Raw genomic sequence first — 72,089 nt, forward strand, 5'->3', positions numbered from 1 at the left:
TCTTAAAGAAAGGAAAATATGGTCGAATTAAAAAGTGTCGTAATTTTGATGTCTGCAATTAAATCTTATAACAATAACAATTGTATGTTTGTTAAGCTTCACCCTTAGCCAAACAATAAAGTCTTAATTTTCTCATTATTAACAAGAAGACTTGAAACCTATTAACTCCCGAGCTGACAATTTCTGGCGAAACTTGTCACAGACGACACTTTTCTATTTCTCCGCACGTGCTCTTTCTCAGCGATGTTTTGGTCTGGAATGGACCTGCTGAGTTCATAATCACTGCTTTTAGCAAACAAGAAACTAAATCGGCCATTACTTTTATATTTATGAATTTTTATTCTGAAAAACACTATAAAAATACCAGAGAATTATGGCTTGATAATAAGCTTTTATTTAAAAGTCACACGTCCCTATTTAACTTAAGGAAGCAAAAGAGCTCTCTAAAGAAACGATGTTGATAACATGTTATTTGCATGTAAATATGGACAAATATATGGGTCTTTAATGAAGTAAATGTAAAAATCTTACAATTGATTATATTTTTGGTAGTGAAGGCTGCAACCAACAATAAAACAATTACCATTTCGGAACAAGCTCTGGTATATAGTATTACACACGATGACTGATTGCCCGGATAGAGTTGCGACAATTTGTGAAATCTCATTTTTTTCAAAGAAGCAATTTATTTAAACATAGAAAAGTTACAAATTACGACTGCGAAGCCTGTAATTTTTTACAGCGACGTCTACAAACAATTTTTCATTAATTAAGAAAAAAAGATAATTTCAAGAGCGTCTGTTATTCAAAATACGTAAATGCCATCATAGAACATTTTCACGTATCAATAGTGAAACAAAGATTTAAGTTGTAAACTTGTTTTTTTATATTTATGTAACACGGCGTGAAAATTGTTTAAAAAATCGTTCTTAGAAAGAAAATAAAATGTTATAGAAATATGAAATGTGTTCAGTTTTATTCTTTCATTCACTCTCTTTCTTATGCAAATGTTTAATATTTCTACCATTTGGATTCTTTCGATGACGTTTATATGTTTATATGACAAATTCCGGAAAAGTAGGTTAAAAACAGAAGAACTGTAGAAATATTCAACAATGGCGAAGGATTTTGTTGTCAGTTCAGACTTTGTGATACCACGATACACTCGGAAAAATTTTGGGCTAAAATAGTCGGATTGAGAGTAAGATCCGGTGCATTGACATTTCCTGCTAGAGTGTAAACTAACAAGTTTGTACTTTTTCACTGTAAACACCTTTTAAAACAATTTCATGAAATATCAGTCAGTGTGGGAATTTCGTTCGGTAATTCGTCTTCAATCCGAACTTGTGAATTTTTAACACATCTTACCTTTGAAATTATCAACCAATCTAACCTTTGAAATTCTCCTTCAAATCTAACTGTGGAAAATCTTTGTCGATCTGACCTTTGAAATTCTCCACCAACTTGACTGTTGAAAACTTCTGTCAATCTCACTGTCGAAATACCACAATAACCTGACAATGGAAAATCTCCAAAATCTCTTCGTGGATCTTCACCACCAATCTGATCGAAGAAATTCTCTACAAACTCGACAGTGAAATATATTTACTAAATTTGAGTAAAGATAAGAAACGATAAGTATTTGCTGGTTAACAATATATAGATTAACAAATATGAAAATTGTATATGTATATGTAGAATGCACTGCACACAAAAACAGGGTCGATAACTCGACTTGCATACGATTCACTATTGTTCGATATAGACAAATAACCACAATATGCAGCTTGTAATATAGCAGTACGTATATTAAATACAATTGGTCGAGGTTTGTGTGTTTCATCCATCTTTTACAACATTCCTTGTAATATCAGGCCAGAAGGTATGGAATTCTTTATTTCATTTACAAATATACTGTACTATACGGTTCTAATAATCAATTTTTATTTATGCTGACTGCTTTTCTGGAAATCTCCTCAGACATTATAACAATTGGTGATCAACCTCATGACACATACCTATCTGCAAAGTGTAAGTGTAAAGATATTTGTATTAAGCTAAGTGTTGCATTTTTCTTCAAATGACTTAACAGATGCATTTTTAGTTGATCACTTGTACTTTATGCATTTTCTTTATGAAGAATAATCGTTTCAATATGTCTTTACATCGTACATTTAAATCTTAATTTTATTTTATTGCAAATGTTATCGTTTAGTAGGCTTTAAATGAATCTTCCAATTTAAAATTGACCGATAACGATTTCTTATTTTTATTCAAACCTGAATATCATACAGTAAGATCGCATATTTCTGACCAAAAATTATTCGAAAAAGAAAAAAAATTAACAGAGCCGATGTGACAGCTGCAAAGAGCGTATCTTGACTTGATTATCTCAAAAAAGATCAAGGCAATATTTCCACAGTTCTTTGAATGAATTGAAAAACACACTTTAATGTCCGTATCATATAATGAAATATTAGAGGGTTTGTGTGCCAGAATAACCATCATAGCGAATTTCCAAAAGCTGAAAAGACATATCTGATGATAAGAAAGATTCGATAAAGATACTTCTTTATGAGTGATAAGGAATTCATATTTCTACTTCGCTATTCGTTTACATTATCGAACAAATGATCGATTCTACGTAAGATATATTTAGAAAATAAACTTACTGGAGTAGTCTTCAAAATCATTAAAAAACGAGACAAACCAATTTTCCAGGAATTGGTTTTCTTTAAAAACAGAACGGTTCCTATATAGTTCCAACGCATAGGTGCAACTTTCCCGATCTGTAGAATATTTTGGTAATTTTGGTATCAAATGAAAGCTGAATGACTTGTGTTTACTGTAGAACATTTTTGACTGATTATTTTGAATACGAAAATAAAAATTCATGAAAATTTAAAAATGAGGACATATTTTGCCTGCTTCTCAAATTTGAAGTTTTTGTTTTTGTATTTCTGATGTAACGGGAACCAGTAAGGTAGGTTGATTTTTTCAGAACAATATAAAATGAGAAGATTCTGTATGATTGCCAACAAAACAGTTATCCAACATAGCCCAAATGAAGAAGATTTAAGAAACTATAGGCATCGTACGGCCTTCAAACAATGAGCAAAACCCAAACCGTATAGTTTGCAATAAAAGGCCCCGACATGACAAAATGTGAAACGAAATATCCAACGCCCTGATAGATGACAAAACAATAAACGAAAAACAAAATATGACAGACAGCAACTACTAAATTACAGTATCCTGATGTGGTACAGACACAGGGTTAAATATGCTTATGAGCACTCAATCCTCCCTAAACCTGGGACAGTGCTTTACAGCACAAAATAAGAAAAAGCTGTAAAAATTAACTGGAATTGGCACGACTCATCAGATCGGCACAAAGCACAAAAAATACAACTAACATATACAGACAAAAGACAGAAAGTGCCGATCTAAAAGTACTCGCAGTTACTGAAAGCTAGTTCAAATCCAATAACAACTACTATATAAAGTAACAGATAAATCATGTTCTCCCAGACTATACAGACACGTTAAGCTTTTGCTTTGACATAAACTGACTGTCACTTTAATATTTGGATTTAAAACATAAGAGCCGAAAATGCTTGAAATTGAAGAATTTTACATAGAAAGCAACGGGGCCAAGAATTAGCGGTATTCCTCCTATACAAGTACAATGTATATAAATTGGGGTTATCCTATTATTTATTGCATATGAATTTGTGACCATTAATTCTTCGCCACTAAGAACCCGAAAACCAAAATTGGAATTGTTGTGTTATAGTTCAATGCACGCAATATATGTCGAATGTATTTAAACCAGTGCTTGCAAGCTGTATACAGTGTAATGACAGTTCTTTGGTCATTCAGAAATAATTACTTCCGGTTGCCTCTATATATGAAGATTCCATTGGTCAGATCTACCCAGAAGCATGGCAGCTTGTCTCCAATTACAATGGAAACGTCTTATTCAATGATCAAGTTGTTACACACTCGTTTCTACAAATGAAGACGCTAAAACCCTCTTCAAACGAATATCTTTTTAAATTGAAAACAAAATTGAACGTTTGTAAAACGGGCTCTTTCAGGTGTAAGTATTGACACCTTTTATATTGTTAACTACCTAATTAGCATAGACGGCCCGTGACAAGGCGGTTTTAACCAATGCATCTCTATTTCAGTAATGGTATTTTTGTTAAAAGAGATACTATTAACAAATAAATGTGTGTATTATTGTGAAGTCTATAAAAGAAAATATTTCTTATGTGAAAATGAATCATTCATTTCGCTCGATTTGCCTTCATTGGAATCTCCCGACAGACTTTTAAATCTTATGTCTTTTTAATATGACATAGGCGACAAACTGGTTACTTTATGTCCACGGCGATTCTAAGCTTATGTACGGATGAATGAATTCCGGAAAAAAGCGTTTTCAACAAGTTAAATGAATCTTCAATTTTCATTGAAGAGAAATGTAATCCTTGCATTTATCCTATGTTTTTAATGACATTCCCCCGGTGAATTGTTTGTTTCTTTGCACGACAGAGGCTGGATTTTGACACTTTTAACAACACATATAAACTGATAAGAAATTAAACTTCAGGATCCGCCATATAAATAGGGAATTTTTTAGCCATATATTACATCGAATTTTTATTTCATTTAACACAATGTTGACATATATAGAAATGCAATATTATAAATTACAAAGCAGTCAAAAGGTGTTAAAATTCCAGTGTCCTTTAAAAAGCATACCCATGTCACAACAGATAAATTTAATTTATGATTCCGCAAAAATGTTACGGTTTAAATATAATGCATTATTTCGTTTAAGAATATTATAAGTTTGAATGCTAAGAACATTTGCTAACAATGCATCCGAATACAGACTATACAATCATTATCTCTGATGTAAAACCATTTGCATTGTAAATGTAGGGAACCTTTAACATAACGTCTTTAAAATTCTTGCACATCGCGTTGTTGTTATGCAAGTTTTTTTTGAAATTTGATTGTACAGTCTTGAATGTTGGTACTGGTAAAGTTATATGTCATACAACGTTGTCTGTAGTTACAGATTTCTGTCAATGTTGGTTATTCATAATCGGTTTAATGTTCATAATAACATTATTCATTACATATATTCATTATACAAATAAGTACATTTAAGGCAAATTCGAACGCCTGAAAATAATGCATCCATTTATCAGCTAACAGTAAAAACCAAGTTTTATAATCGGCTTAAGGTCCATCTTGTGATATGAATTCATATGAATTAGTTGTTGAACATGTAAATATGAAAATAAGAAGATGTGATATGATTGCCAATGAGACAACTCTCCACCAGAGACCAAATGACACAGAAAGTTAGCAACATTTCAAGCATGCACATGAACCATGTTGGTTTCTTTTGCAGTAAAATAGGTTCTACTATCATATATTTTGTGTGTAATTCTTTATTAACTAGAATGTCGTCAAAGTGAAAACAATTTACTCAGTTATTGAATTCCACCAAACTTTCAAAGTGTTTATTAACAAACTATTAGAAAAAGTACCAAAAAAAATGAAATTATTCTCTTTAGTCCTCTGAACCACACGTAGATATATAGATAGCAAAATAAAAATATCATCCATTCACAATTAGAATGTTAATTAATGATAAAATATCTGATCATTGAGAAATGTTCGCCCCATTACCAGAGACTCTGTCCCATTACGATCCTTGTGGTTTGTGGTACATTTGTATGATACATTGACTGTGAAATATCTGCTAAAAGTAGTTATTGTGACAGTTACTGCTGTAGAATAGATAGTATTCAAGCATCGTGCATTTACTTGTGACGTATGTATTTTTAATTACACAGTACAAGATAAGTCGCTGTTTGAAAAGGATTTATGTTTATATATATTCTTACTTAGCGTGTTACATCTTTTTATTAAACCGTTACGATTTAGACAAATGGACAAGTGTAATGTACAAGCGACTCAAATCAACATGCAAACCAAAATTCGCAACTTTAATTTTTTTTTTCATTTGATGCCTTGAAAGTTTCGATCATATGTTTAATTGACGTAAAGTTACGTATTCAATAAGTTAAGTTGTTTATTTTTAATATTTACTCTTTCAACTTGATACCTATAATTCATTGAAATCCGCACAGCTGGAATGATTATTTTTGCAATTTTCTTTATAGCTCTTATAACTATATTAAGGCGGTGTAATATGAATTTAAAAGTACAAGAATATACCTTCAGAAGAATGTGACTGTACAAAAAAATGATCAGAAAAGAAATATAGCAAGTGACTTTTCACATATAGAACATGAAAAGAACCGATAAGAAGTCAAATTCGTTATATAAACGGGGTACATTTAGGTAAACACATATTTAGTATTCATTATTTGTCAACTAACTAGATTACACCAGGATCGTGTAAATATGACCTGACGAAACAGTTTGTTATATCAAAATAAAACATACTTGGAAATAATCAGGATGTTGATGAAGAAGTAATTGACACAAAATCTCTCTACACAAGAGATGTAAATATATTAATGAGAAAAAAATCACAGCATATTCTATAGCAAATGTTCTATGTGCGACAAAAAAAACACCTAATAATGTAAAAATAACAATATTTTCGGATTTTTTTTGCAGATTTTTTTTCAGTTTGTTCATGACATTACACTTGATCGTGTCGAAACTGATATAACTTCCTACGCAGGTTAAACTTTGAGCTTGCTTTCAGTATATAACTGCTAGTATATTCAATACTGATAATGTTTTGTTTGAACTTATTTTTAACTTATAGTTGCCTTCTCTGTACCGATTTCATTGCATGTTCTATTCCCTTTACCTTTTGTCAGTCAAATATATGTGTATATATATGTCTCTGCTTTTGTTATTCCATCGAGATAAAAAAAGATGAGGGTTGGAAAAAAACTTGTTTCACCCGACACATATTCATCTGCTTGTTTGACGTCAGGAACCTTGTTAGTGGTTGTCGTTTTCATATCTTAATATTTATGTTGTTTTTATTTTTGTGTGCAGGATTTATTGTTGATGACAGATGAGTAAACAAATCAAATTGCATTCAACTGTATATAAATTGTTTTAGCGCTTTTGAATAAATATATTTTGAAAATCAGCTCTTACACAGTGATATTAAAAACAACTGGCAAAATATGAAGTACTAGTAATCATGTTGAATTGGCATTTCTGCATGTGCTTATTTTCTATAAGATAACTACGAAAAAGAAAAAAGCTCAATAACTCACTGACCCTGGCCATTATACTTCCAAAGTGTTATCTTTTCATCATCTTTTCCGAAAAACTGTTTCAAATCGCAGCATATGACCATCAGAACGAAAGACTTCGTTACATAATATCATTTTTTTAAATTTTTGAATTTCAGAACAACGCTTAACAGGTATCAGGCTTTTTTTTCTCTCGTTGTTATCCGTGTCTGATTGTCAAATTGTCAGTTCACGAATTATGCCTTTGACTTTAGCAATGGTATTATGAATCAATATTACAAAATATAATAACTACTCATAAGTAAGTGTTTTTCATACATAAAACATGTGTTTTTAAATCAAAATTGTATAAAAGTTTAGATACTATGCAACAAAAATAGTCCTATTCTATAAAAGACTAACATATGCAATTTTGTTTATTGCAATAAAAGTGTTTCCTTCGTTATCAAAACTGAACAAAGATTTACCAAACATGTAAAAAAAATATTGAAGGAATATCTATATTAAGAACGTCTGAATTATGTGGTGAAGGCTTTTCAGATGCGCCTGGATGCTAAAGCTTTTATCTAAACATAATAGTCTTCTAACAGGATCCGGGTACTCTTAGATCGTCACTTTTAACATTCTGTCTTTATGTTTTTATTTGTTTTTTGTGTGTAGTTCGTTTCGATCTGATTAATCAAGCCATTTCAAACTGGTTTCTTTTTACAATTTGTTTTGCTATTACACCACTGTTCTAGGTTAGAGGGAGGGGTTTAAAAAATTGTCTAACAGTAACTGTCAGGAACATTTTATTTAGTTTATTAAACTATTACTAGATATTCAACATTCAACATTGCCGGAACCAGTCATGCAAACAAGAGGATGAGCATCCAGAAGTTTTATACACCAATATTTCTGATAAGAGAGGGATTGACTGTAAAAATGTTTTTTTTTACGGTAATGAGAACACAATTTTTAAAACCTTGAAAGTATAGCACTGTTCTGTTTCTCACATCGCTTGCATGTGTAGACACTACAAGACAGCTGGCTTTTACATTCAAATATGTCAACATGAATTCTCTGTCAGTGTAATGCATAAAAGGGTAGTAAGAATTACCAAAAAGATATATTTGGTCTTTTTAACGTTTTTTTATTGGGGCGTCACTGATGAGTCTTTTGTAGACGAAACGCGCGCCTGGCGGAATTTTAAGCCTGGTATCTATGATGAGTTTATATATTTAGGACAGTCCACTAGACCACACCAACCAAAAACGGTCTCTCCTCCGAACAAATAGACGGAGAAAACAAACAACACATGGTACAGATAGCCTAAATTAGAGCAGGCAGTAAATGAAATGGGGTTAGGTTAAACCAGTTTTGATTGCCTTCAAACTTTTTTTCTATCGTAAAAGTTTAATACACAATAAAAAAACATGCATATAGCCAGATAGCCCAGTTGTTACAAACAGCATGGCCAATTATTTGCATATATTGAGTCCTGCTGTTACACATCATATATGCACTAAGATGGATTTATGGAAAGTATGGTTACATTCTAAGCCAGGTGCACTATAATAAGTAAACTTTGCTCGCCCAAACTCGTCTGAACCAATCAAATTTACTTACTACACTCTATTACTTGGGGTTCAGTATTGGCATTAGTGGTTCTACGATTTACAACACTGAGAATTTCCAAAAAGGGTGAAAGGGGGTAAGACTACGTCAAATTTTACTAACAATTCCCTTAAGTATGCAATTGTGAAAAGTTTTTACGGTACTATGAACATGATTTTCCAAAAGGTGGGGCTGTATAATATCTTTGAAAGTAAAGCACTGCTCTGTGTCAATCTTCATGCGTAGAAACTATATGACAAAGGTTTGTTGAAATCTAAAGTTGGTATATGTAAATAAATTCTTAAAAGTATTCACCATAGATAAGAAAATTGATACACGTAGAGGCTTACTCCAGAGCTGTTTTAATTTTTAATAAACAGATCTTTTGTATATTTTATGTATGGCGTTTCGTTTGAAAATCTATTAAATATCAACCACCAAAAAAAAAGGGTTCGGTTTTAGAGTTGTATGTTTTTTTTGTCTTGTTTAATTGGGGAATTGTACTAGGGCGTGAATAGCCACAAAATTTTAAACTATTTAATATGATCAAGTTTAAGAAATATCATGCGCGTGATCAAAATAGTGCGCATATTAATGAATGAATAATTGTGTATGAAAGCTGCTGAATTATTGTTATGTATACATGTTGGAGTTTTTGTGTTGTATTAAAGCTGTTTTCATGATAGTGCTTGATTAGCAACGCAAATAGAATTACTATAGAGACATCAAGCGCCCCTTCCGCTTTTTAGTAAGGTAGTAAAGTAGTGCAATAATGAATGTCTTATGTAATTTCAGACGTTTGACCATAACTGAAATGGGTCTGGGTCCACATTGATGAATGATGCTTTGCAGAAACATATTTGTTATCTTGACAACTATAGAAATAAAATAATTTAATTATTACTTATCAAAACAATACATGTAAGTTCGTTTGTCTTCTATCCATGCACCTTTGTGCATTGGTCAGTGTTGATCAAGAATATTGTGCGATAGGTGGCGGATGCAAGTTCGATAAATGTCCCATAGAACTGAAGGCAGAATGTTCGTTTTCATTTCTCAAATTAGCAAGTCCGTGGTTTGATCCTTGGTAAACGTACCAATCATTGATATTCGTTTGATGGGACTGTCCTAAACTTACATTGTCATTTCGATGAATGTCGACAGACGAAGCATTTGATAATGGTGAAGTTGTAGTCTCCTGACTTCCTGTCACTTGTTCAATCTTCACTTCCTTCGGCGGCGAGCTTGCTGTAATGTCACATTCAGGCGGACTTATTTCTTCGTCCGAATCTTTCATTTCGGTACTAGGTGAAATGTTCCCGTGTATTTTCATATGTTTCCTGAGAGAACTTGGGTGAGTATACGTCTTGTCGCAACCTCTAATTTTACATACATAGGGTTTATCACTGGTATGAACATGCGAATGTTTCTTTCGGTCAGAACTATTTGCAAATCGCCTGTCACATCCTTCGAATTCACAACGGAACGGCTTTTCTCCTGTAAAAAATTAACGATATGTTAAATCATTTCCTCATAAATTCCCAAATCGGAAGCAAAAACACAGAAAATGGCGTTCACTATATCAATACATCATTTGAAAAAAAAATATTTCAAAAGACAAATGTGTAGCCCCAAAAGGGGAAAAAAACTATTTCGAAGACTTTCCACTTTTTAAAATATTTGTTTGTTTGGTCTAAGTTTTAACAACGGCTCTGTTCCATATATAAAATTTTATTCTATAGGGTTTAATCCAGTAAAGGATAGCCTTCTGTTGTCGAACATGGAGTGAAGTCCGCTTTAAGACAATTTGAAAGAAATTAAAAGTAATGAAAAATATCATTCGGTAAATGCTAAGACATTTTACATATTCAATTAAATTTTTTGTATGGTATTTTACCAATTTTCTTCACTTTCTTAATATAATAAAAACAGCGATCATATCGTTTGTGTAAAAATAATTTCCATTTATATAAACAGAGACATACAATATTGATGTAATAATTATCAACCCTGAATAAATGTCGTGGCATTAATGTGATTATTTTTCAAAATTACAAATATGAAAATCCCCAGTATTAAATGGCACCGTTATTTCATGATGTTTTAATAGAATCCGAACATGGTAAAGGACAAAAACTCTGGAGAGTTAAAGAAACAATGAGATATGCTTGCAGCTCGTAGTCATTATCCTGAAGTGGCAGACAGGCAAATACAATAGGAGTGCTGTATCTGACAGCTTACTGATAAATGTTTAATCCACTATAATGACCAAAAACCCGATAATATAGATTTGTCTTGAAATAATAATAATTAATTATGCTTCGTCTTTCATTTCGCTCGTTTGTTATTTTTGCAGCTATCAGGAGAGCTGTATTATATATATTGAAACATATGCCAAATTAATTTATGAACTGTTAAATTATCCCATCGTCAGGTTTGCCATATTGCACAAAATTTAGGGCATTAGTGTTTGCCATTAAAGATAAATAATGGAATTTATTTTCTTGATTTGAAAGTCTTTTTGTATTTGTTCGTGTATTTGTCATTGGTTCTATGTATTTGAAAGCTTGTAACATTCACTGATATGTGTTGCCTCCTTGGTATGCACTTTAATTATCTGCTCTTGTAAATCTGCCGGCAGTTTTGCATAAGCTGAAGAGTTTAACTTTATGTATCGCCAATTATAACCACATCCCAATAAACATACAAATTGTCGCTTTTACAAATAATATTGAACCTTTTGCAAATAAAGGGTGTCATTTATAATGTATTAAGTCTGGTATTGCTGAGGAAGAAACGGGTTTCTTTTGACTTTTAAAGGGCCAATAGTTGAGTTTTGTATTCTTAAATAAGTATATACAGTTTGCAATTCTATTTTCGTGAATACAGAAAGATATCGAAGTCAATGTAAAGCGCCATAAATTGAGGCTTTTATTTGTTTCCTTTTTTTATTTGTAAAAGACAAATTCTTAACATTTTTAAAATAAATCTATTTTGTTTGTTTTTAAAAAGTTTCCGATCTTTCAAATTTTTTTTTAATTGTTATGCGGAATCCCCATATTTTTACAATGGGTCTTACAATTGTAGAGGTAACACGAAATAAAAGACTTGTATTTGAAATAATTTACGCAACCCAACTTATTGCATCGTATTTTTTTGTTTTTCTAGTTAGAACAATGAATTGTTAATGTTAAGAATGAGTATTTTTTTAAAAGACAATCTTCTATAAATCTGAAAATGCATATATTTCTCCTTTTATTCAAAGTTTATCTTTGATAATTTTAAGAAAGTAACAGTAAGCGATATTTTTTTTTTAATTCAGAAATTGTCCATGCAGAGCATGTTGTTGGGTGCACAGATGTCGATATTTTCTATTGTCATGCATCTGTCACATGAAGGGCGTTATTATTTGGTATATTTTAAGACTTCTTTGTATATTTTAAAACATTATTCTTTCAAAAATGTCTAAATATACATCGGAAGTTGAAATTATTCAGTATAAATTTTTAACAGTATGAATATTCATTTATATATCTTATTTTGCAAATAAAATAAACCAAATACCCTGGTTAAATGAGAACTATGACAACTTATTCACAGAACGTCACATTACGCGCCTATGGTAACTAAATACGATAAAAAACCAAATTGACTTTAATTATTCCAAATAGGAGGAACACATTACAATCTCATTTTATAGAAATAATAATTAAAGTTCCCAATTTTTTAATACTAGACAATGAGCAAAACATGATTTGGTCAGGTCCTTAATGCAGTGGCAAAATTTAAAAAAGATAATATATCTTAAATTGTATTTTTACTATATTGTATGCCCGAGACACTGTTACAGTATATATTGTAACTATGTATTTGTATAGTGGATATTGTAAAAATGTATTTATATTGTTTTAGTGGACATTGAAACAATGTATTTATATTATATAGTGGATATTGTAAAAATGTATTTATATTGTTTTAGTGGACATTGAAACAATGTATTTATATTATATAGTGGATATTGTAACAATATATTTATATTGTTATAGTGGACATTGAAACAATGTATTTATATTGTATAGTGGATATTGTAACAATGTATTTATAGTGTATAGTGGATATTGGAACACTGTATTTATATTGTTATAGTGGACATTGAAACAATGTATTTATATTGTTTGTTACTAAGCTAACAATTCAATATTCTTTTTTGCACTATATGGTTTATTTACTATATACCTTAACTATCAGCTCATTGGTGTATACATGATCTAATAGTAATATTTGCAATAAACATGTAGACAGAGAATGTTAATTTGATAGAATACTGTCCCACATTTTAAAAGCTTATGTCCCTTGTTGATCTTTGGTTGATTATAAAGTGTTATTGTTCTTATTGAATATAAATTCGTGTATTAATAACTTAAATTTGTAGATGATATTAAGTGAAGAATAAATATCCGGAAGTGGAAAAGCATGTCGGTAGTGGAACTCTTCATATCTGTTAATCTTGTTTTCTTTTTATTGATGAAGATATGGCATTTGACAGACTGTCAAACTGAAATCGATCAATGTTTGTGTATTTACTTCAGGATTAATTCTACTTGTAATCCAATACTCAACAAGTGTTTATTGTGTTGCTTCCAGTAAAACAAAATTACTATTTGTGTTAATAATTATTTGAAGAGGATTGAATGATGCTTTAAAGCTTTTAATTTGTATATCAGTTGTAAATATCATTTCATTGAATTCAAAATGATGAAAATAACTTTTTTATATAAAAAAAGATGATTGATTAATATATATATATATATATATATATATATATATATGTTTCTTCAGGACACAGAAGTAAGGATATATTAAAAAATCCCATTAAAAGAAATAACATGACATAATATTTGTTAGATAGAATTATTGTATACATATATAACGCTCAACGTTCGAAGTTTACTTGCAAGCTGTCTCTCAAAATACGACAACATAAAACTAAAATTCGCAACAGGTTGTCATAAAATAGTGTACGTATGTGTGTTTACAACTCTACAAACTGCTATTTCAACTTTTATATATTCTAATAAATATTGAAAATATTATGATAATAAATAAGATTTCCAGCTGTTCTGAATTACTACTACTAGCAGGAAGCAATCTAAAGAAAAATGCACTTTCACCAATCTACTACAGAAGTGTAATTTGACATTCTAAATGATGGTTGTTTTGAATAGTCGGATAGCTTGTCTGTCAAGAGCAGAAATTAAGCATAAGAACTTATGAATGGTACCGAGTAAAAACAAACAAAAGTGGTGAGAAAATCTTCTGTTAGGGATCAAATAGGTTACTTTTCAAAACCTACAACGTCGACAAAATGTTTGTATCCTTGGATACGCATATTTTATCACTGTGCAGTTAAAAATTTTGTAATTTTCATTTAAGTAAACACACGTGAAATGTTTTGTAGGCAATTTGATATATTTTTTTTCCGTTTAAAAATTGTTAAATTTTAGACAAATTTCAAACCTCGGATCAACACAATTTGCAGTAAGACGGTCTATTTTTTTAAGTGTTGGCGGTATACCTATTTCAGTTCGGTTAAAAAACACTTTAAATAGGTTCTGACCTCCTGCAGGATCATATTTAAAATGTGTTACTTAAAATTTAAATAGTAGTATTTGGATTTTTAATATGTCAAATGGAAAAGGAAAAATGTAACATCATTTATACTCCACGGCCTTTAAAATACAGGAGGGACTTTAAGACTCCGTACCAAGGATCCTTGTCCGTACAGAGTCGGTACATTTTATACAAGATTTGTATACAATGAAAAACACGTCTAAATTTCAATTTCCCCATCCCTGCTGCAAAACGAATTAGCCTGGATATATTAAACTTGATATATATATTACAAAACTCCTGCAATAAATGAAAATTATAACACCCTGTTGATTCATCATACGGTAATAAAAATAAGATTTTGGTGAAAATAAGTATGGTTTACTTATCAAAACAAGTAAGGGGCGTGAAGACATAATACTCAAAGAGCGTTCTCAAAGACATCTGGAAAGAAATTTAGTTCCGACTTGTCCCCCATAACTAAAGTTTATGACCATAATTACTGTCAGACTGAAATATTAAGACGCAATGTAAAAACAAGATGTGCTCTCCTCTTTTTCTGAAGCATATGACAAAACCACATTGTTCCTTCATGATTTATATCAAGATGGGTTCGATTAATTGGCCTATTAATTAGTCGTTAGTGTAGCTGTTAACTTGCCACATGGAAGCAGTGGGCGCAAATTTGTAGTTATGTAAAAGTTGTAATTTGGACCTCGTTCTGTCATTTCACGTGACCGACTTATCAGAACTTTTATTTTTAATAATAAATAATGATTAACTTTGTTATAATGTTTCACACAAAAAAATCTTTCGAACATATCATGAAGATAATATTGCAGAACATACATCATAGTCGCCAAAATATGACGATGACTAACTCTTTATAAATTCTTCATATGTTCGCACCCACATTAATTATTTTCTTTCATTTCAAAGACCTGATGAAATTACAGTACACTTTTCCAATGTTAAAAGGAACAAAATTCTCGGAAAAAGTAGAATTATAATTAAATATGGTAACATTTATCGTATTATGTCATCTTCACATTTAAATTGGGTATTATTTTAAAATACTTTGTGAAAAATCATGACAAAAGCATTGCATTCCAAAATCAATTCTGACCACTTTTTGTCAGTTAAGGTGATAAGACAATCGAAAACCAATAATCCTAGCTGATTATCAGTTTTGAAATGACACCTTTTCAAGTCCTATTAGCCACAAGTGGACAATCCGATAATATTTCTGTAAAAATTCGATTTCTTTCGCATAGAATTATTATGGAATTGATTTTTAGCATTGAATTTTGCGCCAAAATTAACAACTGCCTCGTAGCCTCAGTTGCTGAAATAATCACCAAAAGTGTTATTTTCAAATTAATGTTACAAATTAACTTTAGAAAGTCTCAATTATCCTCTTTAAGTCTTCAGGCTAAATTGAATAAAAATTGTTTTTTATTTTTATTGTTGCACTTGTTATATTTGACAGTTTCTTTATAGTATTCTAAAATAGAGATTGAAATTTTACAGAATTCTTTTTTTAAAGTTCAAAGACCTGTTAATAAGTGTACATGTTTTTGCGACCCAAAGGCTATTCGTAAATAAGTTACAAGTTTTATGTGTTCAAAATCAATTTAGTTTCAAGGGTTATTCAATAGTCTATAACCCAGCAAAAAGTTTATTGATTCTACAAATACTCTACTCAAAATGAACTTATTTAGTTTAATTGTAAATAAAGAACCTCTTTCATAATAACTTAAATATGAATATAAATATTTAAAAGGGGCGTAGATGTAAATATGTAATTACATAATGTTTTAATGAACTTTTTTGTCAATCAGTCTGTTCTAAACAAATAATATTCTGTATCTCTTATTTGTTCAATTTTCATTTTTAATATATAGAGTTAAAAATCATTTAAAAGTTTTAAGGGCAATCTTTGTTTTGAACATTTATTTTTACTTTGAAAATGTAAAAAATGTGCTTATCTTGGTCAATATCCAAATAAACTGGACATATCATATCAAATTAAATTTAAATCATATGTATTTATGTGTCAAAATATTATCACGAACGAGGAATCAAATTCTGATCGTTTAAATTTAAATTCAACAAAATTATAAGTTTACATGTTATTCCAATAAGATTTGTTCAAACAATTGATAATTCTATGAATCATTGAAGATTAAAATTTATGCGATTTTAAAATTTTCCCACAACGTTAAAAAATGTAAAACATGAGTTTCTTTACTTGCTCTTTTCAATAATTCCTATAAAAAATAAATAGAAATCAAATGTGTTCTGCGTATTCGTATAACTGCGAAAAAAATATTATAATTAATAATTTGTCAATATTAAAATAGAAAAATACAATTTTCTAAAATATTTACTAAGAATGTTGCGGAAATTCATCATACCTGTGTGTGTTCTTTTGTGGATCTTAAGATTTTCAGACCTAGCAAAGACTTTTCCACATCCCGGAAACGGACACGGAAATGGCTTTTCTCCGGTGTGTACTCTAATATGATTGACCAGTTTATATTTTGCCTTAAAAGGTCTCTGTTCCCGAGCACATTCCTGCCAAAAACAAGTATGATTTGTTTGCTCTGGACCTCCAACATGATCCACAGTAATATGAGTCACTATTTCGTGCATTGTATTAAAAACTTTATTGCAAGGCTTTTTTGGCTCTGGCTGTTCAATGTCTGTCCATAAACATGTGTGCTCCTGTTTGATCTGTGGTCTCATGTAACGAAAAAATGCTCCTGGTCCATGTGGCCCCATGTTCATATGATTTAAAGAGTTAATAGGACCCATGTTATAATGTTGTGCGTAGTGGTCCGCTCGTGGTGGAAACTGTCCAAACTGATCCGTCCTGGGATAAACATCCGGTGGTGTTGGAAGTCCAAAACGGACTTGATTGTTCAAATGATGAGATGGTGCTTGGTGTGAAGCATCGTGTATACCTGGGAATAGTATATGACTAGAATTTGTCTCCGGATGATGATGTGAATGGAAACCAGCAGATGTTGAAAACATTCCTCCATGGTGTCCGGTTCCGCCTGTTTCATGACTTGGTAGACCAATATCAGGCCTTCTAAACAAAAAGTCTCTTGCAGCATAACTTCCTAAGTGCGAATGGGTGGCACCATAGCCATTTGCCTGAGAAGTGTACTGTGGTGGACTCGACTGATTGTGTAATCCATCATTCATGTGATGTGGGGGACTCAGCTTCAATGCTCCCGGGGGCAAAGGCGTATGTGGATTGTCCATGTACGGATTAATCATATTGGTGTACTATTTCAGTATATCATCAAGAGTTAATGATGTTATTTTTTCACGATAACCCAGTTGGTGCACAGTGGCAAACAATCCTGATTCGGCACAAGCGATGAGACTAACGTTACAGCAGAAACAGTCAACACATAGGCCCTGCTGGGACTTGATAAAGTCGGTCCTGATTGTTGGTAGGTTCCCGTCACTCGCACCACAGTAGCTCTCTAATATAAATTCTATCTTGTCGAAAATGAAGGGATGATATGAAGACCACTACAGAGTCAAAGAAAATATTCAGTCCTGTTTAATTTTCCGACAGAAATCAAATTGATACTTTTTCTGTACAATCCTCCTCTCAATTGGCGTATCACAAATTTTGATTGGCAAATAGTAACACCTTAGTTATTTCTGATTGGCCTTTCCCTTTAGGGGCGTAAACAACTTTAATAAAGGCGGTGTTTAGAATAACAATATTTAAACATATATCAATTGATTTAAATTAATCTTAAATACAATAATATAATTATTATCTTTCCCCTCTTACCTGAAATATATGTGACTAATAATGTATTTCGTCAAATTCTTTGTTTATATTTTATATTAAATTAAATTACTGTTTTAAATTAATTAAGTTAAATGAGTTCTCTCTTTTGAATTTAAAAAAAATATTTTCAGATCAATTTTTATAAAATTAAGATATAAATAAAAATATTCTTATTCATATTTTTATGAATTCTAAACAAGATTTGATTCTGCTTTCACTCTTAGGAATATACTTGCTTTTGTCATTCGTGCACACTTAAAATAAAATAATATAACCCACTTATTTAGTTTTACAACCAAAATACTAGTATATATTTTTCTTCCTATTAACTGGGACTAATACATTGAGATTTATCTATTAGTCCCAGCTATTTACCACTAGACACAAACTTTTTTCAAATACAATAATTAATCATTGAAAATGAAAAAAAAAACCGTTTTTTTACTGAAATATGTAATTTATAAACAAAAACAATAAAGGTCGCCATTTAATATTTATTCATTTGCAAAACACCTGTAGTAAAATTGAGTGCAAAATTAGTTGATGTTTCTAACAGATGTGGGAACAGTTATGTGACTAGGTATATACTTCAAGTACGCTAGGAGTATATCTTATTATAACTAGAAAAACAAGTCTGATGTGCTCTTCATTAGTAGTTACTCCGTGGGAAACCTTATCATTCTGTCTTGTGGGAAAATCTATGACGAAAGGGAATAGTGCTTATTGAAGTATAATGTTTATTATGAAAGAAAATGTAATTATTTTATCACTATTTGATATGAGGAATACTTTCATTTCCTCTTTTTATTATTTTCTCTAGAATATGATTTGTAGATCAAATTTTACAATTTATATTATAAGTTTACTATTACGTGGATAGTGGAAAGAAAAAATATTATTGTTTTATATATACTAGTCAATAAACGACACGATGCATTTCCATATATATAAAACTCGATACACTGTACGAAGCTAAAGAATGCCCATTTGGTCTAAAATGTTGTTTTCGTATCAAAAATATTGCTTGAAGGCAAAAACGAGAATTTTATTTTAGAAAGATTATTGGTTTCAAAAATCATTTTCTTTCACTCCAAATTTCAAAAACAGACATTAGAAGGTAAAACTTGAAACATATAAACATGGGACCTGTTTAAAATTTTGAATCCCTTTGCAAATTTTTGAATATTTAATTCTAATCTTCGAAATTGAGTACCGATTTCTGTAATAATTTTCCGAAAAATAATGTTGAACCATTTGTCCATTAACATAGCATTTTCTCACTTTCTAACTTACTCAGATTTCTGAATCATATTGCATTTGCTGTGCAAATGAATCTTTCTTAAGTAAGTTTTTCTTATCTATTATATCCTATAATTAATTGGAGTTCAAACTTGTGTATCGTAACTTTGTTTACTTTTATTTATTAAAAGTATGAAATTATAGATTTTTGTGTATTTTATAGCATTGCCTGTCAAAAATCTGTAGTAAAAAAGTTACAAACGTACATGTATTCTCACACGTAAACATTGAAACATTTGATTTAATTAGCACAATTGCTATCCATAGAAGAGTTTGATAACAAGCTGTAAAAGTTGTAAAAAGAAGGAATTAACACCCATTGTTCAAACTAGGTTACTGATCAATGTTGTCTAAAAATAAATTTCTTTGAGGTAATTCTGACCTTTGATTATTAATTTACAATATTCATAGAGGGTCAAACAAAACTGTCTACGTAAGACGAATTGTCGGGCTTATGCGAGAAACTGAAGACAAAAAAATATATTTTTCACAAAAACAAAATATCATTTCTATATATAACTAAAACATTGGCATTTTCTCAGAAAAAATAACATAGGCAAATAAAAAAATAAATAAATAAGTATACCCCTCCATGAGAAAGTGAATAATAACAGCATAACTGACATTATTACGGAAGCGTATTAGGGACATAGTAAAAATAAAATTGACATTAAACTTTTTTTTCAAAAGTTCAAAATTTTGACTTTGAAAAAAGTTTCAATGTCAATTTTTATTTTTACTGTGTCCCTAATACGCTTCCGTACATTTTCGAAAGTAATATTAGCAAACCAATAATTACATGAACATCTTAGAATTATTTTGACCTTTGATATCATAATACTTCATTTACAGACAATAATTAAACGGTCAACAGGAATAATTAGGTACTTTATGAAAATTATTAGATTAAATGACTTGGTAGGAAACGAGCTGCCACCAATAACTATAATGTTGGCACTTATGAAAATCCCGATTAAGATGTTTAAGTGTCAAATTTTCTTTCAACAAAATCATCTTATACAAGATAAATCCCCAGTAAATTAATTCCAACCATCGATGTATATTTCACAACATGAAATGGATTAATAATTTCGTTGACACAAATTGCATGATGATGCTTAGAATTAAAAAGCTGAGGCATAAAATTGACTCGGCATTATAGCAAATTGAAATACAGATAAGAACAGTTGTTCGAGGTCCATTTTTTGTGTGCTGAAACGATACCACCCAAGAAAAAGTTTCAAACTTCTGAAATATGAAAGTGTAAATACATTTGATTACGTGTTTAATACTTATTTTGAGTTACATTTTTAAATTGTCACTGCATTTTTTGTACTTGTATAGTTTGATAAATGCTTAAAGACGACTCGTTAACAATTTTTATTCGTTTCGTTTGATTTGTTTAAGACTTCAGGAGAAAATTTTCCATGTCGTCTCTTATTTTATTTTTTTTAACTCATACTTTGAATTTCTTTTCTAATTGCACAAAAATACCAATCATCAGTTAACCTTCAAAATAATTTCATATGTAATGAAAGCTACTTATCTTGTTTACTTTTCGTCTTTAATCCTAATAAAAAAATGATGATTATTTCTTTTGTCAAGTTTAACAAGGACATAATACATTTCTGGTTCTTAGTGTCTAATCATAATAGATCATTAACACATATATACTTATCAGTTACCTATCATTTCTTCTTTTGAAATCTACCTGTCCCCTGCTGTCCGAACTTTTGTCAATGTTGTGTAAAATTTAAAAACTGACCTAGTCATGGCGGGATACAGTAATTAAGCATGCGCTAATCACTTTAACAACTGGGATGTCATCACCTTAAAGTATGGGGGTGTATTTAAACAAACTTAGATGAATATTTCTGAACATGTCCGAAAATTGTTTTCTACAAAGTTTTGTGTTTTTAGAAATTTTTCGAGATGTTTGAGAAAATTTCTTTAATTAATAAACTAAATTGTTCCATTTTAGAAAGATATGCCCACCACATTAGTTTCAATGATATTACATATTACATCTTAATTATATTGTATACAAACTGAAAAAAGAGAATATTATAGCTGTAAAATTCTCTAAAAACGTTAAATCAAACCGAGGGATGCTGATAGTACACAAATGTTTTCCAGCTAGTTAGCTTGTTAGTTAGTTGGGGGTGTTGAACGTCATACACAATAACTTAATGCTGTAAGTTGGACGGAAATATTTTCCAACCCGATGTTAAAGTACCAAATGGTATGACACTTCAGATTACCAGAGATGCTTGAACAAGCAAAATGTTTTCCTAAAACCGAGTCCTTAACTATAAAACTGACCAGAAAAAAATATAAGCACCACTTAGATAACCCGAAAATGATTTCAACTTATCATCTAGATAATATTCAGTTTGTTTATGTTGGTTAAAAAAATAACAAATAAAAAAAAAGCGAACGAAAATGAATGATTAATCCTATCTTTTTTTCTAATAATATTGGAAATTTGATCCAGTATACAGAATTCCATTACATTATAATTGGCTTTTATAGATAAAATAAATCACAACACGAATTAATATTAACCATATAAAGTGACTTGCAGTACCGCGCACGATGGACCCCGCAGTGAAGCTGGTCTTTATTAACTTTGTATAAGCTCCACATTCAAATCATCTTGTTTTTATAATAACATTCTGGATGTGAAAATGAGATGTCATACCCAGAAAAGGCGGATAATGTTATCAAAAAGAAGAGTCGGATCATTATTTTTATAAATATAATTCAACCATCCTTGTCTAATCTTTAAATTTGATGTATTAAATATTAACTTGAAAATGAAGATATGTTTCAAACCGCAAAAGAAAACTACTTTGTCATTTGACGCCAAAACTAATTTCAATTTTATTTGAATGTTGGTCGAGAAAATATGTAAAGCGTTTTACTATACATCAATAGATGTTTTCAACATAGATCTAAATATCTCAAGCAGATGATATTAATGTTTTGGATAAACTTAAATGTGTATCAAGTTTCACTGCATTCTCTCCAGACCTTTTTAAATGACAAACTTGTCTTTTTCAAAGCGGGGTGCTTTTAGCCTTTATTCATTACGCTGTTCGAGATCTAAAGGCATATGTCAAATTTTACCCTCTTTTTACTACTTTCTGTAGAAAACTTCAAATATTCTTATCAAACCCACAACCTATTAAAACGCCTCAGCCATGGTAAAATAATGCTTCTGTGAATTATGGATAAGTGCTAGAAAATTTCAAGCAAAGTGCAATTGTAATAGCAAATGACAACACTTGTCAGATAATAACTTGTTCAAAATGCTGCACATCGTTTGTACTGCAATAAAATAATTGCTCTGTAGACAATTAAGCACTGAGAACTATGAACTATCTCCTTGAAGCTTGAAAACTTCCTTGTGAAAGTCAAGTATGTCTTTAAGGAGTTTTTGGCTTTGGTTTTACTCGGCGTTTAAAAAACATAAAAAACACTTCAAAATGCAAATAATGATTTAAAATTAGTAACAATGGAAAAAAGTCAAACAAGGAGGCTTCAGCTCCTCAAAAAGTCTAAAATCATGCCTTTATTTTGCTTTTCATAGAAAAATCTGTCGCTCTAATATTTCTATAACAAAAAAGACAAGATACTCAGGCGGTCTTAACATTGCCAAAAAATAAAAATTCATTGACAACTACATGTATCGTAAGGGGAACAACTCTATGTCAAAACATTACCCGTAAAAAAAAACAAAAACAAAAAACGCGAAACTTTAAAATTCAATTCATCAACGGCCAACCGTTTCCACAATGATTGTTAATTAAAGTGAAAAAATGCATTACAAATATAGTAAATGACTGATAAATAGGTCAAGTGTTTTCTTTATATTTTCGGGACATTGTTAGGTGTATTTACATCCCAGTATAAAACACTAATATCAAATATCGTTAAAAAATGATAAATTTAATAAACTTATTTAAGGAGCTTTTTTTTTGTGTAGGGAAAAAAAAGGAGACAGAGGAGACATCACTCATAAACATTCTTTATCATTCTTTTAAAATACAAAGACCCCATTATTTTCTCCAATCTGTAATCAAACTGTTCGTGTTTTCTGTAAAATGTAATTTCTAAACTCTGTATATATTACTGTAACATTACGGCAAAATATACACCGACATATTTAAGCGGCTACAGCTTTTACGATGATATAAGTATATTTTCCAGATAATAAAAGGTTTAAGTTTCAAAGTGATGTCAAATGCAAACGAATCTGTAATAATTATATCTCGTGGTGGAGGTGTTAATTTAGAGACAGAAGAAACCTAGAAGGAACCATAACTCATAAATTCACATTATACTCCATTTATTTCAGCATCTGTAGATTACACTAGCATTTCTATAACCCTATTAATTGTCGCTCAACCCAGTCATATTATAATAAACATTACTTGATGAACATCAAGTGACTTATGCCAAAATAGTCCGGCGCCCGTTTTGATAAGCTCCCACTGCTTTTATACCTAGTTCACGCAGTGAATAAAACCACGACGCAGCGAAAAGCAGTTGAAATGTATGTACTGCCATTAATCATGAAACGGAATATCAACATCTATAATATATTAGTAACTTAAGTTTTTATCAAGAAATATTTGCCTTGGTCGCTTGGCTCTCCAGGGAGTCTGATGATTTTTTATCTAGTTAATGAAATTTTAATAGACAAACCCTCAACATTTAGATATTTTCTTCAAAATGTTATTAAGACATTATAAATAATCGGGATAATATTTAACGAAAAACTATAATATATGAATTTTTGTGTTTCTTGTTATGCTGTTTCAATTTATTTTTTGGGCATATGGCAAATTTCGAAAATAAAATCTGTCCTATGTTGAAATAAAGCTAATTTCTATGCGTTTTAATTGGATTTTATGTTCTTTAAGAAGGTTCCTTTAGTACTTTGATAACTGCTGATTTCTGTATGACTCAAAAAGTTATAATTGTGTGAGAAAAGATGAAATGTCATGCTTTCTGAAGACAAAAGAAATGCTGGATTAAAAAAAAAACTCCAACCACCATCAATTATAAAAAGCGAGGAGAATTTTGGTGTATATAAAATCAGAGACATATAACACATTATACATGTATTATATGTCTCTGATAAATTATAAATGGTTAAAATTTCGTGAAGCAGATTTTCTATGCTTACGCAAGGACTAGCTACTGAAATAACAACAACAACAAAAACATTTCAGTCCCCTGAATTTTCTAGCGGAAATATCTTGAACTTAAATGTATTTAATTTTCACAAAAATGTGATTACATTGGTATAGACATACACAACACATTTTTTATAGCATAAAAAAATAATACTGTATATTGTTTTTCCTTTTGTTATTCCATTGATCATGATTAAAAGGGGGAGGGTTGAGGTCTAGTTAAACCCTGTCGCCTGTTCATTTGTCTGTCCAAAGTCTGGAACCTCGTCAATGGTTGTCCTTTGTGAAAACTTAATATTTTTGTTTGTTTAATGGAGAATTTGGGCTTGGTGGTAGATCTTTGATAGTCTATTTTAATATATATTTTGCAAAACTATTTAGACTCAAGCGATTTAGAACGACGTATTGTACAAACACATGCTATTCTGTTGAAGACTATTTGTTGACCTCTACATGTGTTTTGATATTTTTGACGTTGGATTGCTGTCTCATTGACGTAGTCACTTACACCTCTTTTTCGTATAATTTTCATTTTTTGTTTGAAATTGTGGAAATTAATATTTTTGTGACCTACGGATATGGTTTCTGAACTCTAATTCGGTAATTGTTGGAATATGTCGAATTAGATCGTCCTGAATATATATATATATTCTTTGCAATAAGACAAAAGAAGGTGTTATGATTGCCAATGAGACAAGTATTCACCAATAACCAAAGGACAAGAATGTCAAAAACTGCGTGCAGTTCAACGTACGACCTTCAACAATGAGTCAAACAAGTTACATGTAGTAAGATATAAGATGCACCGGGACGACAAAATGTTAAACAGTTCAAAGTAGAAAATATACTGGAAAAATGAGCAAAAACAATATAGTAGACAAGCACAACAAACACCACCGGACTACAGGTTCCTGACATGGGACACGCACAACAAGAATGTATCGAGGTTAAAATGTTTGTTATCGCTTAATCCTCCAAAGAACAAAGGACAGCATAAGAAAAAAACTATGAAAATAAGTTGGAAAGAGCTACAACAAAAAAGATAACAAAAAGATAAAAAAACAAGCAGTATACCGGTCTTTTTGTACTCTCAGTTAGTTCCAAATCAATTTCAACAAATAACATCATAACGTTGTCTTTTGGTCTTTTAAATATCATTTGTAATCATACCAGTATACATCTCTTTCTTTTACTCTCGTTTTCCAAGACTAAAGTTTCAATTAGTGCACCCATGGATACAACAAATTAAGTTTAAAAATGTAATAAGCTTCATATAAGAGTAAGCCTACATTTGTGCCACTCTTGAAATATAAGTGATATATAGGACCATGCATACGTGTCTAACAACTGCAGTCATCAATAAAAGTTTAGTTATGTATTAAACTATTTAAAATGAAATTTATGTTAGAACCGATTAAGAACATATTCAAAGATAATACTACGATGTTAAATGTAAAAAAAGAATAAGCTTATCTAAGGCACAACACTTTTACATGAATACATGTAGTTTCTTAAACAACATAACCGTAAAATATAGGATGTGAAAAATCCGTTTGTAATCAGATTTCGGTAGACAGAGTAATATTTGTAAACCAAATCTGTCAAATAAGAGAACCATAACAAATTCAATACAAAAAGCACTGCATGTGTAAATGCGTATCATCATCATGGCGCTAACGGGAGTTGTTAGTTGTGAGTTGTAAATTTGTATGAGAGAGTAAAACTAGTTTTTAATACACAAAAAATAAAAATGTCTCCCATTTTTCCTACCATGATGTATAGAAATTTTACCTCCGTTTTTCTTGCTGTGGACATACTTCAAAGTAAATATTTTGTCAACGGGTGTTCTAATTTACTTTAGTCGAAGCTACATATGCAGAAAAGAAAATCGAACCACTCAATACTTGAGTTAAAGATAAAGCATTCTACTTGAAAATACAGGCACCGTCGAACTTTTCATTGCAATAATAAAATTGCTTTGTTGAATTTGGCGGGTTTTTTTCGCTGATCAAAAATATATGAAAAACAAATAAATAAATGTTTCCGCGTACTTGAATTTTCCAACCGTCTAACTTGAACTTTGGGAGACACCAGTATATATTTTTTTTCTATGGCAACTGTCTCTGTTCAAAGCATCATAGTTTGGTCATGATTTTCTTGAAAGTTTCGGCATCTTTTTGATACAAATAGTTGATATACAATTATAACAATAACAGGAAAAATGAGGAATATATCACATTTTGTTATATGGTGGGGACTGAGATGGCAAAGTTATTTTTGTCTCTTTAAAGATAATTGTTAATTCTATCTAAAAATGGAATGGTATTATACATACTCAAACTTTGGAACAAAAATTGGACACGATCTTACTGAAATCATATAAGTCAAAATACAAGTATTTATGTTTTTTTCCTTATTAGTGATCATGTACAACGATATTATCTTTCATGTTACAGCAGTAAACCCTAAATCAAATAGTCAACTTATTGATCCAATATCATAAAAAGCATCTTATCGTATAGAGTTGTTATATTGTATAGTCATCATGACTACTGAGTGTATGAACACTTTGGGGAATTCCTTGAAATATATTTGATTATTTCACCAACGTAATATTGATAATTTGAATTTTGACGCAGAAAACCAAACAGCAAATGCGCCAGTGTTGGTATTTGTAAAGACAGTATATATAGCTGAGAATTTGTAAAATAAAAAGCTTTTAAAATGAACTGCAAGTATACATTCGAATAAATTGATCAAGTTTTTTTCTTCAATAAGACGTTTCCTGAGTTACGCATATGTCTGTGATACGTAGATGTATAAAAATTTATTCAAGCTTTAAAAGGGAATGCAATCTACACTTTTTTGGAAATATGAAAGTTTTTTGATATTTCATCTCAAATATAGACACTTTAGAAGTGACATACAAACGTCTCACAAATTTTCAAATATCTGACTGTAATTTAGGTAGAAAGCCTTTTTAAGTATTTTGAACAGATTCTGTGGCAGGAATGTTATTCTTCAAATTCCTTTAAACTCAAATACTAGTAGACAAACTATACAGTGATAATAACATAACGGTACTTAGTCTGAAATTCAAATACACGTCCAATATTACACACAATTACGGTTGTATATTGCAATCAATCTTTGTTATATATTGCATTCAATCTCCGTCGCATATTGCATTCAATAACTATTGTTCATTGCATTCCATCTCTGTTGTAAACTGCATGCATTCTCTGTTGTATATTGTATTCATTCTCTGTTGTATGTTGCATTCACCCTCTATTGTAAACTGCACATTCAATCTCTTTTACATATTGCATTCAACCTCTGTTGTAAATTGCATTCAATCTCTGTTGTTTATATTGCATTCAATCTCTGTGGTTTATTGCATTCAATCGCGGTTGTTTATATTGTATTCAACCTCTGTTGTATATTGCATTCAATCTCTGTTGTTTATATTACATTCAATCTCTGTGGCTTATTGCATTCAATCGCTGTTGTTTATATTGCGTCCAACCTCTGTGGCTTATTGCATTCAATCACTGTTGTTTGTATTGCGCTCAATCTTTTGTATAATGCAGTCAACCTCTGTTGTATATTGCATTCATCCTCTGTTGTATATATATATAGTGCATTCAATCACTTGTTTAATGAATTCAAATTCTGTTGTATATTGCATTCAACCTCTGCTGTATATTACATTCAACCTCTGTTGTATATTACATTCAACCTCTGTTGTCTATTACATTCAATCTCTGTGGTTCATTGAATTCAACAGGGACTTTCTATACTACATTTTTGTTGTAACTTAGTATAGAAAGTCCCTGAATTCAAGCACTGCATGTTGTTTATATTGCGTTCAATCTCTTATTTAATGCATTAAACCTCTGTTCTATGTTGCTTTCAATCTGTTTTATATTTCATTCAATATTTGTTTTATACTATTCTTATTTTAATTTACTTCACATACTATTTTAAAAAAAACAAAACAAGGCGAGCTAAATCAGCCCCTAGCTTTAAATTCTCCGTGCTTTGATTTGTAGATAAAAACACAAACAAGGTAACATTTTGCAGTCAAACATTCCCTTTTCGAACAATCCATCTGCGTTGAGCAGTTTTGAAAGGGGTTTTATGTAATAAGCATCATTACTAGTATCTATCATTAAAAAATGGTTTACCTTTTATGTTAAAAAATGTGTCAAATATATTAAGTCCGGGTTAAGGGCTTAAAATGTTAAACAGGCGATTTCTGGTAAAGATGTGTATACAATTTTCTTTCACTGTTTTAAGATATTTTCTCTTTGGGTGAATTTGTGGTCCAACGGTGTTATAGCTTTTTGCTGAAGGCATTTTTGTACATTAAAATTAACGAAATAACCCATAACATGTATATGTATGAAAATATTTTATTCTAATAATAAAATAAAGCCACACAATCGATACAAATATAAGATAAATAAATAAACAATGGAGAAAAAAAATATATCAAGAAAAATTGGATTTCTAAAAAAAAATTCTTGAAATTATTGACGGTAGCTTGACATTATGGTTAATAAAGAATATGGATGATTGGTGAATATAAATATATTAATAATATTTCTGTAAAGCCAATACACATATATACCCAAACACAAAGTACACCGTTATTTTAAACAAAATTTATAGTTCTATCAGTTTCGTCCTGAACATGCATGAACTATTTGCCACTGGATGTTAAGCAACCAACAATCAATCGATATATTTAATCAATTATTTTCTGATGAATTACAAAGCTGTGTATTTATGTTTTGTTTTTGTTTAGTTTTTTGTCTTTTAAAAAAATAAATTCATGGTTGTTTGTTTTTTTCTTATTGTAATTTTGCCTTTTGTCTTTATAATAACACTGTTTGGTATCATATATACTCAAAACCAATAACAAGTTCCAGTCTTTACCTACTTATGAAACGATATCATAGCTTTCAGGGCATAAATGCTCAGAGAACAAAGAAAAAGCTGGCCGTTTGGTTTCAGGTGAATTTGATTTATTTTTTGACGAAAACTTTTTGAAATATCACATAATCCAACCAACTTCAAGTTTTACTTTATTTTTAACTAATTGAATAATTATGATATATTCTTAATGGTACTTTACTTTTGGTAAATTTCGTATAAGCACGACATTTCAATGATACGTTTAAGAAAATATTTACCTATACTACTGATATGTAAGAAAGAAAGACTATATACAAATGCAAGAGGGATACTGATTGTTGTTCTATATACAATTAATTTTCGTCAGTGTTCAAACGACTTAATATTTTTATTTAGGAAAGGTATAGATGTATTGTTTGGAGGATCGATTCTTTTGATGTAAACCTTACATGAACTCTTATTCGTATCTCTTCAATTTACATCTGTTTTAAATGAATACATTTATAAAGGATAATATTAAGAAGCTTTTAACAAATTAAATAATAATAAAATACACATAAGTAAATAGCGATTCTAATCCAACGTCTAATTTCATGCTACGTCATCGAGCGTCAAATATATTATTGCTCAATACCAGAAACTATTCCGTTATAGAACACTGCATTTTTGTATTTCATTTTAAGTAATATGTAATATTCGAGTAAAGATGAAACATTAACATTAAAAGATATTTTTGTATCAATGAATTAGTTCTTATCTACTTTGGAAAATGATGATGATCATTACTTATGATAACAAAAACACCAGAAAACGTTAATAATACTAGATTACTAGTTTCGTTTCCCCCCAAAACCCATCTCCTACATTTTAACCTATCATTTATACACATATCATTAAAATTCATGACATTTCCACCTGTTCCGATGTTTACACCAAAGACTGCTTGCAAAAGGTATGAAAACAAGCCCATAAAACAATAACTTGATTTTTTAAGGAGCCATTAAGGTCGGTGCGGATGAGCGTTAAGGTAGTGTATTGGCATCAAATGACAAGACAAAGAATTATTGTTACACGCTTATAAACGAATCGAATAAATAAAAATAAACCCTTCATGTTTTAGTTCAAACTTACCTTGTATGGAGAATGATACATTTTGTTCGTTAATCCAGAAAGGGGAAGAACATGCTTACCCTATAGTTTATTTGAGGAAATATCAAGAAAATCGTTTGGGTTGGAATTTTATTCTAAAATAGAGCTCTCTTTCTCTCTCCTGGCGCGAGATGTTTCAAAACTGACTGCTACCTTGCAGCGTTAACAGCAAGATTTCTATACAAACATTTATTTTTCTTTTTACAGAAAACTTTGAGAGAACACGCCGGGAACCAAGTTGTAAGCAGACGATAGCACTTCAATCTCGGAGATATGTCACTTGCAGGCGAGATCTTAGCGTGAATTCTATCAACTCTGAAATACGCGATTGAGATTATAATTTAGCAGACGTTATTGAAAATTCGTATGGGTTTGACGTTTCATTAATTTTGCATTCAATCTAATGGATACTAAAGCGATTTTCAAGATGGCGAATAAAATACAAATGTAAATTTAAAGATAATCTAAAACGGCTTAAAAGTAAATCAGTTTTATTTAGCAGGTACAAGGGATTGAAATCGTATTTATTTTGTGAACATTATTTATTTTCCATTTTGAATTTTGGACCCCCTGATGTAAAATTGATAACATATAACACATAAAATTTTAATCAGTTTCAGTTGGTTATTCTGGAATAACTTAATGGGCGTCCGTGGTTATATCTTTTTAAAACACCTCAAAATAAGTTCATTGAATTTTCAAACATTCAAAAACTGTTACCTTTTCTGTTTATGTTAATGCACATAAATGATACTTTACAAAAAGTATATGGCTTTAAAAAGTTTTCTTTTTTTAATTCAAAGTGATACAGCTATTAGAAGAATAGACAAAAGTGTCGACCCGCACACATTTCATGGAAGTGCATTACTATTACACGACTAAAAGCAAAACCACACTATTGTAGATGTTAGATGTTGTTTATTTAAGATTTATGGATTTTGAAGCATATATAAAACACATAGTAAAAATTAGAATCATAAAATAATGAAAAGTGGTTGACTAAATGGAAAGTCAATGCGTAAATAATCTCAGAAAAAAACATGACAGCTTGAGTGCATGTAGACGTGCATACCTTGGGTAAAATGTAATCCAAATTAACAATATGTCATAAAAGAATTCTGATCAATGCTATACTAGCCAATAGGAGTACTACATTGTTAATATAGTACTTCCATAACTAGACAAACAAGGAAAAAAGAAAATGCTGCTCAGACTTGGAAATGTGGATTAACGGTGCGAGTTAATCCACATCGTTGAAAGCAGAATACAGGAACTGAAAGAATATGTTTCAAGACAAAAATTTTGCAGCATGAAAGAATATATGCATATTCCATGATCAGACTGAAACCGTTATAAACAATAGTACACAAATAAAATTGAAAATATATGATGGACGCAACAATGCTATTAGGAAATCTGTTTTTATATTTTTTCTAACTGCATGTTAAATTATGAAACATATTTATTTTTAGAGGTCAATCGATACTGTATACAATGGACCATCGGTATGTACTTCTTTGTACTTTATGTGGGGAAAACATTTTTTTGCGGAGGAAGGAAACTGGATTTTTTAAAAATTCATGTTCACCGCAGTTGCATGCATTTTAAATGAACTCACAATACGACTTGCATCATATCTTCAACAGACATAGTACATGGGTTTCAAAAGGTTTATTATCAATGTATAATGGTTCAAGTCTAGGTAACTTGGTATTTGCATGGTTTTGAAATAGAGGCGAAGGATACCAAGGGACTTTTAAACTCATAAGTCGAAATTAAACTGACAACGCCATGGCTAAATAAGAAAAAGACAAACAGACAAACAACAGTACACAAAAACACAACATAGAAAACTAATGACCGAGCAATACGAACCCAACAAAAAAATGGGGATGATCTCAGGTGCTCCGGAAGGGTGGAGCAGATCCTTCTCCACATGTGGCACTTACTTCTGAAGTGATACTCTGTTGTAACCTAGTTTGACTATCCTTTTATACTTCGTATACATTTTGACGACGAACTGATAGGATAATTAATAGAAATATTTGTGCAACTCTAATATCTGCATTTCATTGTGATAAATACAATATTAATTCGACCAACTGTTCGCGTAATATAAAGATATCATGCTTCATACAGTCGGCAGTAAGACAATAAACATACGAATTTCTGCACATGATCCAAGCACGTTACAACGAGATCAACGATGCGGTATGGATTGTTAGAAAATCAAGCAACCAAATAAAAAATATAGAAGAATGAAAAAGTAATAATATACATTAGTTTTTAGTTTAATAAAAACAAGTAGTTCATTTCCTTTATCGATTTGAAAGTCACAAAAATCATGTATGACAATGGCAACTGCAAACTCACATACTTTATGATTCAAACTTGCAAAACTGACGAATGTATCCATACCTTGCAAATACTATCAACGTATTTGTTAGAGATATCGAACAAAGGAACATTACATTCGCTGTTAAAACAATGTTGTGATTTCGATGATAGAGGTTACTGAATATAAGGAAGCTATTGCATCAAGGGCTCCAAGTGGTAAAGTTGAATACACCCCTTCGAAAGTTTTACAGACCCCATTATGATTTGGTCAGCCGTTATTGAAATTCTGTGTCAAATAAGACTACGGATATGTTCAACTTGTCGTAACAACAATTCCGTCCTCTTTTCCTCGATTGTGACATTACTTAATTTGATTAATCACCGGGTTTATACTTGCATAAGCTACATAACGGGTGCAGAAACTGCTCACCTTTCCGGAGCACATTAGTTCGACCTAGGTCTTTAGTTTTTTTTGTTATGTTTTGTTAATTTGTTGGTGTTTTCTTTTCGACTTTTTCTTTTTGACCATGGCGTTGCCTTTTTACATCGCGATGACCTTGAGGTTATTCCGATGTATTGCTATCGCCTAGATTTCCATTATGTAAATTAGTTTTGGGTTTGTAACCGATCTATAAACATGATAAATACGCGCACATAAACGAGTGCAAAATAACATTCCTTATCGTTTGATATAAATACCTCTCTTTAATGAATACTGATAAAAATATTTTTGTTTACAACATAAATTAATAATATGAAAATGTTTTGTAGTTAGATAGATATATATAAGTAAAAAATAATTGATAATATCAATGCACACGTACCGAAAAATTGTGATCAAGCATGCGGAAGAATATCTCAAAGAACCTTTTGCGACAATACCGGCAAGGACCGGTAACTCTGTAATTGTTTTTGCGGGAAAATATGAATGCCTACTCGTATACAATCTTTAAGAAAAATCGAATTTTTACAGAAAAGTGTCCACCATGCACTTGCATTACACTATTATTAGAATAGTAGAATAGAATGATATACAAATGGATGGAAATCATATATACATGTAACTGTTATTTTAATATGATATATAACAACAAATCAGTGTATACTGATTTGTATCACTACAATATAATAGTTATTACGGTGAAGTTGAATTTCCTGTCATTTATTCATCATCCCCGCACGAACTTGTCTCAGAAAAAAAATATCTCTGTACATTAACCTCAGTTTCAGGTAAAGAGATATGTGATTTTTTTCTGAGACAAGTGCTTTTGACCATTCACAAGAACTTGTGGTCATCCGATGTTCAGTACTTCAGTACTTTGATTTTATTTATAAGAATAAAAAGATGGGGTATGATTGCCAATGAGACAACTCTCAACAAGAGACCAAACGACACAAAAAATTAACAACTATAGGTCACCGTACAGCCTTCAACAATGGGTAAAACCCATACCGAATAGTAGCTATAAAAGGCCCCAAAATGACAAATGTAAAACAATTCAATCGAGAAAACTAACGGCCTGATTTATGTACATAATAATGAACGAAAAACAAATATAATATACAGCAACAAACGACAACCATTGAATTACAGGCTCCTGACTTCGGACAGGCACACACAGAATGTGGCGGGGTTAAACTAGCTTGAAGGCGCCAACCCTCCCCAAACCTGGGACAGTGCATGGTGTAACAGTACAACATAAGAACAAACTATAAAAATCAGTTGAAAAGGGCTTAACTCATCAGATGGACACAAAGCAGAAATACATCTAAAAAAAAAAAAAACACAGAGTGGACGAAGCAGGGTACTTATACATCCCCACAACAAAAAGACTAAGTACAGATCTGAGAGTACTCGCAGTAACTGAAAGCTAGTTCAAAGCCTATAACAACTAATAAAAAAAATCATGCATCTAAGACTAAGATATCGATCAGTACACATCCAACATCCAATGGATTGTAGTGTAAAGACGTCATTAACAATCAGAAAAACACGACCTTGTGCAATGCCAAGATACAGGTATTGACAGATTGCAGAGCCACGAATGTATATACAAATAATATTTAGTTTGATTTTGATTTACTAAAATCAATATTAATACCAATAAAAACAATATTCAAAGATCTAATTATAGTTTTGAATTGATAACCTTTTAGAATAAGTTTATTCAAAGGATCGATAAGTTTACCCGGATCGTATCTAAATTGCCGTGCTCGGTAAACAACATCTCCGTAAAAATAAAAATGTGCTATCCCGTTTGAAATAATTTTTCTACAGGTACAACCAAACTTCATAACCAAATCTTTATATCTATGGAAGAATTTAGTAAAGGTTTTAAGTAATCTGTGGTAACGAAATTCCTGACTTTTTAATTTACCATTAATATATAGATTACGTTCATTGAAATCCAAAACGTCACAACAGACACGGGCATAGCGAACGAGTTGTGATATATAAACACCATAAGATGGTGCCACAGGAACATCAAAGCCCCCCAAAAAAAAGGAAAATTAACAACAGGGAACGAAAAATCGTCCTTTTGTCGTAAATTTTAGTATAGAGTTTCCCGTGTAAAACTGAAATATCTAAATCTAGGAAAGGATAGGTATTACCGTTTATATTTGATTTATTTAAATTAAGTTCCTTTAGGTAAATTTCGGCAGTATATTTAGAAAATTCTTGATTATTTAACGAAAAAATATCATCAAGATAACGATAATTGTTGTTGAATTTATCAATTAAATGCAATTTAGACGGATCTTTACTGAGTTAGGTCATACACTGTGATTCATAAAAGTACAAGAACAAGACTGCTATTAAAGAAGCGCAATTGGTGTCCATAGGAATACGTACAACCTGTCGATAAACTTTATTGCCGAAACGTATATAAATATTATCAAGGAGAAAATTAACAGCTTCAATCATCTCATCACATCTCCAGTAAGTATTTCTAGCATATTTACCTTTCTCATTAGAGAGGAAGGCTTTAAATGAGTTGCAGCAAATATATTTGCATTCAGATTTAATTAAAGAGGAAAACTTTTGTTTGGTAAGATGGTGTGGAAGTGTATTGTAAAGAGTTGAAAAGTAAAAACTGTCAACAGAATCAAAAGGACCATCAAAAGCACGTAATTTATCTAAAACATCCAAAGAATTTTTTACACTCCAAAAAAAGTTAATTCCACTATTTCCATATGTTTTATTACAAAAGTTAATGATAAGTTCTTTGATAGTAGTTAAGGAACCAATTAAAAGCACTGAAATATTAGTTGTAGAACACTTACTAGAGGCCGAGATGAAACGATATTTTACTGTTTTTTGTGTAGTTTAGGTAACCAATATATAGTAGGGACCTTCAAATGTTCAGAAGAGATCTTAAGCTGTGATGTAGTTATGCTATGGTTGTTTACTATATGACTCTCTGTGAAGCGCACGGACTTGAATGTGGAAGAATTTATAATTTCATTCTTAAGAACGTCCGTGTAGTATTTACGGTATACCACCACCACATTGTTGGCTGCTTTGTCGGCTGGTACAAACACAAACCGCTTTGCGAGTACTTGAAGTTTGTTTCTTATTCTAGAAATAGGCGTATTATGTACTCTTTTATTCGTTTCTAAATTATTTTCAAAATTAAATATTCGAATATCCATACATTCATACATTTATTTTAATAAGAATCAAGAGATTTTTTTATCAGATTTTTCCCGTTTACACCAATTTTTACAATACGACGAAAGAGCGTCTTTTGTGACATGACGCCACGGTTTCCAATCTATCTTAGATGGAGGACGATATTTTTGTCCATTTTTCAAAAGGTTTCTAACCTCTTGGTCTTGGACGATATTGAGGTCCCCCGTAATAAAATGGCCATAGGGATCATATCTAAAATTTGACGATTCACAGTCTCAAGTTACAGGAGTATTATTTTCTACACTGACGTCCGATGTTACTGACGTATAATTAAAAATCAAACTTCTGCAGGGTTTTTTGTATGTATACGAAATAATAGGTGGTTCTGTTGTATCAAAATAGGGAGGTATACAGTTTTGAATGGTAGAGCCATTAAATATACTCGATAAGTTGATGACATCAATACCTCTGTTAATATATTTAATTTTCAGAAGATGCATTTTATGATCTTCAGGTTTATCGATACGCGGGAACAGCCTATGGTGGCAAAAATCTGTAATTATACGCGAATATTCATAGAGTGGAGTGAAGAACGAGATTGCGTCACTCTCCTTGAAAATATCACGTAATTCACTAATAGGCATTTGACCCAGTTTACATAATAATTGATGCCTACCATTTTTTTTAAAATATAGATAGATCATCAAGTGTATAATTTATAGGATGTTTAATTTGTTGATTTCGATTGATACGTTTGCCATGCGACCTATTTTTACGATGTCTTTTATGAACAATATTCATGATACCAATAGAAGAAGTATTAGATATGTTCCCTTATCCCATTATATAGACCAGGGGATATGCCGTCTGCAGTCGTTTAACCCAAGACAGTTCGATAATTTTACGGGAATCTTCAAATTGTTTATGCGATTGTCCTTGTAGTTTCTGAATTGTTTCGAGTGGTTGGAATCTTATAAATATAATATTGTGATTGTGTTTACCTAAATGTTGGTAAATTAAACTTTTGAATTTCTTAGGTATTCGGAAGCGGTATAGATATCCTGTGTTCGTCTAAAAAATGCCCGTCCTGTTTGTCCTACATATTGAGTAGATTTCAATTGCCCCTTGGTATCTTCTTTTGTTCTTAAATAATAAATCAATTCAAATTCAGTAAAATATATGCACTTAAATCAGTACCTCTGATACTAAAAATATGCTTAGTATGTGGAATAGGAACTCCTAACCCTTCAGGAGTACCGGAGTTCACCCCTAGTTTTTGGTGGGGTTCGTGATGGTCAGTTTTTAAGTTTTCCATATGCAGTATTTTATGGAACTTTTCGTCTCTTTGCAGTTTTTCGGGTTTTTTTGGCCTGGCGTTGTCAATTTTCTTCTACTTTTTAGTTTTGAATGTCCCCTAGATATCTTCTGTCTCTTTTTCTCTTTTTTTCTTTTGCATTTTTACTCAATTTATATTCAATTCTTGACTTTTCAAATAGTATACTTTTCTGATTTCATTACTGAATTCATCAAAAGTATACAAGCACTACCCAGAAAAACTAAAGATTGGGCAACCGGAAACAATAAAACCTGTGCGATTGATATCAGGTGCTCTGGAAAGATAAGCAGATTCTACTGGTGGCACCCGTATAGCAAAATAGTAAGTGTCATTAAATTGACTTACAATTCATATATTGTTTGATTATCATTTGTAATCAGTCCAACGATATTAAATGTACATGTGGTATTTATATATAAAGAATATCACAGTCTTTCCCTTGTTCATGGTAGGACATTATACTGCATTAACGTCAATGACAAAATTATTTTGTGAATTGATGAAAATGTTTACAATTGATTTCTTTCGATATCAATGCAATTGTTCGGACCAGGAATGAAACTTTACTTAAAAAGATTGATGCATTTTTTTCTGGTGGTCATGAATTGCTGCTATGATCAGAATACGTAATTGGGTTTATGTTTCATATCGGCCTAGATGGTCATAACGATTCTTTCTTTTGCTGATGTCGTTAATGTTTACGTAGATCCTATACCTATTGTAATTAAAAAAGAGAAGATACCAAGGGGAAATAAAAAAACAAAGTTCAATTAAAACAGACAACACAGTGACAAAAAAAAGAAAAGAACGAACCTTACAAAATAGCGGAGGTGATCTCAAGTGCTCCAGAATGTTAAGTATTTATTCTCCACCAATGACACCCTTGATGTTGCACATGCAAGTATAAATCCGGTAAAAAATCTCATTGTAGTTACATTGTAGTCATATGTGACACATATATTTAATAACGGTCAATTAAATCATTGATGGCTTCAGTTTAACTGTTAAAGTGATGACCTCAACTTTGCCACTTCGAACCCTAGATGCAATAGCTTCCATGAAAGCAGTAACACTCTGGCAAAGAAATTATGTCAGGATACTTATGCACTGGAATTTTGTATATGTTCCGGACTATATGAGTATTTGGACTATACGCGTATGGTCATGACCATATCCGTATACTCATATTGTCCATATTATCCGACCATACGCGTATGGTCATGACCATATCCGTATACTCATATGGTCCGACCATACGCGTATGGTCAGACCATATGCGTATTATACTCGTTTGGTTATCAACGGTCCGGACCATATAGGTATTTTTAGAATAAAAAAAAACTTCCTTCGTAGGAACACACATCTCATTCTCCGTACCTAAACGGCACAAGTTACTAACTGAATTTCTTTGTTTATTACAAATTGATATTGTCTTGGTGTATCTGTTATCTTGACTTCGCTAGAGTTAATTTAAAGCGCATCAATCCTGTCGACTGTTTCGTCCGTACGTGAAAGCACGATGTTTGGGAAGGGACTTTTTTTTCCTTTTTCCTTAATTTTTGAATTATTATTTTAGAAACAAAATTTCTTCTAATTTCTGCTTATTTCCATTTAATTGATGTGTTCTTGCACTTATTCATATGATCTTACTGTTATTGTAAGATCGTATGAATAGAAGCAATTAAGAACACATTAAATAACTAAAACCATTTTGAAATCTTTAAGATTTTGTTTTAAGATAAAAACAAATGTAAACACCTAAATAAATTTAGATAAAGAAAAGAAAGAGTGTTCAATAACCAAAGCCCCTGTTAGTTAAGCAATTGTCTTCATTGCTCATTTACAAATGTAGATATTTCTTGGAGTTATTTTCCATAATGACCATGTAAAAATGATTTTACTTGTAAGTAAAATTCACTTTATTCTATTAATCATAGTAACCATCAATCATGGTAACAGTGGTTACCATGTAATTGAATTAGTAAAAAAATCATTTTAAGAAACTCTTAATTAATGGGCCACCTTTTCAACGTTCATCATGTAAATTACCCGGACCATACGCGTAAGGTCGGACCATATGAGTATACACGCATATTGTCATGACCATACGCGTATGGTCTAAATACTCATATGTCCGGAACATATACATATCAACTTGGAGATATGTTTTCCATATGCATGCGCTACTGGAATGCTGCAACATGGAAATAGTAAGTTCATAATAAGAAAAGAAATCATTTCTATCGTCGTAAAGTTTAGTTCTCAACCGACACTCATTGTCAATTTTTAAATAAAAGTCAAGATATAAAGCAAACTTGTATCTGTGGTATCCTTTATTTCAAGATTACTGAAATAGATGCAGTCAACATAGTCACTAAACTTTGAATTATTCAGTGAAATGACATTATCTATATATAGCGGAAAGTGAAATTAAAGAATAAAAAAGTATTACAAAAATACCGAATTCCAAGGAAAATTCAAAAAGGGGAAGTCCATTAAAACTAAAAAAGCAAACGCTATCAATCAACGGAACAAGTGAAAAACTGCCATATTCCTGACTTGGTACTGGCATTTTCCAAAGATAATGGTGGAATAAACCGGGTTTGATAGCTAGCTAAACATCCCATTTGTATGATATATGTTTATGGTTCCGTTATACTGACATAAAGCCGGATTAATTCATTTTTTAGTACTCCTGTATAAAATCTGCACCACAAGGTCGGCAATCAGAGGGTGTTCCCATAAGAATGCCGATTGTCTGTTGAAAAACATGTCCTCTATACGTAACATATCTCAATAAAGAAAATACACGCATAATGATGATGTCAGTTTCAGAAAGATTTTTCCAATGTATGGTTTGTGCTTTCCATAAAGAAATTGTTCAACATTCTGTTTATGAAACAAAGTTGCTGATTTGTTCTCATCCTATGCATGAAATGATTGCCAGTGAACGTTAAGCAAACAACAATCCACCAATCAAATTTGTTAAGTACATCTATTTATGTATATATTATCTGTTATTTAGTGGTTTCATATTGATTCTCATTCTGTTCAACTTTTGTTGAACAGAATTGTTTGACATAAAAATGTGACTACTAAAAGATCTCATACGTTCAAAATTTAGGCGACAATAGTTAACCGATGTTCATATCTCTCAAATTAAGAAGAGACAAATCATGTTAACAAACATAAACTGAGTGAATCGCTTGAACTCCAAAAGAAGCGAGACCAGGTTCGTTGACAGGATAAGTGTCTCCTACATGCATGTATATATATATATATATTTTCATACTCAGTCAAAAAGTCATAATCGAGTATAGGACATACTTGGTAAAATTAAAGTCCAGACGACTTTTTTGGTATTTAAAGATCTAAGATCTGAACACAAATCGCTAGTGAGTGTAGATACCGACACATAATATCGGTCAACCAATTCATGATGGTGACCGTAAAACTTATGTAGTAGAATAGAGAATGTAAACAGAAAATGTGTCAAAGAGACAACAGTACCGATTTCATTCGTTCTTCATCATTACTCTGTTGAAGCAGATTTTGAGTAAGAAGCACACCCTTGTTAATAAAGTTAGAACATGCACGAGAATAACGTTTTAACTGAGATGTATGGAGCAGAAGGTATATGGTACAGCTGAGAAATTGAAAGTCGACAATTTGAAAGTTGAAATCATCACGTTTGGCATAGATTCTAGTTTGAAGTCGTCCATCTGTGTTTATATCACGAACAAAATCAAGATATGAAGCAAACCATCTACTTTCGATATTATCAGTAGGATATATGAGATGTAGGCTCTCATTGCAATGTGGGCTATTGAGTGACAGAACATCATCAATTTATCTGAAAGTGAAAATAAAGAACTTTCTAAGATCCATTTTTCTGTTTATAACTTTATTTACTCGTTCATTGTACAATCCTTTAATCAGTTTGATGTTTGATTGTTTAGAAGCCAAAAGGGTTGACTAGAGAAGATACATATGGCCATCCCTGGTCTTCTACCACCGCCAATAAAACCCCATGCTAAAGAAATGCGTTCGTTTGACTTGCGGGATGTAGAAATACACAATCACATCTGGTCGGAATTTGGACGTTAAAATCAATGTCTTGTATAGGATGAGTGCCACGCTCTCTGCACGTTGAAGAACCATTACAACAATTCTTAGTGGTACATAGGATCTCTTTTGCATGGAAAAACTTCTGACCCTCATTTTCTATTGACAATCTAAATTGCCTGAACTTCATCTGTTCAGTTAACCTACTTATTGTATTAATTGAGATTAAAAGAGATATTCAAAATCATAAGTTGAAGACAAATTGACAATGCCATGACAAAAACCGAAAAACGACAAAAAGACAAACAACAGTATACACAATACAACATAGAAAACTAAAGACTGAGCAACCCGGACCCAAACAAAATTCGGGGAGGGGGATCTCAGGTGCTCCGAACGAGCTAGCAGATCCTGTTCATTGTTAAGTTGTTCTATTCCTGAATGCATGAACTGTTTGCCACGGGATATTTACCAAGCAACAATAAACCAATCATGATTTGTACATTTTTTGTCGTCCAATTAGCACCATGAATCGATGTTTAGTATAGTTTTAAAAACATGTAAATTTACTATAGGGCATTGGGTATAATGGTTACTTTACGACAAAAGAGATGATTTCAGCTTCCCAATTATGAACTTTCCATTTCTATGTAAGTACATTCCAGCAGCGCCTGCATATGGAGTAAATATCTCCCAGTTGATACGATATTCCAGGGCTTGCGTTTCCTATCATAAGTTCCATAATAAAAGGTTGCTGCTCACAAAGAAGCTATTAAACCAAACGTTCCAAGTGGTGAAGTTGAAAACATCCCTTCTAAAATTTTATGGATGCCATCACAAGTTGGTTGACCATTTAAGAAATATATGTTTCACAGATTATGACGGATATGTTCTAATCGTCGTAACCACAATCCCACCCTCCTTTTCCTCGAATGTGACCTACCGAAAAAGAGTTGTCACCGGGTTTGTACTTGCATGAGCAATACGACGGGTGCCACGTGTGGAGTAAGATCTACTTACACTACGAGTACCTGTTTTTTTTATTTGAATTGCATAATTTGTTCAAGTACGTGCATACAATGGTAAACATGTCATAACAATCAATTAATCAATATAATAAGAATTTGTTTTCACCACTTCTCTTCCCAATGGAGATCCATTTGGCTGTGCGGGATGGATAAATACGCACCCACGATCAAACCGATTGTGGACGTTACGTATATAATATATTTTTTAAATTAAGACAGGAACAGAAAGTCCAAAAACTGACTAACCTGTTTTAGATTAACTTCACAAAATACTGTAAGGTCAACAGTGAACGGGAGAGCTTTTTCGCTCTCCTTTTCCTGTGACATTACCTGAAAAACACAAACCTTATATATGTGGTAACTTGAACCCAATCTAAGTGTGGTATTCAGTATGTGGGACAGACGGGACGAGAGTATTACAAAAGAAATCAAGAACACATTTACCGCTTTCGTAGACCTTAAAAATTCAAAAGTTTGAAAAATCAACATTTACATAAGCATAATCACAATCTAAAATTTATAAAATTCCAACCACTTGAAACCGTTCAGAAACAACCAGGAGAATCACACAAACAATTTGAAAAATCACGTGAAGTTCGCGAATTATTTTGGATAAAAAGACTTCAAACAGCTTATCCTCTCGGTCTTAATGACAAAATATTAGGACAGGGGAACATAAATAAAACTTCAATCGATGTCATTAATATTGTCGATAAACGACTTAGAAATAAAAGGTCTCATGGCAAACGCAAAAAACCGTAATCAACGTATTAAACATCGTATAAATTATACACGTGCTAATCTGTTATCTATAAATCTATAATAAAAAAATAATGGCAGACATCAAGTATTATGCAAACTGGGTCAGATACCAATAAGTAGATTATATGCTATTTTTCTGGAGTGTCATAAAATGTCTTTTTTTATCCAAATGTATGAATACACCCGTATTATTACAGCCTTTTGTCATCATAGGCTATTTCCTAGTATCGATAAACCTGAAAATCATAAACGGCATTTTCTTAAATTAAAATATATAAATAGAGGTATTGATTTTATTAATTTTTCTAGTATATACAATGACTCCACCATCCAAAGCCAAATACCTCCATATTTTGATAATATAGAACTACCTATTATTTCGTATTCTTATAATAAAACCAGAAGAAGTTTGATTTTTAATTATACGTCAGTTACATCAGACGTCAATATAGAAAATAATGTTCCTTCCACTAGAGACACTGAAACATCTAGTTTTAGATATGTTCCCTATGGTCATGTCCTTACAGGAGACCTCAACATCGTCGAAGACCGTGAGGCCATAACTTTTCTTAAGAAAGGACTGAAATATCGTCCTCCATCTAAAATAGATTGGAAACAGTGTCGTCAGGTCATTAAAGACGCTCTGTCTGTCTACTGTAAAAATTGGTGTAAAAGTGAAAAATCTGTAGACAGTTATTTGAATAAAATTATGAATACTGTTAATATTCGTATATCTCATTTTGAAAACAATTCAGAAATTAGTAATAGGGTCCATGATATTCCCATTTCTAGAATAAAAAATAAACTCCAATTACTTGCAAAGCGGTTTGTGTTCGTACCGGCAGCCAAAGCAGCAAATAATGTAGTGGTGGTGTGACGCATATACTACACGGAAGTTCTCCAAAACGAAATTACAAATTCATCTACATTCAGGTCCGTACGCTCCACAGAGAGTCAAATTGTAAACAAGCATATCACTGCCACTACCCAGCTTAAAGCCTCTTCCGAACATTTGAAAGTCCCTTCTATGTACTGGTTATCTAAATTGCACAAAAACCATTTAACTTCCGTTTCATCTCCGCATCTAGTAAGTGTTCTACTACCAATCTATCAGTGCTTCTAACTACCTCCCTTACTACTATCAAAGAACTTGTTATTAACTTTTGTAATAAAGCTTATGAAAATAATGGTATTAATTATTTTTGGAGTGTTAAAAATTCTTTAGAGGTTTTAGATAAAATACATGCTTTTGATGGTCCTTTTAATTCTTTTGACAGTTATGATTTTTCTTCTCTCTATACTACACTTCCACACAATCTTATCAAGAAAAAGTTTTCATATTTAACTAAATGGTCTTTTGAAAAATCTCATTACAAATTTATTTGCTGTAACTCGTTTAAAGCCTTTTTCTGTAACGAAAAGGGAAAGTATGCTAGATACACTTACTGGAAATGTGAAGATATGATTGAAGCTTTAAATTTTCTCCTGGACAACATATATGTACGTTTCGGCGATAAAGTGTATCGACAAGTAGTAGGTATTCCTATGGGCACTAACTGCGCCCCTTTAATAGCAGATTTATTCCTGCATTGTTATGAATCTCAGTTAATGACCAAACTCAGTAAATACACGTCATTGTAACATTTGGTTGATACATTCAACAATACCTTCCGTTATCTAGATTATATTTTTTCGTTACATAATCAAGAGTTCTCTAAATATACTACCGAAATTTACCCAAAAGAACTTACTTTAACTAAATCTAACATAAACAGCTGTAGTTGTCCTTTGGACATTTCAATCTCTAAAGGAAAACTCCATACTTAAATTTACGACAAAAGAGACGACTTTTCATTCCCTATTGTTAATTTTCCTTTTTTAGACGGCGATGTTCCTTTGGCTCCATCATACGGTGTTTATATATCACAACTCGTTCGTTATGCCCGTGTGTGTAATGGTGTCATAGATTTCAACGAACGTAATCAATGCATCACTGGTAAATTATTAAGTCAGGGATTTCGTTACCATAAATTACGTAAAACTTTTACTAAATTCTGTCATAGATACAAAGATTTGATTAGTAAATTTGGCTGTGCCTGTAGAAAACTGATTAAAAACGGTATTTCACATCCTAAATTTTACGGTAATATTGTACTTAAAGCGCGGAAATCACTATGTGATCCGTGTAAACTCATCGAACCTTTAAACAAAGGTTATCTTACCAATGTTGTAATTAGATCTTTGAATATAATTTACATTGGCACTAATATCGATTTTGTCATCAGCAAATTAAAACATAACTAAATTTGTATTCTTTTCAAACGGGATGTATAAAGACACACCCACGTTCATTTTGATCTATAAAGAGGTTTAAGTCCTAACTATCCTACTGCCTGTCGATACATTTATTTTTGGCATTGCACAAGTCATGTCTTCTTTGACTGTCCATGACATTAAAATACTAAATCCCTGGGATGTGTTTTAGTTGATTTTAGTCTCTGATGCATGATTTTTTTTTATTATTAATTTGGCTTTTAACTATCTGTCAGTAACTGCGAGTACTCTCAAATCGTACTTTCTTGTTTATTTGACCTGTTGATACTAATTGTAATGCTTTTTTGTTATATAATGTTATTCAGGGTTATATCTGGTCTATATACCAGCTTTGATAAGTGTTTGGTATTACTATAAATTTTCATTTCTTCATACTATGAACATCAAAATTATTTATTTTGTCAAAATATTTCCTTTCTCCATTTGAACTGTACACGTATACCTATCAACAAAATTATTTTCAATTACCTGTGTTTAAAGTAATTGCAAATGGCTAATATTTTTGTTCAAGCATATTGTTTTTCTTAAATTGTTTAACATTTCACAGCGGTATAACATGTTACTTTAATAATTATTCCCTTAGTTTATTTATTTTGTATTTACATTGTATCATAGATCAAATTTATTTGTTCAGTGTATGTTCACTGGTGTTAATATGTCTTTTGATTGAGTTAAGCCATTTCAATTGATATTTTATAGTGTGTCTTTCTATGTTGTGATGTTACACTATTGTTTCAGATAAGGGTGAAGGTTTGGTACCATTAACACGTTTAAACCCGCTGCAATTGTTTGCACCTGTCTTAAGTCAGGAATCTGATGTTCAGTAGTTGTTGTTTGTTGATGTGGTTCATAAGTGTTTCTCGTTTTTTATATAGATTAGACCGTTGGTTTTCCCGTTTGAATGGTTTTACACTAGTAATTTTTGGGGCCGTTTATAGCTTGCTGTTCGGTGTGAGCCCAGGTTCCGTGTTGAAGACCGTACTTTGACCTATAATGGTTTACTTTAATAAATTTTGACTTGGATGGAGAGTTGTCTCATTGGCACTCATACCACATCTTCTTATATCTACTTGTAGCTATTCTTATTTTGGGGTGTCCATTTGATTACGTGGAAGCATAAAGTATTGGGAAAATGTATGATCCCTAGAATTTTTGCTGGCATTGTTTTTAGAATAAATCAGGTCGTTGGTTAACTATTTTGAATTGTTAACCAACGACCTGATTTATGCTAAAAACAATGAACGAAAAACAAATATGAAAGACAGCTACCAACGACAACATCTGAATTACGGGCTCCTGACTTGGAACAAGCACTCAACCTTCCCCTAAAATTGGGCAATGGTATAACAGCAAAACATAAGAACAATCATAACAATTCGTTGGAATAGGCTTGATTCATCAGATTGACACTATAAGCACACTAAAAACTCTTTACAAAAAGGTAACAAAAACACATGATACCGATCTAACCGTGCTAGCAGTTAATGAAAGCTACTTCAAATCCATTTAAGACTTACAAATAAATCATGTTTTCCCAGCCTATAAAGCCTATAATCTTAGCCCAGGCCCTTAATATTCTTGAATGAAATACTTAATTTCGCAATTATTATATGCAATTTATTGATCTGGTATTGTGTTCAATTTATATATTTAAGTGCCATCATAAAGAAAAAATATGATGTCGTGTACACAGTATAGCTGGTAATTATTGACAACATATTTGTTGAATTTGGAAGTAGACTTTTTCAGCAAATTGTTGGCATTCCTATTGGGACGAATTGTGCGCCTCTCGTTGCCGATCTCTTCTTACTTTCATATGAGTTGGGAGTTCCTTCAGACATGTGCCAAAAACAAGAAGATCAAAGAAGCCAGATCATTTAATTTCACATTCAGATACATTGATAAAGTACTTTACATCAACAATCCGACCTTTTCTGATTGGGTTCCATTAATATATCCTCCAGAACTAGAAATTAAAGAAACAACAGACAGGGCTTCCTCCCCCTCATGTTTAGACTTATACCTCGAATTTTACATAATCGGTCATCTCAGTACTAGAATCTATGACAAACGAGAGGATTTTAATTTTGAAATTATAAATTCCCCCCATCTTAGTAGCAATATACCAACTTCACCTGCATATGATATATATATTTTCCTACTCATTCGGTATTTAAGAGCTTGCAGCTGCTACTCCGACTTTTAAAAAAAACGTCACAAGTGTCTGAGCAGAAAGTTGATGAACCAGGATTATGTCAAAGAACGTGTCGTCCTTTTTCTAAAAAAAAAGTTCATCGGAAGATACCAAGGCTTTGTTGACAAATATTCCGTATCAACTTCACAAATAATACATGATGATAACGAAGTATAGATTCTAGGTACTGACGTTGTTTATCATCTTAATTACATGTTATAGTGTTTTTTTTATTTGTCCTTGCATATTTTTTAACCTTTACTGTTTAGACCATTTTTGGTATATACTTTTGGCTAGGTATTTATACATCCCGCCATTGTGTTATTGTGCTATGGTCATTTTTGTATTCTTGTCTTTCATTTTTGCTTATATACTTTGTCTGTAGTGTGTCTATATGCCATTTTGTTTTTCTTTGTTGAAATAGTTATTTGTTTTTATAGTGATTAAAAATATAACACAATGTTGACTGCTGTACCCCGTTTTTTGACATTTTACCTATCATGTCTGTTTGCTCTGCTCACACATTGTTGTCAATATAATGGAATTCTATTTTTTAAAATGATAATGATTTTCTACCCTAGGAATATATTACTTTAGCTGTATTTGGCAAAACCTTTTAGTCCTCCATGCTCTTCAACTTCGTACTTTATTTGACATTTTTAACTCGAGCGTCACTGCTGTGACTTTTGTAAACGAAAATAAGCCTGTTATCTATAATGAGTCTATTCATCAACGGTTCTTATTCCTGAAAAAAAAGATAACTACATGTATCAAACTACATATACCATTTTATTTTCTAAGTTAATTGCCTCTGTGGTACTACATACAAAGTTTTATGAAAATCAATGTACAACTGAGTCAGTGCTAACAACAATGTTCCAGACCTCTGTCCATTCATTTACCAGTTGTTTATAAGATGTACACCCTAATCATTCAATCTGTCTTGTTCTTTAAAACAGCTTCGTGTTATGCACATTTTTTTTATAAATTCAAAGCAGTATTACTGAAAATCTCTAAAAAATCAACTTTATTATCTATTTGTGAGGTGTTCAGTACAATTTTGTTCTTAAATGCTAATATCCAGCTTAAAAAAGTATTTTGTAATCAAAGGATTCTGCTTTTCAAATCCGATGGCATCCTTTTTGCAGAAATCCTGGATAATCATAGGTCTGTTCTATGTTCCTTTGGAATTGCAACCAAAGATGAAGAACTGGAATCTTCCTTCACTGTATTGGATACCTAAACTACATAGTTGAGTGTTCTTACAAACAACGTTGTATTGCTGGGTTTTCCAAGTGCTCAACGAAACCTCTTTCTAAATTATTAACATCAACTTAATCAGCAATCAAAGCCGGGCATCAAAGTTATTGTGAAACTACCTATTCTAGAGGTGGCGTGAATCAGATGTGGATACTAAAAAATTCCAAAGATCTTTTAGAGTACATACAATCTAAGACTCTTTCATCATGCAATAATATTAAAATAATTGAATTTTCTACACTTTACACAAGTATTCCCCATTCCAAACTAAAAGACAAATTAAAAGAGTTTGTCCTGCTTTGTTTCATAAAAAAAAATGGTCAACGTAGATACAAGTATCTTGTCTTAGGGATGGACAAATCGTACTTTGTAAAAACTAACTTTGATTCAAACAAAAATTCTCTGACATTATCAAAATGCTTGATTTCTTGATTGACAACATAATTGTTACGTTTGGAGGACGTAATTTTCAACAAACAATCGGCATTCCCATGGGAACCATCTGTGCTAGTATTCTAACCGACTTGTTCTTTTATTCATACGAGGCTGACTTCATACAGGAACTTCTTAGGAAGAAAGAAAAGAAGTTAGCAGTATCCTTTAACTTTACTTTCCGCTTTAAAGATGATGTTCTCTTACTAAATAATTCAAAATTTGGTGACTATGTTGAACGCATCTATCCCATCGAACTTGAGATAAGGGATACAACAGATACAGTTCAGTCTGCCTTATATCTTGACTTACATCTAGAAATTGACAATGAGGGTGAGTTGAAAAAAAACTTGACGACATGATGATTCCAGCTTCCTAATTTGAACTTTCCATTTCCATGGCGTTGTCAGTTTATTTTCGACTTATGAGTTTGAATGTCCCTTTTCGGATCTGTGAGGCGCCTACATCCGGTTTGTCAATATTTTGATTTTTTAAAGCACATCCTGCGTTTCCAATACTTTGACAGCACCCTAAGGACAAAAAAATCTAAATAGATTTAAAAGTCAATATATGGTCCTCAGCAAGAGCCACGTGTCTATGCAATAGGTCTTTTTTGAAAGGTGTATTTTCACATGGATATTATTGAACAATTAACTAAATCTTTGAAAGTATCTACAAAATTTGTCTGTTCATAGATTTAAAAATGCTTACTCACCATCCTATTTTGAGTATATAGGTCCATATTTGTCTTGTTCTTCTTGTGATGTGGGTTGATTGACAATGAGACAACGATCCTTAAAAAGCCAAAAGAATACGAAATGAACAGATAACCACGTACAGTCTTCAACAACGAACAAATAACCCAATCGTTTAGAAAGATATAAAATAAACCCATGATAAAATTTGAAACAATTCATAAGAGAAAATTTTATATACTATAAACAATAACGGTAAATACTTATTGCAGATAACAACTGCAACAATTACCACTGTTGGATTACCGGCTTCTAGGACAGGCACATATATAATGTAGTGATGTTTATAAGCGTTCAAACCTCCCCTAAACTTGGACAGTGTTGTGTAAAAGACAAAATAAAATGGTTAAAATCAGTTGGAAAAGGCTTGGATCATCAGATATGTGCTTAGCACAAATTTAACTCAAGACCTCTTGATATTAGTTGAATAGAAAACAACCATTACAAATTTTACACACGGAACACATCATTCAAAATTTCAAAGAGAGAAAAGCTGGCATCTATTTCGCGATATTGCAATTTTCTTTCCCAATTTACAAAGCAGCAGAAAATAAATGTACTTCTAGCTATTTTTTAATTTAGGTGGTGCATGGAAGTATTATATTGACAGGAACTCCAACGAAAAATTAGCACATTCCCATCCCACTGATTTCTTGAAGAAAATAAAAGGTTCCGACTCAGTTTGTCAAGTACGTGATAACTCCTTTGTGGGGTATCTGCGATGCCGCCTTCGCCTGTTCTGTTAACTGAAGCTGGTCTTATCACGTGATTTGGTATCGAGTGTCTTATCTACCTACCAATGTAAATAAACACGGAAACTCCCGTGGTTATTTGCGAATCGCCAAAGTAAAAACGACACCTGTTTCCGTTCAATAAATAAAGACAAAAGCTGAAAAGATCGAAAAAATCGGTCCATATTTAACAGAATGACATAAGAAAATTAACTGCATTCTGAAAGAGGGCAAGCTTATTTTTAGTTTTGTTTAATATGTTTTAATCATTGAAACTTGGAAATCGGGAAATATCCGATATCAAAAATTACATGTACTTAAAGTCTGGTGTTTGCGGAAAACAATGTGATGCACGTGTAGTGTGCCGGATGCTGCCGGATAGCTTGAATTTAAGTTTTAAGGTTGTTAATTTTTATCGAATGTTACAAGAAAATTTATTGTTTTCTCTATCGTCTCAATTTGAAAAATGTAATTAACGTATTTAACAAATATGTTTTAAAGACTAAAAGAGCTTTATAATTACACGCACGTGATGACCTCTACATAGCAATATCAGGTTACGAGACAGATGAATTGTTGCACCTTTTATAATAAGTCCAAAGTTGTAAACAAACCTTAAACATTCAACCTAGTCCGAGATTACTCTGACGTTTGACAGATTTTTTTTACGAATGGCATTTATTAATTCTGGATCGGCATTTAAAGAAATTTGTTTTTTTTGTTGTTTTTTTTTGTTGTTGTGAAAACAGTCACGGGGATTTCGTTTCTTTGTATTTGTTTTTACGCAGCAAAACCGGAAAAACTGACATGGCCGGTTAATGTCGTTTCCTTGACAATTAAGTACACATCCTGTTATTTCGGTATGTTCCGTAATTACGATCAATCACGAGGTTCCAAAAATTTGATCGGAACCCATGCATCCATATGACATGTCGAGTTAATCAACAAATACTTAACGATTTTGCGGCATCGCACTATAAACGTTTGAAGTCCGCTTGTTGGAGTTCCTGTCAATATAATACTTCCATGGGTGGTGCAAGTGGTTCTTACTTTTCCCTTTTAATCACACTGCTAAATACTAGTTTATTCCGAGCACTCACTATGACAACCCACTGCAGGGTTATAGAAAACAGTATTGTAGCCATATCGACCACTCTTATAATAGCTTTATCACCAGGTTTATACTAACATGAACAACACGACGGGTGTCACATGTGGAGCAGGATCTGCTTACCCTTATGGAGCACATGACATCACCCCCAGTTTTTGGTATGGTTCGTCTTGCTCAGTCTTTAGTTTTCTATGTTGTGTTTTGTGTACTATTGTTGGTCTTTTTCTTTTTTAGCCATGGCGTTGTCAGCTTATTTTCGACTTATGAGTTTGAATGTCCCTTTGGTATCTTTCGCCTCTCCTTTATAACTTAGCTAACATTATCTCAATGAAAAATATCTGATGCGGAGGTAGACGTTATAAGTCGTCTTTCACGCATAGCATGTTAACAGCTGTTGGAAGTTGCTTGTATTCAAAAGAAATGAGCTTTATGTTAGTCAAATTGTGAATCGTTCTTAATACTTATAAATTTACAATAAGATGTATTTTATGTTAAGATAGACCGAGGACTACTTGAGACAAAACAATCGACTTCAGTTTATACAAACTTGTTTTGCAGATACCATAGTCAGCAACCTAAGATTGTATGTCATGTAGTGCGTCTTGCAAATGCTGTGAAAATATTGTACTTACACAATCTTACATTAAACTGATTAAAATTAAAACTCAGTTTTAACTTTTAATTCTAAAGGTATAGGATGTACTGTATATGTATCCTTAGTCGGCGCCATCATAGTTCTAGTCCTGTTGTGCCTTACAAGATCATGGAGAGCAGAATATCTGAAATTATGAAAAACTGGTAGGTAGGAGATAAAGGGCTTTTATCATTCAAAATCTTCATCAAATTATGATAAGTTCACTGTTAAACGGTGTTAACTTATAAACGTTTATACAATAAAGCAACTAAAACAACACCCCATAAATGAGTTGCCCTCCCGAACTCACCACGAGACGGAACATTTTTGTTCCTTATGAAATAAATTTATACGTTATGGATTGTGAGAAGATTATACATATGCTATCACGAAATTCAATTTTGTTTATCAGATATGATTATTGTTTTAGAACACCATGTGGAGAAAAATGTTACATGTTATGATTTATTAATCTTGCAGATATAACGAAGAAAATCCAATAAAATAAATTGTATTTAATGGATATTTTCTTGTTTATTTAAGTATTGCTTTTCAAGCAACGTACTCAAAGACATTTAAAAGTCTGTTTTGTCGTGTCGATATTATCTAAAAATAATAAAAATTAGAAGATTTGGTTTAAGTTTCCATACGATATGCAAAGTTTTCAAAACAAATATAAGACAAATTTGCTATGCCGCTTGGTTCAACATATATATTCTGTGTGAATAAGTCAATGAAACAGTAATTCGGGAACAAACAAAAAAAATCGTGAATTTGTTTATAACAATATTACTTGGTTAATTCAGAAGTCAATATATAAATTCAAAATCAAAAGACCATGAATATAATTCAATAAGGATTATCGTTTACTTCTTCGTATACCACAAAGATATGGCGCCTAAGGAGCACACAGGGCCGCAAAGCAAGTAAAAGTAACGAAGCTGGCATTTGGTTTAAATTGCATCGCCCTCGAGGAAATCAAAATGTTAATGCTTTTCACTTAATGCTCTACAGTTTTACAGACAAGAGATATATTTTTCTTACAATTATTTGTTGATAATCTTCGCTGACTGATCATTTGTAAATATTTGTAAAACGCGTAAAGGATCATTAATTTGTTTTTGCACTGAGTAATTCGTTAATAATAAAGACGACCATATTAACCTAGACATATGTTTTTGCACTGTAAATTCTAAGTAGAGGCCTCGAAATAAAACATATTGTCTTCCACTTTCATTGTCACGATAAAGGAATCATTGTAATATACTTAAATGTTACTATTTTCTACAATGATTATAAAAATCACAACTCTGTACATGTATTTGTCTGAAAAGAACCACAAAATAAAGAAAATGAACTCATCCCTTCAAGAACCCCACAGCGGTAAGCAAAATATGCATATCTGTGTCATTGCATTTGGTATGCATGTAGACAGAAAACACATCCACGATTCTTAATGTAAAATATAATGAATTCAATTAGCAAAAAAATACGCGTCCCTCAGCAGATGGTTCAATTTTTGGAATTTCTTAATTTTGTTTACACAATCATATATCCATTAAAAGAAGGAAGACATTTTGACGAAAAGAAATAAAATGACTACTATGTTAGAAGGTTATTTGGTTCTTTAAGGTTTATTCCAAAACCTCTAAATGTTACAAAGATTTCACACAGTTCTTAATAACGAATACAACTCTTCAACTATTTATTTTCTTTCACAAATATATGATAGAGGCTAAAAATGCCGCAAATTGTTTAGGAGAAATAGAAGTTGACGTTTAATAATTTCTGCGAAAATGAAAACTTTGTAATATCTCTAAATACGTCTTTATATTTTTTATACATGTAATACATGACCTAACGACCTCTCGAACCATTTTTTTCCTTACGTAAAAGTTTCAGTTGTTATCAAATAGTTCGTTTCTATGTATGTTGGCGTTTGTTTTTGTAGCACTTCAGTGTTCCTGTTGTTCCTTTGTTTTCCTCTGATAGTTGATGTGTTTCCCTCGGTTTTAGTTTGTAACCCGGATTTGTTTTCTCTCAATCGATTTATGACTTTTGAACACCGGTATACTACTGTTGCCTTTATTTAATATTTGGCCTGATAACTCCGCATTGACAAATAGAATTAAAGGGAGAATTTGTACAAAGTTATTTGGCACCGAGATATTCACAATGTCGTATCTAACATTAATAACTCGAAACCGGGGTTGGTCTTAAAGAAAGAATATAAAAACAGAAAATATATATTCTAATAAAAATATTGATAGGATAATAAAATTTTATTTGCATGCAGACATGGGGGATAAATGTTGATTTTGTCTCAATATGGTGAAATGGAACGCATTTTAGTTAAGAGTTGTCTATTAGTTTCATACTAGTATAAATAAATGATCGGTCGTATGTTTTTATGAGACAGGAACTCGCAGTACTTGAAGTTCTGGAGTAGTTGGGTTCAGAATTGATTTGGAGCCTCTACGTAACCATTGAAATTTTATTCTTTTTATTCACTTTTACTTTGTGTTCAATATTGGCAGCGACTGATCTTGGCTTTTCCCTCCTTAAGGGAGGGAGCGACTCTAAAAAGATTATACGGAACTAAGGATATGATTGCAAAGAATGTGAAGTTGTAAACAAAATCTGTGAAAGTATAGCACTGCTCTATTTCTTATATGGCATGCATGCTTGTGAAAACAAGGGTTTTTGGAATCATATACAAAGCTGTTTATACATATATATTGAAATATAAAATGCACATTAATGACGTTTCGTTTGGAAAACAGATCAAGCGAAAAAGAAGTTTACGTTTTTAGAGTTGTATTGATTTTCACATATATAATTTGGGAACACTATCAGTTGGGTGTGAATAGTGGTACATAAAATCCCCGAAAGCAGACTAAACATTGTACAATATAAGATCAAGTTTCGAATAGTTTGATGCGCGTGAGCAAAAAAAGCGCATTTAATTTTGAATAGAAGTTAGGTTGAATGAAAATTGTAGTATTCATATATTAAGTATATTTTGAAGTTTGCATACTATTACTTACTATCATTATGGCAGATACAAAATTATCTGCCAAACCAATTGCCATTCAAAACAATTGATATTACTATCGTTTCCAGCAGATTTTGTCTGCATTTCCGATTGCCATTGCACTAGAATGAATTTTGCAATCGTTTACAGTCGATCAGTTTTGATCTGTGTTACCTGTTGCATCTGCCGTACCGATAGCCGGTAATGGGGTGTGAAGATGTTATAGCTTTTTGAGCGACACTACTTGCCCAGAAACAAAAATATCCTCGTAATACATAACCCAAGCGTCGCTTGCATTGGAACAATAATAAAAAATAAAAAAAATACAGAAATATGCCTAATGACAAAGCTCATGTATTATACGCCATATTGATAATTTGGAAATATTAAAGAATTTAATAATTTATTTTATGAATGAAGCACCTGAATGCATATATTTATACATTGTGCATTGCGACTGTCTACATTACGCTGTTTGTAATATTAATGAAATGTAATCTTTATTTTTTTTTAAATTTTTGTCAATTTAAAAAAAGATAGGTAAAATTGCAATAATATAAAACAAGCATAATCACGTATTTTAATTGTGAGGATGAATAAAACACGTTTGTTTGCACAAATGGATAATAATACGTTGATTAAGCGCAAAATGTAATCATTTCTTTTCGTATTGTAATGATGAGATCAATTAGTTTTCCTTATTTGATGGCCATTTTCAGATTGTCTTAGAAACCATTTCCCATGTATTACGGTTTTCTATATTAATCATAATTAGCAAGATCCTTTTTGCTGTAAAATTGTCTTCCAGTTATAAATATTTAACTTTACCGTAATGATCTTATTTACAAATTCTATTATCTGGTTAAGGAAAGTCAATGAATCAATGTATTATTTAGAAGTCGGTATTAAACAAGACTGCCGGCAAAGTTATTGTGTTCTCTTCCCAAATTAACCTTAAAAGATATAATTTCCTCCATTGCGACATATTTCATATGGTAATTTTCCTGAGCTGCAGGGGAGGAAATAAGCATGAAGAAGGCACGGCGTGATACGATAATCAGCCTCGTACTCGACTCTATACCTGAACGATGGCATCTTCTTCGAGAAGTTGAAATGTCAAGTTTATATGACACGAGAAATTACTATACATTTTCTTTATAAATATTCCTAATAACGTCTGCATTTTTATTACAAAAAATATATTAATATTAATGAAACAGAACAGAACAGAACAGAAAATGAGTCATATGCATAAAATGAAAGAAAGTAGGTTTTATAAACATTAGTGTCATGCACTCATTGCTCACTGAATGGTCACCATGTATCATATGTTGTTTTAACATTCAAACACTGAATAAAATTGTCCATGACAGAGTTTGAAACAATTGATTCCCAAACCGCATATAACGAAAAGTATGCAAAATATATGGATGAATTCCTCTTCACAGTTATTAATGCACTACAACAATATATCGAACCAGTAGTGCATACCATGACTGTTTCAAAACAAGCATTATCACACCACCTTATCTTTCTTGAGTTAACCTTAGGGCAAAGGGATGAATAAGATTGAGAATACCTGTACCGCCTCTGTGGACAATTCAGGATAATCTAGCTGAGCTCTTCCAAATGAACAGTATCTAAATTTACGACAAAAAGGATGATTTTTCTTTCCCTATTGTTAATTTTCCTTTTTAGGACGGTGATGTTTCTCTGGCACCATCTTACAGTGTTTATATATCCCAACTCTTCGTTATGCCCGTGTCTGTAGTGACGTTTTGGATTTCAATGAGCGTAATCTATGTATAACTGGTAAATTATTAAGTCTGGGATTTCGTAACCACAAATTACTTAAAACCTAAAATAAATTCTTCCATAGATGCATAGATTTGGCTGTACCTGTAAAAAACGTTTAACAGACGGAATAGCACATCCTAAATTTTACGGTGATGTTGTTTACCGAACCTGGAAATTTATATAGGATCCGGGTAAACCTATCAATCTTTAAAATAAACTTATTCTAAAAGGTTACCAATTCAACACTGTAATTAAATCTTTAAATATTGTTTTTATTGGTATAAATATTGATTTTGTAATCAGTAAATTAAAATCATACTAAATAGTTTTGTTATACACATAATTTATGCACTTTAATGGTAATAAAATCTATCGACACCTCCATTTTGGCATTACACAAGGTCATGTTTTTCTCTGACTGTTAATGACGTCTTTACACTTAATTCATGGGCTATTGGATGTGTACTGATTGATATTTTATTGATTTTTTTTAATTGTTGTTATTGGCTTTGAACTAACTGTCAGTAACTGCGAGTACTCTGAGATCTGTTCTTGGTGTTCTTTTTGTTGTTATGGGTGAGGGATGTATAAATACCCTGCCACTTCCGGTCTGTGTTTTTGTTCAATGTTTTTTTGCTTTGTATCGATCTGATGAGTTAAGCCTTTTTCAACTGATTTTCATAGTTTGTTCTTATGTTGTGCTGTTACACCACTGTCCCAGGTTAGGGGGAGGTTAGAGCGCTCACAAACATGTTTAAACCCACCACATTCTTTATGTGCCTGTCCCAAGTCAGGTCCCTGTAGTTCAGTGGTTGTCGTTGGTTCATGTCTGTCATATTTGTTTTTCGTAAATTGTTTTGCTATAAATTATGCCGTTAGTTTTCTCAATTGAATTGCTTCATATTTTTCATGTAGGGGCCTTTTATAGCCGACTATACGGTATGGGTTTTTCTCACTGTTGAAGGCCGTACGTTTGCCTATTATTGCTTACATCCACTCTATTTGAACTTTGGCGGATAGTTGTCTCATTGGCAATCATACCACATCTCCTTATTTTTATACCATTGACCATATACTAATTCTTTTTAGCTAAAGGGTCATATGAGCTTTTCTCATCCTTTTGCGTCTATCGTCGTCCTTTAACTTTTACGAAGTCTTCTCCACTAAAACTACTGGGCCTTTTGGAACAAAACATAACAAAAATTATCCTTTTTGACATCTAGCTTTAATCAAAGTACTGAAGTACTGAACATCGGATGACCGCAAGTTCTGTTGGTTGGTCACAAGCACTTGTCTCCATACCTGAAAGTTAGGTTAAGGAACATAGATATATTTTTTCTGCAGACCAGTTCCTGTGTGGATGATGAATAAATGACAAGGAATTCAACCTCACCGTTATAACTATTATATTGTAGTGATACAATCATTTGTTATCAGTATACTCTGGTTTATATATTATATTAATATTTGTATAACAGTTATATATAATTTTCATCCATTTGTATGTCATTCTATTCTACTATTTTAATGATAGCGCAGTGCAAGTACATATTGGACACGCTCCTGTAATAATTCGTTTTTCTAATAGATTGGATTTGAGTAGGCATTCATATTTTCCCGCGTTTGTTACAAAACGTTCTTGAGATATTCTTCCGCATGCACAAATTTTCGGTATTCTTGATTTGTTATTGATATATATATTTCTCACGACAAAACATTTTCATATCATTTATCTATGTTCTTAAAAAATATTTTCATGAATATTTATTGATGAAAGTAATATATAACAAGCGATGAGGAATGTTATTTTACACTCGATAATAACCGCGTAATTATATGAAATACGTTCGGTTATCAGTCAAAAACGCAAGTCACGTGGGTAGAAATGTCAGCAGAAACATAACACCGGAATACCCTCACGGTCATCCGCTGTAAAAATGTGTCCGATGATACCGCCTGTCAACCAACATGGCTAAAAATAGAACAGAAAAGGGGAGGGTATTAAACGCATGCATTGACCCATATCTTTTGACCGTTTATATAGAGATAAATATAACACGAACAGAAACGTTTAGAATGCCAAGACCTCCTTACCGTCGATTTTGACCAAAATTGTCGGACGTCTCCTTATAAGAATTATTGCCCTTAAATGACGATTTTAACCAACATTTCACTGTTTTGGCCATTATCTTTATAAGTATAAAAGATAAAAGTAAAACTGTAAACGACAAACGGCAAACATGATCAGCAGGACAATTTCTACAGATAAGACACATAGTCGGAATTGTCAGTCGACTCCTTATAGGTGTAATTGCCCTTGAAATATGAATTTTAATCTTTTTTTTTAGTTTTTCGTGGTAGCTACAGTAAATAGAAATAAAAAGGTTAACAGAAAAATTACCACAAGGACACGATCTACAAATAAGTCTACATATTATCAAAAATGGTAAGTCAAATCCATGTAATATATTAAATTTATATTTTTGAAAGGCAATTTTTATCCATTATTGTGGGTTTTTTTGTTGTCGTTGAAACTATAGTAGATATAGAGAAGATGTAAACAGCAAAATGATAAGCAGACCAATATCTTCAAATAAGTCAGTAAGTCTAAAATCGCTATTTTGACCCTTTATAGGAAATTATTGCCCTAGAAGACGATTTCAACTATTTGTGTGTTTTTTGGTAGAAACTATAAGTAACACCACAAATGATCAATATAACAAGAACTCTAAATAAGACAACATGACCGAAATCGTCAGTCGACCCCTATAGGAATAAGTGCTCTTGAAAAGACAATTTTTACAAATTTTGATCTATAGTTGCTTTTAAAAATCCTCTTCATTTTAACTCTGTTGGATGGTTGTCTCATAGGAAAACATACTACATCTCCTTATTTTATATACAGCATACACAACTTCATATGTCCTTATAACAGAAAAATAGATTTAGTACGAATCAGTTCAGAGGTTTTTGAGATGTTGATTGAAGATTATATATTGTATGACTAGAAGGACTAAATGGGCTGTCGGTAAAGCTAGATATAAGGGGAAGATGTCAATGTAGCGATCAAAAACCATAGGTGAAGAATGACAACAAAATGACCAAACAGACGGAAAGATAAACAACAGTATACAAAATACTATATACAAAGACAATTAAGTATAGAGCAACATGAATCCCCATAAACAGTGTTTAACTATACGGGGCTACGGAAGGATAAGCAGTTCCTGCTATCCTAGTGGCACCAATTGTGTTGTTCTTACCAAACAAGTAAACGTATTCGGATAAATTGTATTTAGTGATGATATAAACAGTGAAAGGATGACATACGATATTGTAACTGAAAGATATTTTCAAAATTGTACTTAATTTTCACATTCCGCCCTATTCCAGCAGTGCTTTGTATTTTCCGTTCAGAGCCGAATTGTACGTATTTGAGAAAAATAATTCTGTCAATTCTCAATCTTTTTAGTTGGACCATAACTTGGTAGTTTTCAGCATTAGTCAATAATTGATCAGTAAGGATCAATAATTTCGCAAACCTTTACTGGAATCTGTAAGTAAAAAAAAGATAATACAAAACTCGTTTACCGTGATTAAAATCATGTGCTATAACGTCATTTGTGAAAAATAACAGTATTCTAAAATTACACAAGGATGGTAATGAAGACATTCGTAATTACGTTTATAAAATTCTGGTATTATTACTAGGCTGACTTTGAATATACACGTGAGGCCATAGTTTTAACAGTGGAAAACAGAAGAATATCGTTAAAACCTGTGGCGAAGGATTTCAGACACACAGCCATTCTTCATAAATGATGAAACACCACATTCAACATAGCCTGACATGCGCAGCAGGAGTACAGCGCGACTTCCTTTTCTGTCGAGCCTAATGTACACTCTATCATTATATTCGATTAACAAAACTAATAATACACGTCCATTATACCAGATCGTCACAGTGCATTCAATCAGTTTCAATTAGAGTCACGACATTTTATAAGTCAGTGATTATTTTTATACATTTCCCATCGCAGTCCTCATGATATTCTCATTTGACGTAAATATCTGTCTAAGCGAAATGCACCCAGAATCTGGAGGAAAAAACAACCTCATTTTTGTAAATCGAATTGGAAAACTTTGATTTTAATCTGATAGCTATCAAGACCACTGAGTACATCACCGAAACTCTTCATCCTTTAACCAGAGACTTAGAACCAAATTGTTTCCGTAGATTAAAGCCACGACAGTTGTAAAGACCTATTTCACACAAACATGAGACTAGAAATAGGTTCAATTCCAATAACATTTTGACCGAAACATAAAGTAATTATCATGAGTGAACCAACTACTTATGATAAGAAAATATTGTATGCATATTTCCTTTTGATTTTCTAAATCATCTTCTCGATAGAAGGTTGCTGATGAAAACGAAACGACAGGCGCAAGGGTTTCCAACAATGAAAATCACTCCAAAATTTAAAATTTTGAATTAAATTTGTGGTGCTTTTTGCTCCTTCGTTTTGTGCCTGGCGATTATTACAAATTTTGACCACATGTATTATTAAAGCAGATATCCTACGGAGCATCAAAGCACCCAAGTGTGTCCCTGTTATTTGCTTTGGAACTATGTTGCTCAATTTGTTTTGAATTAGATACTTTGTGTTATCTACGTAAAATATTGAAACATTCTAGTACAGTTATCATTTATTTTGTTGTTGCCTTATATTAATACTCAATACTTACTCAATACATTTACTGAAGAATTGAAAGCGGTATTAGTAGTTTTATTTGTGTTGACCGCAACAAATTTTGTATGATGCAAGGATATTTGTATACCTGAATCTATATATTGGTTCAGTCATGCAGACGGTCAAAATTCGGAAATTGTTGAAACCCACAGGAATTCAATATATTAAGGTTCCTAAATAATATAATTTATGAGTTATCGCAAATTTTACATATTTCAAGAGAATTGAAATGTTTATCAGTCCTATATACATATTGCTGTTGAATACGAAATTTCTAATTTATACACGTTTTTTTTTAACATTTTGCAACGAAGGACATCATTAACCAAAATTTTGCATAGAAGATGACATTATTAACAAATAATCATATTTCTGTTTGGTTTTAAGAACGTCTTTCTTATATGTGTTTTGGATGATAACTCAATGTTTGACAAAATCTGTAAACATTGCAGTTTTTGAGCCATCTTTATGCGTTTATAAATCGATCACAAATTTGGTAATACGCCAAAATGTTGTTGAAAACTCAACTTACACATATGAATTAATGATACTGTTGATTTCAATGAAAATTGAAGGACTGTTGATAATGACCCTGGTGTGAAATACGTTATTCTTCCTCTTTTTCAAGGAAAACTCAACACTAAATTCGACAAATGGAACGACCTCTTCCTAATTTGTATTTCCATTTGTTAATTCCACTTAATCATCTATTAACTGCACATTTTTCTGTCATCAGTTTTACAATGACATATTTTGCGACAATGATTTAGAAATACACATAATAGTTTGATTGGTCAAAGTTTTGCTAACTCTGCCTACAAATACGGGGATTTGTTGTGAAGTTAAGTGTTTTTTTTCTCTCTATCAAATTACCATTTTATATACCTTCTGCTATTCCACTAATCGTGATACATAGGACAAGGTTAAGTACACCAAAACTGAAACTGATTATTGCCACCACAAAGATGTTTCGTTCCAAAAAAACAAAACAAAAACGGTCGCAATTGTTTGTCTCTTCTGTTGATATAATATATTTGTTGAAGTCTCGATTAAATTCATTTACTTTTTGCCTGACACTTGATGATATGGTGTATGCACAAGTATATTGTTTATTTGTGTATTTTTGAAGTTTTGTTGTATAGTAGGGTTTATATCTTATTGGTGTATACTCTCTCATTTCTGTATAGTAAGATAACCGGTCCTGGAAATGCATACACAATGGGGTTTACCTTTTATCCATAGACAAAGGGCTGTAAAATTCGATCGTGTATAGAACATATTAATCGGGGGTCTTTGGTGCTAAAATATTTCTATGCATTCGACTGCCATTCTGATATTCTAAAACCGCACGAAATTGATAAATAAAAGTACAAGAATTTTTTTTGAAGTATTTATATATCGAGATTCAAAACGAGTAACCTAAAAATATTTACATGTAAGAACTCCTTAGCTAGCTCTTAAATGTTTCACTCTAATTATTGTAGTTATCAGAGAAAATTAATAGATAATGGTTTGTCTAGTATTTGAAGAGCTACCATGTAGCAGGTGGTATACATCTGATATTCACACCTGCTGATTGTAATATTCAATTTATCTTCACCCATCAATTAAGCTAGGCTTTGAAACAAGTCGTTCAATTTAATCACAGTCAAAATGTTAAAATAACAAGACTCTCTTTCAGTTTCAAATTTATTTCAGAAGTTTTAATGCATTGAAAATATTTAAAGCTAATTTGATATGAAACCTGAACAAAAATGTAATAATAGACTAATATGTCACTGCTAAATTCTATTAGTCAAAACAAGAAATAATATAATTTAAAAGTCTGATGAAAACACAAGTTTGATAGCAAGACGTGTGCTTATCTTTACTTTATTACGTTGTTAAAGCTTGTATTGCATATTTAGGACTTAAATAAAGATAGATCAAGAAAAATAATCCATTTCAATTTAAATGTTAATAATCATTAAAAATCTTGCACAGATGTATTATATAATATTAAAATAAATGCTATCAGAATGCGTTGCTTGCAAATTTTTGTTAAACGAGACACGTTTTTCAAGTAACAGCTCTCAATAGCTGTATACACTAGACAAAAAGCACATAGCTATTTCTTGGCCAAGTGAAAGGCAATCTTCGATTAAGACATCCGTATAACGCAGGGGCCGGTTTCACGAAGCTATCCTAAGACCTGTCATAAGATATATCTTAGGACATGTCTAATGATCCTCTTATGACTACCTAAGGACATGTATATTTCAGACCTCGCCTCGAAGCTGTCTTAGGATGATCTTAGCAAAGATATCCTAAACCTGTCGCAAGTTCTTTAAATTTTTAAATAGTAACATGAACTTATGGTAAAAAACATGTAAATGTAGTATGTGTTTCCCATAAATTACTAAACGTATTAATTAATATTCCATAATTAGATTATTTGCAAAATTAATATAAAAAATAAGTGTAATTTATATCAATAATCTATTAATGACGTCATTAATAATTCACCAATATACATATGAAAATTCAAATACAAAATGGAGAAAAAAAAGAAAAAATTGATGACAATTTATTTTGTACAAGTGAGTTGAATTCGATTTGTCACTGTATCGGTTATAAGGTTAAAGGATAATACGTGCATTCTTGCAAAAATATACATCGTATGGTCACTGTTGATAATCCGTCAACCTATAAAGATTTAGTTATGAGCAGGAAAAGGAGCCCCACGGCATCCAAAAGAGTTTGAAGCTCTGATTCTGTGAAATTGGGACTCATTTTATCCTAAGACCATCACAAGACACCTCTCGTGTAGTCCTAACTATATGACCAACTTTAACAGATGTCTTAAGTTATGACCACTTTGTGAAACCCACGTAGGACTAAGATATGTCGTAAGACCATCGTAAGACAGCTTTGTAAAACTGGCCCCTGGTTTTTTTTAAAATATATTGATTTCTTTTCTATATAACAGCGGAAAATATTACTGGCCAAGTCAACACGATTTTTTTTTATCTTTATCAAGTCAACACGATAATTTCAAACAAATTATATAATATTCATAGTATCATACAGATAGACGATAAATTGTATCTCCAATAGAGGACCCATTATGGGCGAAATAAGTATAATGATTAGCACATTCAACATAATACAAAAGCAAAAACAGCTAAAATATGGACTATAACATGACTTTATATTATAACCATATAACCCATGTTCAGTGTCCAGAAGCCGCATCATATCCATTATGAAATAAGCTTTTATGAATAAAGCCATCGGGAGTCACCAAGGGCAGGTAATTAAAGGACACTCAGCCAAAAAAAACAACAAAAACCCCAACAACATAGAAATGAATACCTAAGTTTTTTACAATACATTTAGAAATAAATGTTCAAAACTTTATTATGTAGTCCTCCTCGCGGCTGATGCACATGGAAAAATTGGGAAAATTATTAATTTGGATAAGAAAATATTCGATGAAATAAACCTGTTACTTCAATTGATGGATTTGTATGCATAGTAAAACTAGTTTGTGGATTTGACCTTTTTTTTGCTGAAAATATATCCACCACTTAAAAGAAGTGGGTCGGTACAGGATGACAATAAAAAAAGAATTATGATAATCATGGCAATATGCAATAAACTTTAATAACATTGAATTTCCCACATAGACTTTATATTAATCAAATAACCATACAACCATAAAATGACCGTGAAACTTGTTTTTATAATTGTGTAAAACACTATAAGTCTGTAATTGTCTTGCACATACGAAAATCGAATTGAATGATTTCTATTTATCTTTTAGTCTAGAGATAATAATTATATTCATTTTATTTGGCCCCGTCTTGATTTAATTAGAACCCAGCTGTTCATTCTTAATGGTCGCGAAAAAAGTCAAGACGGGGCCAAATAACCTTCCAGTGCGTTGGGCGGAAAAACAGGGACAGGTTTGCATGTAATAAAAAGATCCCTTTCGCTTTTGTAGATTATAATGTCTGTTTGTTTGATCAAAACTGAAAACTGGGGTACTCTTTATGTGTCATAACGGAAAATTGACTTTTGGATTTTGTGTGGTGTTTGACTGTTTGCTTGGTGTATAAGTTGATAAACGACAATGGGATTGATTAATTTGTATATCTTGCTTAATAATTTCTTAACGACACCGAGTTTTCTTTTTTTTCGAATTATAATTGTATCGAAAATCAAATTCTATGTTAACTATTTTTAAAGATCCACAGAGTCTTAAATTATATAATACAATAACTATGCGTAACGTGAAAATGAATTCTATAATTATACAGAGGATCTTATTGTCCAAATATTAGCAATAACAACATTTACAAGAGCCAATCAAACGTTGTTTGAAGTACTGACAAGTCTATCAGCATCGTGTTCACTTTTCAGGTTTTTGTTTGGTAAAGTGTTTCATCTGACGTTGGAATAATGGATTTCAAGTAAATTACCCGGTCGTACATTTCCTTTCAAATATCCGGAGTTTGGCTCAAAAGCCATCATTCTCACAGATTAATTGTCTTGTAGCTCGTGTTACTGGTCTATAAAGGACGGTAAATGAAAACAACAAAGTGAATAAAAAAGACTAACGAAAACATAATGATCAATCTGCAAAGCTTTGATAAATTTATACCTTATAAATCAAATTTATTGTTAGTCGTTTGCAAGACATTCAAATCTGCACACAATGAAAACAGTTAATTCACCCATAAAAGTAGCGATCTAGTGGTTAACATTAAGGCCAATAGTAATTTGATATATTTAGTTGAAAAGGCAAATATTTCGTCATTGTAAACGTTTTATTGACAATAAATGTTGCTACTGCAAGATGATTGATTTTAGGTCATTTACTTTCAATCTGCCCGATGTCATTAGGACCGGGATAAAGAAATAAACGTATCAGTTCTAATTGGTTGTTGACACCTCATATGTTTTCCAATTTGGGAAATGAAAATAATTGAAAAAGGCGTATAAAGGTTTTGAACTTAAAGTTCTTCATCTCATAAAATAAACTATGTTTCGAAATTTACATCAAAAGTCACCAAATGATCTTGCTTTTTTTGTTGGGAAATGAGACATAAATTGCAAAAGAAATATAATAAATAATCAGTCGTTACCGACATAAATAATATCAAAACTTTTACAAACAATAATTTCTTTTCATATCATTTAAATAAATCCTATATATCAGTACAGTATGGTGTGGGTTATACGCCAATAAGATGACTATCCAACGATCACAACAGTCTTAAGACATTTGGAGTTCTACAACAAATTTATTAGTGTTTATCCAATTTGTCAATACTCTCTAGTAAACAAAAATATGTCAATAATTCAAACTGAGACTATACAAGATCTGATTTCAACACCAAATTCACTAAAAAGTAAAAATATACATTAAAAACATATATGATCACTAACGATGTTCCCAACTTGAGACATACACAGAATTGTATGTTATATTTACTAGATATAATGGGTGAATAGTTTTTTTTATCGGGAGCGCCTAGATCTTAAAGTTTTGGCAAACATCGGATAAACATGTGGACAAGGGAGAGAGAACACGAATAACCGTTAGAGAAAAGCCAAAATCATCTACGGTTAACTTTTAACATTGCTGGTCAAACAAACCAGTCAAGGAATTGCTTCATTCTGGAAACCGTTTTTTGTGCTTCCTAAATTATATACAATGTTTAACGGAAGACACTTAAAAAACACCATATGAATAATTTTTAACGAAAGACACTTTAAAAGCACCATAGAACTAATTTTAACGAACGACACTTTAAAAACGTCATAGAAATAATTTTTAACGAACGACACTTTAAAACACCATATAAATAATTTTTAATGAAGACCTGCAGGAACTACCTTGATAATTGTCCAAGCCTTTCTATCTATTGATTTTCTTATCTGCGTTCACTATGGTTATCCTGTAACTGATGCGGTGTGTTTGTGTCTCATTTCACAAGATACATGTGTTCACCGTCTTATATTATTCTTTAAAAACCAGAATAGTCGACTGATCTGTAAATTACCGATTGTGTTCTATCCCTTTTAAGACATTCTTGCTGAGAGTAGATTCACTTGACGGGTGATGCATGTATAACAGGAGACCCTTGCAATATTGTCGTACATTGTCTCGCTCCGTTTGGAGCTTTTGCGATTACCTCATGTACTGTACTTTGAATTGTATATTTTTAACGTTTAACTGTTTCATCTGTTTGGTCATATTTGTCTTATAACTACCAAGAGGGCTACACGAATGACAAGTTTAAGGAATGATAACACATCTGTTTATATGCATGCACAGTTTCTTGTGAAATACCACTTTTTGTGGGGGAGGAGAAAAGTATGACTGCAACGCCTAGATATCGGCCAATCAGTCGATCAGCGAAAAAAATGAGAGTAGATTCTGCAACTGCAATTTTAACAGCACAAAGAGGAATAACTCTGATATATATATATAAATATATCACGGATTTTAATGAAAATTTGCATGCAATTAGAGCTCGGTGGATTGCATATGAATATCGAAAAATGATGTATGCAACTAATACTTAACGAAATTTAGCAAATTGGATAAAAGTTCCGTTTTATTGATTTGAAATTTAAAGACTGTCACCGAATTTGTTCTTTCAGTTTGAATAGCTGAATCTTCATGAAAAAAAAAACACCAAAAAGTTAGCGTGACGTGAATGGATTGTGCATAGAAAACTTAGTTTTCCATGTTTTGTTTTACATTATACAAATACACTTGTATGATTCATACAGCAAACAGGAATTCAGTGAACCCTTATGAATTTTAAATTAATAAAACGGAACTTTAAGTTTTAAATCAATAAAACTGAACTTTAAGTGGCAATAACATACCATTTTTAATGAAAATTCGCAGGACAGGTTATGAATATTTAAAGTCAAATTATTCTTTTTTTTCGATATCTATTTGCATCCTACATATGTAGTTGTGCAACTTTCTACAGAATATTCAATTTGCTTTATTCCAAAAAGTTAAAAAGTTACTTATGTATTCTTTTTCGATATTGATATGCAGTTCCACAATTTTTAGTTGTTTGCAAAGTTTTATAAATATCCGTGAGATCGCCCATTTACGAACCTGTTACCTTAACATTCTGATTCTGATACGATTTCTGTGTGGAAAACAATTGAAACGAAGATTTATATATCATTGTGTGTAATATATCCTGGTGCAGTTCTGAAGTGAAAGCATGTTTAAAAAAATATCGGAACAAATGATATCGAAAATTAAATGATACCGAAATAGATTTAATTATATATTATGCACCATCAACCTATTTCTCAAATTTGTTTTTACAGTTAACATCTCTATGAGCATTTTATTCAAGACCTACCTTTAATGGTCGAGAGAGTGTTTGCATATCATTAGTATGTGCATTTTTAGAGATCTAATAACACATGTTTTAGTTTTTGTTAGATAGAGACATGTCTATTGTAAGCTTCTTAACTACAATTTACTAAATCTCTCAATTGGCTCCTTTTCGAAACTCGGAAAATTCTCTGGCAACATTTCCTTAGAAATTGACAGAATTTCACGTGAATTTAGATTCATGTGAATCTCATGTGGAATTCATGTAAATTTCACCTCAAACGAGCTGATGAACTGTGAGTTTCATGTGAATCTAATGTGAAACTCACATTTTTTCCAACGTGAAAATCACACGAATTTTAAAAATAAAGTTATTCAAATAACATCTAAAATTAATAATTTGATTAAAAACACAATTTTTTTGTTTGTAAAATTCATGTGAAATTCACATTAAAAATTCATATGAATCTCAATTCACATGAAATTCATGTGAAAATTTTCAGGTGAGTTTCACGTATAAGCTCGTTTGTGGAGAATTTCATGTGAAATTTTAACATGAATTTCACGTGAGTAAAATTTGTCTGTGTATGCGGAGCATGCGGTGCGCATATTTCCTAATTAAGTCATTGGTTTTTTCCCTAAATAGAATAAGAATCATTTCATTCTGTCATTCTGTGTCTAGGTTAGTCTATGAAAAGGTATATACTATGAAATTTAGAGCAAGGGGCTTGCCCCGAGCTCTTAATTTCAGAGTATATACCTTTTCATAGACTATCCAATTTATCACATATTTACAACTGAGTAATCTTTTAATTGGTCTATTGATAGTTTATTTTGGCTGACTACTTGTATCACAGGTGTTTGTAAAACGGAGCTCATTAACGAAGTTTTGTAAATCTACTCACTAGTATGATTGTAAAATATGTGATTTCAAAAGGCCCTGGACTCCAGAATGAAAAGATGGTAGCTTCTGGTGTAAGTATGTATATTGATATAAAGCGGTGTTTTACTATACGTGTTCTTACATGGTAAGATGACCAAATAAATTGACCAGAAGCAGGCAATAATTAAATTGTAGTGGAAGCTTTACATGTTTTGAAAACATTTTTTAATTTCACAGTAAAACTAAAGCTATAATAAATTTGAAACATATAGATAGATTGTCCCCATAGATATCGTCTAGCAGATAGTCATTAAAAAGCAACTACGAATAGATCAGAGATTATAGGTTTTGTGTTTTTTTTATTTTTTTATTTAAGGAATGACTGTAATATTTTTTCTGTCTATGAAGAAATAATATCAAAAATGTGGTGCACACTGAATAACATGCGTAGCGGGTTATTTTAAAGTGTGCACCACATTTTTTATGTTATTTCGAATAGACAAAAAAAATATTACAGTCATTTCTTATAATTTAATTCTAAATTCCATTTTAAACCGGAGTAAACCATGAAAAAACGTTGATGACGTCACGGTCACATGACAAAATTATGTCTATGAGCTGATAAACAAAACAACGTCAGTCAATCAGAAGACGCGTTACATCCAAAATTAAATTATTATCATTTCAAAGTAAAAACTAAAAGATTTATCAGCATATATTTATATATATATATATATATATAGGTGGCACATTATCTGCAGACATAATCACAGTTTTTCAAT

General features: G+C 31.7%; 1 protein-coding gene across 1 annotated transcript; it reads right to left on the minus strand.

Moving 5' to 3' along the window:
• Window positions 1–8,042: 8,042 nt before the first annotated feature.
• Window positions 8,043–18,052, minus strand: LOC127738229 (zinc finger protein ZIC 4-like). Its single transcript, XM_052249404.1, has 2 exons — window positions 16,892–18,052; window positions 8,043–10,361 (listed from the first exon to the last, which is right to left on the minus strand). The coding sequence occupies exons 1-2, from the start codon at window positions 17,760–17,762 to the stop codon at window positions 9,838–9,840; spliced, it is 1,395 nt and encodes a 464-aa protein (XP_052105364.1). The 5' UTR covers window positions 17,763–18,052; the 3' UTR covers window positions 8,043–9,837.
• Window positions 18,053–72,089: the final 54,037 nt, after the last annotated feature.

The sequence above is a fragment of the Mytilus californianus genome, unplaced genomic scaffold, assembly GCF_021869535.1.
Source record: "Mytilus californianus isolate M0D057914Y unplaced genomic scaffold, xbMytCali1.0.p SCAF_4, whole genome shotgun sequence".
Lineage (NCBI taxonomy): Eukaryota > Metazoa > Mollusca > Bivalvia > Mytilida > Mytilidae > Mytilus > Mytilus californianus.

Coding starts and splice junctions, on each gene's coding strand:
- LOC127738229 (XM_052249404.1), bottom strand. CDS start 17,762: ATGATTAATCCGTACATGGACAATCCACATACGCCTTTGCCCCCGGGA. Junction 10,362..16,891: donor CCACAAAAGAACACACACAG/GTATGATGAATT, acceptor AATTTTTTACAG/GAGAAAAGCCGTTCCGTTGT.